General features: G+C 41.9%; 1 protein-coding gene across 2 annotated transcripts; it reads left to right on the top strand.

The window, feature by feature from the left end:
• Positions 1–31,802: 31,802 nt before the first annotated feature.
• LOC311129703 (glutamate--cysteine ligase catalytic subunit-like) lies at positions 31,803–68,543 on the top strand. Of its 2 annotated transcripts, XM_084162110.1 has the most exons (16): positions 31,803–32,397; positions 47,500–47,612; positions 53,528–53,710; positions 53,815–53,928; positions 58,304–58,362; positions 58,548–58,684; positions 58,888–58,962; positions 59,131–59,247; positions 59,549–59,687; positions 59,926–60,038; positions 60,181–60,273; positions 60,502–60,606; positions 60,972–61,053; positions 61,151–61,257; positions 65,839–65,959; positions 66,318–68,543. In XM_084162110.1, exons 1-16 carry the CDS (start codon positions 32,248–32,250, stop codon positions 66,497–66,499), a joined length of 1,890 nt encoding a protein of 629 aa, XP_084018236.1. In that variant the 5' UTR covers positions 31,803–32,247; the 3' UTR covers positions 66,500–68,543. The 2 variants fall into 2 exon arrangements, with proteins under 2 accessions (XP_084018236.1, XP_084018237.1); XM_084162111.1 differs by lacking the exons at positions 31,803–32,397; positions 47,500–47,612 and having other exon boundaries at positions 53,588–53,710; positions 53,820–53,928.
• The last annotated feature ends 3,546 nt before the right edge of the window (positions 68,544–72,089 follow it).

The raw sequence follows: 72,089 nt of genomic DNA, 5'->3' as shown, positions 1-72,089 counted from the left end.
TCTAGTTTTCCCAGTTTTGACCTTTCTGCCTGCCCTGACCCTGCCTACCGTTCTGTACCTTTTGACACAGCCTTGGATTACTGACCTCTGCCTGCCCCTGAGCCTGCCTCCCGTTCTGTACCTTTTGCACTCTGTTCTAGATTACTGACCTCTGCCTGCCCTTGACCTGTCGTTTGCCTTCCCCCTTGTTTTTGTTATAAACTTTTGTTACTTCGAAACTGTCTGCATCTGGGTCTTCTCCTGAGCCGTGATATAATATTACTTGGGAAGGAGACAAAGGGAGAAATAAATAGAGGTAGAGAGGAAGGCCCATTGGCTCCAGACCAGAACACTGTACTTCCAGAAAGAGGTGAGGCAAGGTGTGGGACACTCCCACCAAGCGGGCAATTTTTTTTAGTGGCCCCCATTGAGATCCTATTAAATTACTAGACAGGCTATGTCATAAACCTTAAAAGTTCCAGAATGGGGTGAAAATGACAGCCAGTGAGAAATCCATACCAGTGTAATTGGAATGAATGGCAGTAGAGGCATAATCCTGATTTTACATATGCAGGACAATAAAAGTAAGTCATGTGATATCAGAAATGGTGTAATAGATTTATTGTCAACCTAAAATATTGTCATATAATTATAAATACAGTTTATACGGGTTTTATACAAATTGTATGTATAAATAGCCTCTAAAATATATGTAAACAGTTTATATACTTTGTATGCATTTTTTGTTTTCTTGGAAAGCTGTGTGAGTGCTATTATATGATACAATATCAGTACTTGTTGCATTTACAACTTGTCTAAGTCCTATCATCAACTGATTTCAGCCAGTGTATGGCTGTGGATTGACTGCATTGTTTGAATGGAATGTTGGCATACTGGCAGCTAATTAGAAACATTTATGGAATCATTCCTCTAAAACTGGTTGGCTAGCTAGCTAACAAACATACACTGCAGATACATTCTTTAAATGCGTTATAAAAACAATATCTTATCATAGCACTGGCAAACCATGGTTGACCAACTTCCTGACCACAATGGCGGACCTTTATCCAATCATAAGGTTAATGTCCATTCTAGTATTCTAATTCCTGATTCTATGGTGACCCCCCCTCTTGAAGGCAGAAAGAAAAATGTACGTTTTAAAGGAGAACTGCACCCGCTAATTTGGCCTCATTTTTTGGCTTGTTCTTCAAGAAATGCTGCCGGCCATGACAGAAACCAAACGTGAGTTGGCTTGGGAATGTGGTTTGATGTGAGTGTTTCTTGGGTGTGTCCTTGCCACCACCAAAACAAACCCATCTTTCAGAACCTTGCCCGTAGCTATTTCCCTCCACTCTATCACAACAAACAAACTCCTGCAGGTTGAGTTCAATAACTACAGACAAATGTATGGTGAGATGCTGGAGGAAGCTTTGAATAGGTCAGTAGCCTGCAGAGTAATATGAGAAGAATGAAATTGCTGAATTTATGTAGATATTCTAAACTAAATATTTTGATAACTTTCACATGTAGTAACAGGTCCATGTAGAATAAACAACCCTTTACATAATATGGGGAGGGAGAAAACACCAGGATCAAGGAACTCCTGTTGTATACAGGACACCACACAGGAAGGTATGAGTATGACCACTCTGACATGTTTGCCAAGGTAGCCCAGTCTCTACCTTGGCTGAAGGTGATGTCTTTGCCAGAGCCCCATTGATGGGCATAGCAGAGTAGATCAGCTCCTAGCCCCTCATCGAAGATACTGGTCGGTCACACACAAGCGCATACACACAGAGAGCACTGATTTCATTATCAATGGTGGTTAGGATTAGCCTGGTGGAACCAACCTGAACGCTGCATTCACATTTAATATTTCACTTCAGATATCATAAAATGTGAAGTGAAATAGAATGGTGAACACAGCACTCAGGCTGGTTCCATCAAGCTTGCTTATGCCCTGGACATTCTATGCATCTAAGAAGTAGAAAATAAGCAACAAATAATGTAAGTTTACATAAATTATGTTTCACAATTGGGTTATCAAATGTATCAAAGTAATGAAGTGGGTTACCTTCTGTATTTGTACAAATGATGAGCCTGTGAAAGATGTTGCCGCTGACAGGTGAAGGTTGCTGACAGCGAGGGCATGTCTGCATGATGCTGATGAGGGCCCCCTTGCTGGTCTTCTCAATGCTGCAGGTTCACCTACAAACTGGACATCTCTCAAACAACTGCAGCAGGCAATCTTATGAGGTGGTGATGACTGGGAGGGCCTGCGACAGGGTGATATAATAGACAGCCAAGTGGTAAATTGCATTTTGTTCTAATGAAGGGACAAAGCTTTTTGCTAATGCACTTCACAACCAAAATGACTCTACTAGTCTACTGAAGAATTAGCCTACTATTTTATCAAGCCAGGTATTTTTTTATACAACTTTTTACATTTTACATAACACACATTACCTTCCTGCGAGCACAGATTTAATGTAAAGTCACTGTATTCAAAACATAACACGTCCACAGTCAATTCTTAGACTAAATTGTTATTTTTCAGTATTACTTTTGTGCAGACTTTCCAGTCATGTACCCAGCAGAGAAAGTAGCTAGCTAGATAAACTGTAAAGTGGTTGTCCCACTGGCTATCATAAGGTGAATGCACCAATTTGTAAGTCGCTCTGGATAAGAGCGTCTGCTAAATGACGTAAATGTAAATGTAAATGTAAATGTTGTTGATAAAGCCATCTGTGTCATCAGGGCAGTAACTCACGACACTCTCAGAGGCCTCATGATGGTGTGTCCTTTTCATAGGAGTTGAGGGTGACTCTGGCAACAACGGAGGAGGTGTCACAAGAGTACTTGTGTCGCATGACACACTTTTATTCTGAGGTCTTGCCTGACAAGCTGTGAAAATAGCAAGTGAACAATTAATGAAAATATTTTTTGAGGTACTACACCATTGTAATCACATTGCTGGACATGTTATGATACCCACCTTTGCTCCTTCTGGTAGGTCCCGGCATCTGTTCATGTATTGATTTGTGGATATCCATCCCTTTCGTATGATATGTTTCGAACTACGATTCGTATTATATGTTGCGAATTGCAATTTGTACAGTATGTTATGAATTTGCAATACGTATGATATGTTACAAATTCCAATTTGTTGTGGCTAACGTTAGCAAAGGTGGCTAACGTTAGCTAGGCTAGGGGTTAGGGTTAAGGGTTAAGGTTAGGGTTAGGGTTAGGGTTAAGGTTAGGGTTAAGGTTAGGGTTAGAGTTAGTAACTCCCGAGTGGCGCAGTGGTCTAAGGCACTGCATCGCAGTGCTAGCTGTGCCACTAGAGATCCTGGTTCGAATCCAGGCTCTGTTGTAGTCGGCCGCGACCGGGAGACCCATGGGGCGGCGCACAATTCGTCCAGGGTAGGGGAGGGAATGGCCGGCAGGGGATGTAGCTCAGTTGGTAGAGCATGGCGTTTGCAACGCCAGGGTTGTGGGTTCGATAAAATAATGTATGCGCTAACTGTAAGTCGCTCTGGATAAGAGCGTCTGCTAAATATGTAAAATGTAGTAGTTAGGTTAAAGGGTTAAGGTTAGGGTTATGGGAAGGGTTAACTATCATGCTAAGTAGTTGCAAAGTAGCAAAAAAGTAGGAGGTACTTGCGAACTGGCTAATTAACCTCTTAAGGATCGGACCCTTTTGTAGCTCAGGACCTGAAGCAAGGATATGCATATTCTTGATACCGTTTGAAAGGAAACACTTTGAAATTTGTGGAAATGTGAAATTAATGTAGGAGAATATAACACATTAGATCTGGTAAAAGATGATACAAACAAAAAAACATGCGTTTTCTATAAAAAAAATTGTTTCCATCATCTTTGAAAGGCAAGAGAAAGACCACAAAATAAAATTGCAGTTTAGGCACAATTTTGGCCACTAGATGGCAGCATTGTTGCATGCAAAGTTTCAGATTGATATTATAATAATAATAATAATATGCCATTTAGCAGACGCTTTTATCCAAAGCGACTTACAGTCATGTGTGCATAATTTTTTTTTGTGTATGGGTGGTCCCGGGGATCAAACCCACTACCTTGGCGTTACAAGCGCCATGCTCTACCACCTGAGCTACAGAGGACCAGTGAAGCATTGCAATACTGGACTATTTTGTATCAAGTCTGCCCAAATGTGCCGAATTGGTCAAATGATACATTTTCAAGTACATAACTATAGAGAACATACAAAAATGATATGGTAATACCAAAATTAAGTTTACAAACTCCCAGGAATGTCGTACATGATGGATCATTAGCTTATACACTAACTTTCACACATCTAGATGGCCGGGCAGAGTGGGTGTGGAGCAAGAGACAGCAAGGGTTCAAACTGTAGAACCCAGTTCCTACATTTGAATATAAAAATTGATTTTATCAAACAAAACTATGCTACATTTTATCTTTGGGACCCTCAGGATGACAAATCAGAGCAAGATTACTGAATGTAAGTACATTATTTACCTTCAGAGGTGAATGTATCAAACCAGTTGCCATAATACGCTTTTTGTTGCAGCGCACTCTCCTCAAACAATAGCATGGTATTTTTTCACTGTACTGTAAATTGGACAGTGCAGTTGGATTAACAATAATTTAAGCTTTCTGCCCATATAAGACATGTCTATGTCCTGGAAAGTTTGCTGTTACTTACAACAGTCATGCTAATCACATCAGCGCACGTTAGCTCAGCCGTTCCGTATACGGGACACCAATCCCGTAGAGGTTAACTCAAACGCTAAAGTTGTCAGTTATGAGATTCGAACACACAACCTTTGGGTTGCTAAATGTTCATGTTATATGTCTACCCATCCACCCCAACCAACCAACCACCCTCCTTTAGTTTTTTGCCTTAAGTAACCTTCTGTCTTATGTAACCATACCAAACATAACATGTCATACTAATTTGAGTGTCCCAGATTTACATTTACTATGTTACATCTAAGCTATGAGACCAGGCTGCACCATAGCTGCATCCAATATTTATTTGTGCCCTAGACATGGGAGGCTAATGTGACTGTTTCGTGTAAATTACACTAATTTACAGTGGCATGGAAATACGATGACATTGCTAAAGTAGGCAAATAATTAGTAGGAAACAACGTTGCCATATTATGATGTTGTCAAATTTACTTTAGAGAGATGGCAATGTTGCCATTACTGTTCCTACTAATTATTTGCCTTCTTTTGAAATGTTATCGTGTTTCCAAGCCAAAGCCGAGTTGTTGGCAGTGCATCCTGCTATTAGTATGTATTGCATGGTCAATCCGTATAGGACTTTTCAGTCTCAAATGGCCGTGATCCTTTGAACGCTTTGGTTGGGGTCTATGAAACAACGGAGCCCCATTCAATGATGGGAAGCGAAGCGGGCGGAGGGGCGATTTGCACGTGGAGCTTGGCAAAAGGGAGCATTTGTTGACATAATTGTAATCCAAACCCAACCTTCATTTACTCATTGTGACGCATCGAGGTTCCAAAGACTTACTTTATGTCCAAAATTATCCTATTTACACTTTGTAGTAATTTTGGCACTAGAATAAATGTTTTTGACTCATATCGATGCCACATGTGCCATTTTCAAAGGGATTAGTTGTTTTTTAGGGGCAGTCACTTTTTAAAGTTAATATACTGAAATTCTACACATTTTGACATAGGGTGTAGAGAAAATGTTGCAGTTTTAAAGCAAGTTGTCAGCAGTTCTACATTTTGCCATGAGGGGAAATAACATTTTGCCATCAATTTCATGCAATTCTACTCATTTTGCCATGGGGCATATCATTGTTTTTGCAGTTTTAAAGCAAATTTCCTGCAACTCTACCCATTTTGCCATGGCATATACCATGTTTATGATATCTGAGTGAGAGTGACTAACAAAATCAATGTGGGCTCCCTGGAGGTCAGGGCCCCTGGGCACGTTCCCTGCATTCCCGGTCCATGTAGATAACTGGCTAAACTAACTTCCCGATCAAAAATGTATTAGCTGACATGGCTAATTGAGAGACTGTCAGTGATTGACAAAACAAGATAAAAACTGGTGATGTGCAACCAAATTTCGAACTTGCACTTTGTGTATTCTTTTATCCTAACTCTCAACAGTAAGTTGAGATCCCCGACTGAGTTCCTAAAAAACTCGCGGCCGGGGACCCTAAGCGACCGCTTATGCCGCTGTTGTGGAAAACTGTATCCAAAGAATCTAGGCAGAGACTATTTAAGGTATAATAGTGAATCTTTAATACAAGCAGCTGCAAGTTAGATCCTCTCTGATCTCAGCCAGGGAAGGAGCTCGAAGAGTAAATGGTTGCATGTCCCTTATATAGTGGGAGGTGATAATACTATCATTTACATTTACATTTACGTCATTTAGCAGACGCTCTTATCCAGAGCGACTTACAAATTGGTGCTAACAATATGTTGTTGTTTTTTTTTGGGGTGGGTGGGTGGGTGGGTGGGTGGGTGGGGTAGAAGGATTACTTTATCCTATCCCAGGTATTCCTTAAAGAGGTGGGGATTCAAGTGTCTCCGGAAGGTGGTGAGTGACTCCGCTGTCCTTGCGTCGTGAGGGAGCTTGTTCCACCATTGGGGTGCCAGAGCAGCGAACAGTTTACACGACAGTTATTTTATACAAGCAACAGTTCCAGAATACAATGGCCTTGTGTTACATTTACGTCATTTTAGCAGACGCTGTTATCCAGAGCGACTTACAGTTTAGTGAGTGCATACATTCTTTTTTATTTAAAAAAAATATTTTATTATTATTTTTTCATACTGGCCCAGCGTGGGAATCGAACCCACAAACCTGCCGTTGCAAACGCCATGCTCTACCAACTGAGCTACATCCCTGCCGGCCATTCCCTCCTCTACCCTGGACGACGCTGGGCCAATTGTGCGTCACCCCATGGGTCTCCCGGTCGCGGCCGGAATCAAGCACAGTTGTTATGCCTTAATTGGGAATTAAGCAGAGAAAGTTTTGTTGCAGGGTCGGCTACAATGTTCCTCCTATAGAAGTGGGAGAAAGGGTGATTTGGCGGTACTGGGGTAGCACGCACAGCAGGAACAACATAGGCCTGATCCTGACCAGTTTGTAGGCAGATAATAGTAGGCTTTCCCCCCACACACATACATACACTACATGACCAAAAGTATGTGGACACCGGCTCGTCGAACATCTCATTCCAAAATCATGGGCATTAATATGGAGTTGGTCCCCCCTTTGCTGCTATAACAGCCTCCACTCTGGGAAGGCTTTTCACTAGATGTTGGAACATTGCGGTGGGGACTTGCTTCCATTCAGCCACAAGAGCATTAGTGAGGTTGGGCACTGATGTTGATGTTGGGCGATTAGGCCTGGCTCGCAGTCCCAGACCCTTATTCCTCCTCCACCAAACTTTACAGTTGGCACTATGCATTGGGGCAGGTAGCGTTCTCCTGGCATCCGCCAAACCCAGATTCGTCTGTCGGACTGCCAGATGTTGAAGCGTGATTCATCACTTCAGAGAACGTGTTTCCACATCTCCAGAGTCCAATGGCGGCGAGCTTTACATCACTCCAGCCGACACTTGGCATTGTGCATGGTGATCTTAGGCTTGTGTGCGGCTGCTCGGCCATGGAAACCCATTTCATGAAGCTCCCGACGAACAGTTCTTGTGCTGACGTTGCATCCAAAAGGCAGTTTGGAACTCGGTAATGAGTGTTTCAACCGAGGACAGACGATGTTTACGTGCTACACGCTTCAGCAGTCGGCGGTCCCGTCCTGTGAGCTTGTGTGGCCTACCACTTCGAGGCTGAGCCGTTGTTGCTCCTAGACCTTTCCACTTCACAATAACATCACTTACAGTTGACCGGGTCAGCTCTAGCAGTGCAGCAATTTGATGAACTGACTTGTTGGAAAGGTGACATCCTATGACGGTGCCATGTTGAAAGTCACTGAGCTCTTCAGTAAGGCCATTCTACTGCCAATGTTTGTTTATGGAGATTGCATGGCTGTGTGTTCGATTTTATACACCTGTCAGCAACGGGTGTGGCTGATATAGCAGGGGTGTCCACATACTTTTGTACATATAGTGTAGTTCCATTTACTGAGGAAGTAGGTTTAGCATACACACTGACATTCTTAAGTCTAAAATATATTCCCACTGACATGTCAGGGTGGAATGTTCAATTTCTCAACAGTAAGGGTAGAGTAAGGTTATTGTAGAAATAAATATTATACAATGACTTTCCCCCAACTGGGGACCGGTTCCATTTGCCAAATAACACAAACAACCTGGGGGAAGGAGGCCAGGGTGATGGGTTGCTTGGGCAGAGAGGTGTGATTATTAAAATCAAAATGTCTCATATAAAACACCTCATCCTACACCCAATCAAGCTCTCGGTCTGTAAGGTTACCTGCTTTGGTCCACATCAATATTTCATAAGCATTAAGGGGTATGGCTAGCAATGGCATAGTCTCAGCACTGTCTGGTAACACTGTCTGGCCCCCCGTGGGAATTTTTTTATGTTACAGGCATGTGAACAAAATCAATTTGCATATCTACAAAAGGGCCCCAGAGGACTGGTAGGCTTGACAAAGAGATCGGTGCTTGCTTTCCTGCATTGTGTTCTTGACAAATTAGACATTGGCAGTGGTGTAGAAAATAGAAAATGACTCAAGTAAAAGTGAAAGTCACCCAGTAAAATACTACTTGAGTAAAAGTCTGAAAGTATTTGGTTTTAAATATACTTAAGTATCAAAAGTAAATGTAATTGCTAAAATATACTTAAGTATTAAAAGTAAAAGTAAATTAAGCAATATATTATTTTATATTAAGCAAACCAGATGGCACAATTTTTGTTAATGTAACAAGTACTTTTGGTTGTCAGGGAAAATATATGGTGTAAAAAGTACATTATTTTCTTTAGGAATGTAGTGGAGTTTAAGTAAAAGTTATCCAAAATATAAATAGTAAAGTAAAGTAGAGATACCAAAAAAAACTACTTAAGTAGTACTTTAAAGTATTTTTACTTAAGTACTTTACACCACTGGACATTGGGCACAGATTTGTGCGGCGACCGTAGTAAATTTGGGTGCGTACCATTCTTTTCTACAAGCACTTACAGTTAAAGTCGGAAGTTTACATACACTTAGATTGGAGTCATTAAAACTAGTTTTTCAACCACTCCACAAATGTCTTGTTAACAAACTATAGTTTTGGCAAGTCGGTTAGGACATCTACTTTGTGTATGACACAAGTAATTTTTCCAACAATTGTTTACGGACAGATTATTTCATTTATAATTCACTGTATCACAGTTCCAGTGGGTCAGAATTTTACATACACTAAGTTGACTGTGCCTTTAAACAGCTTGGAAAATTCCAGAAAATCATGTCATGGCTTTAGAAGCTTCTGATAGGCTAATTGACATCATTTGAGTCAATTGGAGGTGTATCTGTTGATGTATTTCAAGGCCTACCTTCAAACTCAGTGCCTCTTTGCTTGACATCATGGGAAAATCAAAATAAATCAGCCAAGACCTCAGAAAAAAAATTTGTAGACCTCCACAAGTCTGGTTCATCCTTGGGAGCAATTTCCAAATGCCTGAAGGTACCACGTTCATCTGTACAAACAATAGTACGCAAGTATAAACACCATGGGACCACACAGCCGTCATACCGCTCAGGAAGGTTCATCCTAGAGATGAACGTACTTTGGTGCGAAAAGTGCTAATCAATCCCAGAACAACAGCAAAGGACCTTGTGAAGATGCTGGAGGAAAAAGGTACAAAAGTATCTATATCCACAGTAAAACGAGTCCTATATCGACATAACCTGAAAGGCCGCTCAGCAAGGAAGAAGCCACTGCTCCAAAACCGCCATGAAAAAGCCAGACTACGGTTTGCAACTGCACATGGGGACAAAGATCGTACTTTTTTGAGAAATGTACTCTGGTCTGATTAAACAAAAATAGAATTGTTTGGCCATAATGACCATTGATATGTTTGGAGGAAAAAGGGGAAGGCTTGCAAGCCGAAGAACACCATCCCAACCGTGAACCACGGGGGTGGCAGCATCATGCTGTGGGGGTGCTTTGCTGCAGGAGGGACTGGTGCACTTCACAAAATAGATGGCATCATAAGGAAGGAAAATTATGTGGATATATTGAAGCAACATCTCAAGACATCAGTCAGGAAGTTAAAGCTTGGTCGCAAATGGATCTTCCAAATGGACAATGACCCCAAGCATACTTCCAAAGTTGTGGCAAAATGGCTTAAGGACAACAAAGTCAAGGTATTGGAGTGGCTATCACAAAGCCCTGACCTCAATCATATAGAGAATTTGTGGGCAGAACTGAAAAAGCGTGTGCGAGCAAGGAGGCCTACAAACCTGACTCAGTTACACCAGCTCTGTCAGGAGGAATGGGAAAAAAAATTCACCCAACTTATTGTGGGAAGCTTGTGGAAGGCTATTCGAAACGTTTGACCCAGGTGAAACAATTTAATGGCAATGCTACCAAATACTAATTGAGTGTATGTAAACTTCTGACCCACTGGAATGTGATGAAATAAATAAAAGCTGAAATAAATAATTATCTCTACTATTATTCTGACATTTCACATTCTTAAATTAAAGTGGTGATCCTAACTGACCTAAGACAGGGAATATTTACTAGGATTAAATGTCAGGAATTGTGAAAAACTGAGTTTAAATGTATTTGGCTATGGTGTACAGTGGGGGAAAAAAGTATTTAGTCAGCCACCAATTGTGCAAGTTCTCCCACTTAAAAAGATGAGAGAGGCCTGTAATTTTCATCATAGGTACACGTCAACTATGACAGACAAATTGAGAAAAAAAATCCAGAAAATCACATTGTAGGATTTTTCATGAATTTATTTGCAAATTATGGTGGAAAATAAGTATTTGTTCACCTACAAACAAGCAAGATTTCTGGCTCTCACAGACCTGTAACTTCTTCTTTAAGAGGCTCCTCTGTCCTCCACTCGTTACCTGTATTAATGGCACCTGTTTGAACTTGTTATCAGTATAAAAGACACCTGTCCACAACCTCAAACAGTCACACTCCAAACTCCACTATGGCCAAGACCAAAGAGCTGTCAAAGGACACCAGAAACAAAATTGTAGACCTGCACCAGGCTGGGAAGACTGAATCTGCAATAGGTAAGAAGCTTGGTTTGAAGAAATCAACTGTGGGAGCAATTATTAGGAAATGGAAGACATACAAGACTACTGATAATCTCCCTCGATCTGGGGCTCCACGCAAGATCTCACCCCGTGGGGTCAAAATGATCACAAGAACGGTGAGCAAAAATCCCAGAACCACACGGGGGGACCTAGTGAATGACCTGCAGAGAGCTGGGACCAAAGTAACAAAGCCTACCATCAGTAACACACTACGCCGCCAGGGACTCAAATCCTGCAGTGCCAGACGTGTCCCCCTGCTTAAGCCAGTACATGTCCAGGCCCGTCTGAAGTTTGCTAGAGTGCATTTGGATGATCCAGAAGAGGATTGGGAGAATGTCATATGGTCAGATGAAACCAAAATAGAACTTTTTGGTCAAAACTCAACTCGTCGTGTTTGGAGGACAAAGAATGCTGAGTTGCATCCAAAGAACACCATACCTACTGTGAAGCATGGGGGTGGAAACATCATGCTTTGGGGCTGTTTTTCTGCAAAGGGACCAGGACGACTGATCCGTGTAAAGGAAGGAATGAATGGGGCCATGTATCGTGAGATTTTGAGTGAAAACCTCCTTCCATCAGCAAGGGCATTGAAGATGAAACGTGGCTGGGTCTATCAGCATGACAATGATCCCAAACACACCGCCCGGGCAACGAAGGAGTGGCTTCGTAAGAAGCATTTCAAGGTCCTGGAGTGGCCTAGCCAGTCTCCAGATCTCAACCACATAGAAAATCTTTGGAGGGTGTTGAAAGTCTGTGTTGCCCAGCGACAGCCCCAAAACATCACTGCGCTAGAGGAGATCTGCATGGAGGAATGGGCCAAAATACCAGCAACTGTGTGTGAAAACCTTGTGAAGACTTACAGAAAACGTTTGACCTGTGTCATTGCCAACAAAGGGTATATAACAAAGTATTGAGAAACTTTTGTTATTGACCAAATACTTATTTTCCACCATAATTTGCAAATCAATTCATTATAAATCCTACAATGTGATTTTCTGGATTTTCTTTCCTCATTTTGTCTGTCATAGTTGACGTGTACCTATGATGAAAATTACAGGCCTCTCTCATCTTTTTAAGTGGGAGAACATGCACAATTGGTGGCTGACTAAATACTTTTTTTCCCCACTGTATGTAAACTTCCGACTTCAACTGTACCATTCTCCCATTGGACACATGACTCACACCGTGATTCATGCATCCAAGGTAACCCAACAGTGGCGGTTAAATAAAAATTAACAAATCAGAATAACAAACAAAATTAGTTACAACCCTTGATAACTCCATAAGGAAATAATTGTATCCCATAAGGGAATTCAAGTAATTGTGAAATAGACTAGAGACAGGTTTCCCTCATACCACTCATATATTTGTTGTGTGTGAGTAGCTCACCCGCCCCCTCCCTTTGTGCTTTCTTCACAGTTCAGGGTCAGCACTCTGTCGCTCTCCTTCTCGCCTGTCCGAATCAAAATTAGAACTATTGATCAATTTTAAAGGGTAAATAAAAAAGATCAGGGATATAACTACAAATCTGGTGAGATTTGTATCAATAACAATACACTTCATAATGATCAGCATTTACATATTATATTTAAATTTCAACCAATGTCACTGATCTTTCTAGCGAGGGTGATCAGACCTCACCAGAAAGTCAGGTCAGAGGTCAGAGATCATTCAACACCATTAAGTGAGTCTGTTCTTTCCCTTTTCTTTCCCTGTACTTCAGACTCATTGTTTTAAAACATGTCAAACATTCTCTATACCAGGTTAACATTGGGTTTTTCAGTACATTTCTCATCAGGAGAACTTACATGTTTTCAACCAAAATTTGGACAATAGACATTTCAGAAAATGTCATTTGTGTGCCATTTAAGGTGCGTCCTTTCTAACCTGTGAAGAACCTACTAAAGCCAAATAGAAAAACCACACACAATAAATCAGACACAGTATTAACACCACTACACATATTCATAACAGATGGGCTGCGTGTGTATGCTGGTGTGTGTGTGGTAAAACATAGGGCAAAAACAAACAAATGGCCAGGCCTTACTTAATTTGGGAGCTCCCTTAACAGCCGGATCCAGTTACCTTTATACTGTATAGTACTGCAGAATTTCACTAATTGCTCTCCCAAGGCACCAGCCTCAGGAAGCATTTCAAAGGGAGAGATACAGGAACATTATTAAACTCATTAGAATACTTGGTAGTGGACATTCCATCAGTTCTGGAAGAGAAAATAAACATTTGGTTAGTTTTCACTATGCTAAATCTTAATCAGTCCTAAAAATTCTCAATCTTAATTAAGTTCTAAAAATGTAATATTTGGTACTACTACGCCTATGTACCTCCCTCTCTTTTTCAATCAAGCTTACTGCATTTTGGGCCGGAAGCCTCAATAAAACCATACGTATACATAATCATACTGGAGACACATCAGATGATTCAGGGTCCCATTAAGCGAAATAGACACCCACTAAAGTAAACAATCCCAGAGCTCCTTTCACTTGCAATATTACAGTCTAGACCTGTTGTATTGACGAATGGATTGCGTTCTGTACTTTCTGTCCCTGGGACATCAACTAGTCAAAATATGAAACCTGTTTATTAACAAATCTGCTAGGGCCTTCAAAAAGTTGGTGCTGGCATATCAGCTCTTCCTTTTTTCCACAGCCCTTGTACTAAAAACATTTATTTGGATGTACTTACATCAATTTTGGACAGTGTTCCACATAATGGAAACAGATTATCCTATTCAATTATTCATACCTCTGTTCCAAATTCTCCCACTGTATCCCTTACAGCCTGTTTGAGTTCAGTGAGTACCACTCACTTTCACTGGTGGCTTATCTATGGGTCCACAAGAAGCTTATCTTTAACCCAAACACCAGATGGCGGCCTCTAATTTAATATCAGTCCCAAGGCTCAATCCCTCTGTTCGCTCAGGCGCATAATAAAACCAAACAATGGCAACCAAATGCTGTTCACAGTCGTATTCGTCATGTGACCTTGTATTGAAACCTTAGTTTCTTCAAATTACTAAGATATTGCATTATTAGAGTGCTATCTGCAAGCTACTAATAACATCTTACCATTCACCATACTGTCAACACTCATTACATTTCACCTCAACTAATAGACCATGAGTACCATGAATCTTTCCATTTGACTTTCTTTATCACTGTCTTTTTTACTTTCACTAGTCTCCATATCTGTTTCCTTCAACTCGGACCCATTCTACCCTCTTAAATCACTAATTCTAATTCACACGGATCACTCTCAAACAATGTTCTGCTTTTACCCCTATTGTACCTAGAGCTACAAACAAAACAAACATGATAACTTCTGTTCAACGGGATGCCACTGTCCCCTTTTACTTTCTCCTAATTGGAAGGCATTGTTTGTATTTTAGTCTACCCTAAAAATGTTACTGTATATATTTATTACCAATTTCCTTTGGATATTCACTTTTTGCTTCACACTCATTAAATGTCTATTATTTTGAGATAAATATGTAATGTGCCAAAATGATAAAATACATCAGCTAATATAGAAAGGGGAGAGATAAACTTTGGAGGGAGCTTCCTTTACCTCTCGAGACTAGAATGTATTTATAGGATCAACATGTATTAAAACTGGGCTAGCACTGCCTATCATTGCACATTCGAGTGCTCTGTCCATAATGAGTCTGCAACTTGAGACAGAATAGACTGAGAGACAGAGACAGTTTCCCACTCCATCTCGGGGAGTGGTTCAAATTTGCCTACTCATAAATTGGTTTAGAACTTCATCGTTAGGGATATCAACGAAAACTCCATTGGGAGTACAATAAATCGTAGCGTTTAGTTTTGTTAGCAAGTCTCTTCCCAGTAAATTAAATGATTGAGTGGGTGAATATAGGAAATCCTTTTCAATGTTTACTGGTCCTATAGAACAGCGCATGGGCATGGGTTGAGGAAATCCCATAAGTGTTTATGGTTTTATTGGTTAGGGGTAGGTCAAGTCCAGTTCCTTTACCAAAAGTGTACAGTGAGGGAAAAAAGTATTTGATCCCCTGCTGTACGTTTGCCCACTGACAAAGAAATGATCAGTCTGTAATTTTAATGGTAGGTTTATTTGAACAGTGAGAGACAGAATAGCAACAACAAAGATCCAGAAAAACGCATGTCAAAAATTTTATAAATTGATTTGCATTTTAATGAGGGAAATAAGCATTTGACCCCCTCTCAATCAGAAAGATTTCTGGCTCCCAGGTGTCTTTTATACCGGTAACGAGCTGAGAGCTCCTAATCTCAGCTTGTTACCTGTATAAAAGACACCTGTCCACAGAAGCAATCAATCAATCAGATTCCAAACTATCCACCATGGCCAAGACCAAAGAGCTCTCCAAGGATGTCAGGGACAAGATTGTAGACCTACATAAGGCTGGAATGGGCTACAAAACCATCGGCAAGCAGCTTGTTGAGAAGGTGACAACAGTTGGGGCGATTATTCGCAAATGGAAGAAACACAAAAGAACTGTTAATCTCACACGGCCTGGGGCTTCAGGCAAGATCTCACCTCGTGGAGTTGCAATGATCATGAGAACGGTGAGGAATCAGCCCAGAACTACACGGGAGGATCTTGTGAATGATCTCAAGGCAGCTGGGACCATAATCACCAAGAAAACAATTGGTAACACACTACGCCGTGAAGGACTGAAATCCTGCAGCGCCCGCAAGGTCCCCTGTAGAGGTCTGTAATTTTTATCATAGGTACACTTCAACTGTGGGAGACGGAATCTAAAACAAAAATCCAGAAAATCACATTGTATGATTTTTTAGTAATTAATTTGCATTTTATTGCATGACATAAGTATTTGATCACCTACCAACCAGTAAGAATTCTGGCTCTCACAGAACTGTTCGTTTTTCTTTAAGAAGCCCTCCTGTTCTCCACTCATTACCTGTATTAACTGCACCTGTTTAAACTCGTTACCTGTATAAAAGACACCTGTCCACACACTCAATCAAACAGACTCCAACCTCTCCACAATGGCCAAGACCAGAGAGCTGTGTAAGGATGTCAGGGATAAAATTGTAGACCTGCACAAGGCTGGGATGGGCTACAGGACAATAGGCAAGCAGCTTGGTGAGAAGGCAACAACTGTTGACGCAATTATTAGAAAATGGAAGAAGTTCAAGATGACGGTCAATCACCCTCGGTCTGGGGCTCCATGCAAGACCTCACCTCGTGGGGCATCAATGATCATGAGGAAGGTGAGGGATCAGCCCAGAACTACACGGCAGGACCTGGTCAATGACCTGAAGAGAGCTGGGACCACAGTCTCAAAGAAAACCATTAGTAACACACTACGGCTTCATGGATTAAAATCCTGCAGCGCACGCAAGGCCCCTGCTCAAGCCAGTGCATGTCCAGGCCCGTCTGAAGTTTGCCAATAACCATCTGGATGATCCAGAGGAGGAATGGGAGAAGGTCATGTGGTCTGATGAGACAAAAATAGAGCTTTTTGGTCTAAACTCCACTCGCCGTGTTTGGAGGAAGAAGAAGGATGAGTACAACCCCAAGAACACCATCCCAACCGTGAAGCATGGAGGTGGAAACATAATTCTTTGGGGATGCTTTTCTGCAAAGGGGACAGGACGACTGCACCATATTGCGGGAGGATGGATGGGGCCATGTATCGCAAGATCTTGGCCAACAACCTCCTTCCCTCAGTAAGAGCATTGAAGATGGGTCGTGGCTGGGTCTTCCAGCATGACAACGACCCCAAACACACAGCCAGGGCAACTAAGGAGTGGTTCCGTAAGAAGCATCTCAAGGTCCTGGAGTGGCCTAGCCAGTCTCCAGACCTGAACCCAATAGAAAATCTTTGGAGGGAGCTGAACGTCCGTATTGCCCAGCGACAGCCCCGAAACCTGAAGGATCTGGAGAAGGTCTGTATGGAGGAGTGGGCCAAAATCCCTGCTGCAGTGTATACATCCTGGTCAAGACCTACAGGAAACGTATGATCTCTGTAATTGCAAACAAAGGTTTCTGTACCAAATATTAAGTTCTGCTTTTCTGATGTATCAAATACTTATGTCATGCAATAAAATGCAAATTAATTACTTAAAAATCTTACAATGTGATTTTCTGGATTTTTGTTTTAGATTCCGACTCTCACAGTTGAAGTGTACCTATGATAAAAAATTACAGACCTCTACATGCTTTGTAAGTAGGAAAACCTGCAAAATTGGCAGTGTATCAAATACTTGTTCTCCCCACTGTACATACAGTGAGGGAAAAAAGTATTTGATCCCCTGCTGATTTTGTACGTTTGCCCACTGACAAAGAAATTATCAGTCTATAATTTTAATGGTAGGTTTATTTGAACAGTGAGAGACAGAATAACAACAAAAAAATCCTGAAAAGCGCATGTAAAATTTTTTATAAATTGATTTGCATTTTAATGAGGCAATATGGTGGCAAAACCCTTGTTGGCAATCACAAAGGTCAGACGTTTCTTGTAGTTGGCCACCAGGTTTGCACACATCTCAGGAGGGATTTTGTCCCACTCCTCTTTGCAGATCTTTGCCAAGTCATTAAGGTTTTGAGGCTGACTTTTGGCAACTCGAACCTTCAGCTCCCTCCACAGATTTTCTATGGGATTAAGGTCTGGAGACTGGCTAGGCCACAAGATTTGACGCTACATGGCCCCATCCTTTTTCCCTTTGATGCGGTGAAGTTGTCCTGTCCCCTTAGCAGAAACCCCCCCCCCAAAGCATAATGTTTCCACCTCCATGTTTGACGGTGGAGATGGTGTTCTTGGGTCATAGGCAGCATTCCTCCTCCTCCAAACACGGCGAGTTGAGTTGATGCCAAAGAGCTCCATTTTGGTCTCATCTGACCACAACACTTTCACCTAGTTCTCCTCTGAATCATTCAGATGTTCATTGGCAAACTTCAGACGGGCATGTATATGTGCTTTGTAAGTAGGAAAACTTGCAAAATCAGCAGTGTAGTGGCTCCCATATCTACAAACACAGGAATTTCTTTCTGTTGTGTTTTTACCATAATGTTTGGGCCAGTTTGGTCTATTTTAACCTGTGGATATTATTGCGTTAAGGATGTTGTTTCCCCTAAGGGGCGTCCCTATTGTTGCTGGTTATTCCTTTCCCGCATTTCTAGTATTTTGGGGCATTCACTTCTCCAGTGATTGGAGTCATGACAATAGAAGCAACCTTCATCTCCATCCCTATCCCTCTCTCTACCCCCGCGACCACGGCTGCGACCACCGAGCCTGCCATGACCACGGCCCCCAGGTTGAAAAGCTCCTGCAGTGTAAAACTGTTGCTGAGCTCCCTGTAAGCGACTATCAGTTTTGGTGGATTTATCTTTAATAGTTTCCATGCAATGCTGAGCTAGGATAGTAACTTCCGGTAGGGTTTTAGTCTGCCAACCTGGAGTAATCTGCTTGAGTAGCTCAGAGACCTTCTTTGGTAACCCACACACATATGCTGATACCATGGGGCTGTTAACCCCCTCCGCATCAAATGCCATTCCGGAGTACTTGAAAAATATGTTTCTCATCCTGCTTGAGAAACCATGGGCTTCTTCACCATCAGTCATAACACAGGATGAGTTTTTCCTAGCCACCGTACTTCTACATCTGTATTGCTTGCTGTTTGGAGTTTTAGGCAGGCTTACATCTGCTGATGTAAAAAGGGCTTTATACATAAAATGTGATTGATTGATGTAATTTAGGTCCAATCTACTCGAGTAGGGTAGCAGTGTAACACTACTGCTGTTAGGGCTTCTATTTTCCCTGGCAGGTTCTGTGGGATCTCCCAATCAGCGTCCCTAGCCAATTGGGTCCAGCAACTGAATCCTAAGCAATTCCTGACTAGATCTACAACATCTCCAGTTGTGCAGGAATAAATGTTTACAATGTTTGTACTTCAATGAGCTGGATGAGGAGGTGGAGGAAAATCTGAGGGACATTGCAATTTTAGGTGTTCCAGTGGAGGATACAAAACCACTGGAGTTGGGGGTTGAGGCTGTGTAGGGGGGAGCTGAGGGAGGGGTTGGTTTATCTGCGCCTTGTGGCTTTTTCCTAGCTTGATTTAATTATTGACGAAGGCTTTGATTAACGTGGCGATTATATTTGTCGTCTGAGGTGATTTTAAAATAAGCTGGATCAGCACCTTCAGCTGAACACTTAGAGGGTTTACCACCCATGATTTCTAATTGTTTTCTTAGTCCCATATTATTCTCTGGTAACCCATTATAAACACATACAACTTGATAACCCTCTCATGTGTGCAAACCGATTATATACACTACCTGTCAAAAGTTTGGACACACCTACTCATTCAAGGGTTTTTCGTTATTTTTAATATTTTTTTACATTGTAGAATAATAGTGAGGACATCAAAACTATGAAATAACACATATGGAATCATGTAGTAACCAAAAAAGTGTTAACCAAATCAACCTATATTTTATATTTCAAATAGCCACCCTTTGCCTTGATGACAGCTTTGCATACTCTTGGCATTCTCTCAACCAGCTTCACCTGGAACCAAGGCGCATTCTGCCGCTTCTGTGGCCAAGGAGAATATCGCCTGTGATGTTGATGAAAATCTGTGGCCGGACCAAAACAACAGACATGACTGATTTTGTTTTCGCAATGGAGTATTTGTTTCTTGGCCACTCCTTCGTTGCCCGGGCGTTTGGGATCATTGTCATGCTGAAAGACCCAGCCACGTTTCATCTTCAATGCCCTTGCTGATGGAAGGAGGTTTTCACTCAAAATCTCACGATACATGGCCCCATTCATTCTTTCCTTTACACGGATCAGTCGTCCTGGTTCCTTTGCAGAAAAACAGCCCCAAAGCATGATGTTTCCACCCCCATGCTTCACAGTAGGTATGGTGTTCTTTGGATGCAACTCAGCATTCTTTGTCCTCCAAACACGACGAGTTGAGTTTTTACCAAAAAGTTATATTTTGGTTTCATCTGACCATATGACATTCTCCCAATCCTCTTCTGGATCATCCAAATGCACTCTAGCAAACTTCAGACGGGCCTGGACATGTACTGGCTTAAGCAGGGGGACACGTCTGGCACTGCAGGATTTTAGTCCCTGGCGGCGTAGTGTGTTACTGATGGTAGGTTTTGTTACTTTGGTCCCAGCTCTCTGCAGGTCATTCACTAGGTCCCCCCGTGTGGTTCTGGTTGAAAGCCCGTGTTGCCCAGCGACAGCCCCAAAACATCACTGCTCTAGAGGAGATCTGCATGGAGGAATGGGCCAAAATACCAGCAACAGTGTGTGAAAACCTTGTGAAGACTTACAGAAAACGTTTGACCTGTGTCATTGCCAACAAAGGGTATATAACAAAGTATTGAGAAACTTTTGTTATTGACCAAATACTTATTTTCCACCATAATTTGCAAATAAATTCATAAAAAATCCTACAATGTGATTTTCTGGATTTTTTTTCTCATTTTGTCTGTCATAGTTGACGTGTACCTATGATGAAAATTACAGGCCTCTCTCATCTTTTTAAGTGGGAGAACTTGCACAATTGGTGGCTGACTAAATACTTTTTTTCCCCACTGTAAGGTGTTCAGGAAATTAAGGAGATGGGCAGTGTTGTGTGGTCCAAGGGTGGCATGGCGGTGGAGGACCCCATTGTGGCTCATATGACATTTACCCACGCTGGCCAGGTATCTCAATGATGACTCATTGACCAACGATGTTCCTTCCTCTCCTCTTAATTTTCGCTAAATTGAATCCAGCCTCTATGAATATGAGTTCCTGGGGGATGGGACTTGCATCCAACTCCATGATTCTTTGAAATGACAGTAAATACTGTAATTGCTGTATAGTAAAGTTCACTGGCAACATCAATGAGTCTCTAATGTTTCAAGAGTCTAATACTAGTACATTACTTACTCACACATATTTGTACCGTTTATCCTTCACTCTTTGGGAATTTCTTTCATTTTTACATTTTACATTTTAGTCATTTAGCAGACGCTCTTATCCAGAGCGACTTACAGGAGCAATTAGGGTTAAGTGCCTTGCTCAAGGGCACATTTACGGGGACTCTGTGCCTTGCTCAAGGGCACTTTCAAATGGGACTCTGTAGATTTGCTTAATCCGGAGATGGTGTTTCTTAAGGATACGATCTATGGTTGATAAGCTCACTCTGATGTTATGGACGATTATTATTTTAGTTTAATTTTTCATTTTTTTTGTACTGATGTTAGATGAAAAAATATATAAAAAATAACTCCCCAACGGGCTCAGGAGGCGAAGGTGGAGTCATGCGTCCTCGTCCTAAAACACACAACACTAATATATCTTGATTAAATAAATATTCAACCTCTGAGTCAATACATGTTAGAAACACCTTTGGTAGCGATTACAGCTGTGAGTCTTTCTGGGTAAGTCTCTGGATTGTGCAACATTTTCCCATTATTATTTTCAAAATTCTTCAAGCTCTGTAAATTTGGTTGTTGATCATTGCTAGACAACCACTTGCATGTCTTGCCATATTTTCAAGCAGATTTAAGTCAGAACTGTTACTAGGCCACTCAGGAAAATTCACTGCCTTCTTGGTAAGCAACTCCAGTGTAGATTTGGCCTTGTGTTTTAGGTTATTGTCCTGCTGAAAGGTGAATTCATCTTCCAGTGTCTTGTGGAAAGAAGACTGAACCAGGTTTTCCTCTAGGATTTTGCCTGTGCTTAGCTCCATTCCATTTATTTTTTATCCTGAAAAACTCCCAAGTCCTTAACGTTTACAAACATACCAATAACATGACTTTGTAGTAAGGACAAAAAGTGAATTGCTTTGCCACATTTTTTGCAGTATTACTTTAGTGCCTTGTTGCAAACAGGGTGCATGTTTTGGAATATTCTTTTCACTTTGTCAATTAGGTTAGTATTGTGGAGTAACTACAATGGTGTTGATCCATCCTCAGTTTTCTCCTATCACAGCCATTAAACTCCGTAACTGTTTTAAAGTCACCATTGGCCTCATGGTGAAATCCCTGAGCGGTTTCCTCCCTCTCCGTCAGCTGAGTTAGGAATCTTTGTAATGACTGGGTGTATTGATACACCATCCAAAGTGTAATTAATAACTTCACCATGCTCAAAGTGATATTCAATGTCTGCTGTTTATATTTTTACCCATCTACCAATAGGTGCACTTATTTGCAAGGCATTGGAAAACCTCCCTGGTCTTTGTGGTTGAATCTGTGTTGAAAATGCACTGCTCGACTGAGGGACCTTACAGATAATTGTATGTGTGGGGTACAGAGATGAGGTAGTCATTCATGTTAAATACTGTTATTGCACACAAAGTGAGTCCATGCAACTTATTATGTGACTTGTTAAGCACATTTTTAGTCCTGAACTTGACATAAGAAAGGGGTTGAATACTTACTGACCCAAAACATTTCAGCTTTTCATTTTTTATTAATTTGTAAAAAATTCGAAAAACATATTTCATCTTTGACATTATGGGGTATTGTGTGTAAGCCAATGATCAAAAATCTGATTTTAATCCATTTTAAATTCAGGCTGTAATAGAACAGAATGTGGGAAAAACTCAAGTGGTGTGAATACGTTCTGAAGGCACTGTATCAGCAAAGAATAACAAAAAACAGAGATCACCCAAAAGTAAATATTAGACACTGTTAAAACATTAGCGCGGAGAAAAGCACCAGGAATGGACGGCTTTCCGATAGAGTTCTATTTACATTTTGGGACAAAATAGCGCCCCTATTTACACAAATGACAACACACCTCACTCAATTCAGTGCTTCCTAGTTCCATGCATCAAACAGTTATTTCAGTTAGATTAAAATCTGGAAAATCTGGAGAGTCCCCTGCTGATTACAGACCCATAAGTTTAATAAATTGTGACGATAAAACAAAGCTCATAAGCAATAGAATGGCAAAAGTCTTACCAGACTTCTTGATAAATATGACTCAAACAGGGTTTATTAAAAATAGACACTTCCAAACAAATACAAGAACATGTTTCAGTTTAATACAATACGCTAAAAAACAAGATATAGATTTATCAATAAAGGCTGTTGATGCTGAAAAGGCTTTTGAGGGTCTTGAATGGCATTTCTATTCAAAACTTTGGAAGCTTTTAACTTTCCAGCTGAAATAATAAATGTTTAAAAAATATTATATAAATGTCCCAAAACAAAAATAGATACAAATAAGACATTATCTGATGAAATTGCTTTAGAAAGGGGCACAAGACAGGGACGTCCTCTCTCCCCCTCCTGTTTGCACTGGCAATTGAACCGTTTGCAGAAAGAATTAGACAAGACCCAAACGTAACAGGTATCAGTATTAGTTAACATGAACATAAACTAAACTTATTTGTAGATGATCTCCTGATATACTTGACCAATATTGAAAACTCCAAGCCCCCCTTGCTAAAAATATTTTCTGAATACTCTAAAATCTCAGGCTATAAAATTAACCTGGAAAAAAGGAAATAATGACAATAGTAAAAATAAAAAGAATAACTAATGATCTACAGCAATCCTTTAAGTGGACCACAAAAAAATATCAAATACTTATGATGCTTAATAAGTGACAACAAACAACAAATATATAAAGATAACTTTTCCCATTACTCAACAATATGAATCTAATTAAATGGAACAATCTTCCCATAAATCTTTCAGGTAGAATAAACCTCTTCAGAATGGCATGGCTCCCAATGTTTTTATATTTATTCTCGGCAATAACAATTATCCCACCGAAGACATTCTTTACAAAAGTATACTCGGTCATAAAATACTTTATATGGGGGGGAAAAACTCATAGAATAAAAAGGAGGGTGTGGGGTGGTTTTAACCTTCCAGACTTGGAATTGTATCAACTCGCCACCCAGGGCTTCTACTTGCGACATACACTGTGTACAAAACATTAAGGACACCTTCCTAATATTGAGTTACAGTCTACTGTATGTCATGGAAAGAGCAGGTGTCCTTAATGTTTGTACACTCAGTCAGTGGTGACCCGTCATTCATGGCAGGTGGAGCATGTTTTGCATGTTATTTTGCCATTGTCACATATCAGTTTGCGAACAATGTAAGAAAAAATACATATATAAAGTTAATAAAGCCGCATGCAAACATGGTCTCTTTTTTGCTTTTTTGAGTAAGGCAGCTCCAAATGCAGGTGTTTCAGCCTGGGAAATCTCAGGAAAAAACGAGATCCGACTGGGAAAATACGTTTTGAACGGTCATCCAACTCGGAATTCCAAGTCGGGAACTCAAGCCTCTTTCTAGAGCTCCGACCTGAAGATCACTGACTTCATGATGCGACCTTGTTTTTTTCAGAGTTCCCAGTTGTCTTGAAAGTACCATAAATCTGGAGAATGACAGACTTTAATGACAAAGTTTGATGACAAAATTTGCCCACCTTCCTGTTCAAGTGAGCACAGCACAACAAGGTGAGTCCAAAAATGTCTTGTATGCTGCTCCATAAATGATGTATTATGCCAGAGAGATAAGTATACTGTAGCTAAGAAAGTAATACTAAGTGTATGTAAGCTGTTAGTAGCCCATGTGCCTCACCCTAATAATCTGGTCCCTTCCCCCTCATAATTTAGCCTACTGTTCTGACTTGGTGGTGCACATGTAGCCTATAGCCTGTTTTAGATAATTGTCATCATCGAATATTATAAGAGCTTTCATTGTCTGCTTATATGCCCCCTTTATTTATCCTACTGTTCTGACTTGGTGTACAGGGAGAATAGTGTAAGAACGGCCCATGTTCTGAATTATGTCACTGTACATTTCAAAAGTGCTGAACAAATAGTTATATTGACTACATCCATCCGTCTTGATTTTATTTTATTTGGATCTCTTTTAGTGCTCATTTGGACTAATCTTCCAAGAGTCCTTAAACATGAAAACACAATTTATAATACAATCACATTTTCACATATAACACACTGTTACAAACAACAGTATCAAGGCTCAGGATAAGTCCCAGATGCAGACAGTTCTAAATAGCAAAACGTTTATTTACAAAAACAGGGGGCAGGCAAACGACAGTTCAGGGGCAGGCAGAGGTCAGTAATCCAGAGCAGAGTCCGAAAGGTACAGAAACAGTAGGCAGGCTCAGGGTCGGGGCAGGCAGAGGTCGGTAATCCAGAACAGTGTCACAAGGTACAGAATGGCAGGCAGGCTCAGGGTCAGGGCAGGCAGAATGGTCCAAACCAAGAAAAACTGTAAAAAAAAAATTAAAAAAGGGACTAGAGCAAAACAGGAGTACAGGAAAAATGCGGGTAAGCTTGACAAAACAAGACAAACTGGCAACAGACAAACGGAGAACACTGGTATAAATACAGAGGGGATAATGGGGACAAATGGGAGACACCTGGTGGGGGGTGGAGACAAGCACAAGACAGGTGAAACCGATCAGGGTGTGACAGAGATAATACACTGACATATTAACATCGCTCAATAATGTCTTAATCGAAATTACGGGTTGCCTTTTATCCACTCATCGTTCCCTTACAGTGAGGGAAAAAATTATTTGATCCCCTGCTGATTTTGTACGTTTGCCCACTAACAAAGAAATGGTCAGTCTATAATTTTAATGGTAGGTTTATTTGAACAGTGAGAGAGAATAACAACAACAAAATCCTGAAAAACGCGTGTCAAAAATGTTATAAATTGATATGCATTTTAATGAGGGAAATAAGTATTTGACCCCCTCTCAATCAGAAAGATTTCTGGCTCCCAGGTGTCTTTTATACAGGTAACGAGCTGAGATTAGGAGCACACTCTTAAAGGGAGTGCTCCTAATCTCAGCTTGTTACCTGTATAAAAGACACCTGTCCACAGAAGCAATCAATCAATCAGATACCAAACTCTCCACCATGGCCAAGACAAAGAGCTCTCCAAGGATGTCAGGGACAAGATTGTAGACCTACACAAGGCTGGAATGGGCCACAAGACCATCGCCAAGCAGCTTGGTGAGAAGGTGACAACAGTTGGTGCGATTATTCGCAAATGGAAGAAACACAAAAGAACTGTCAATCTCCCTCGGCCTGGGGCTCCATGCAAGATCTCACCTCGTGGAGTTGCAATGATCGTGAGAACGGTGAGGAATCAGCCCAGAACTACACAGGAGGATCTTGTCAAGAATCTCAAGACACCTGGGACCAGGGGCGGTGTGTTCAATAGGGCGATATGGGCGACGCACTGCCAAACGGGAAAAGGAAGGGATTTTTTTTCTAATCAATTATATCACGGCAACAGTAGTTCAGTGTTCTAATCTAGACGTCTGATCTGCCAGCCACTAAATGTCCAATCAGGCTAAAGTCGTGCTTCAAATGTCCCCGCCCGTTTTGGGGCGATATCAGTCAGGTTGAAAATCGCCCAGAAGTCTCTCATAGCCTCTAATGTAAAATATATTTTTTTCAAATTTCAGAGCTTTCAATACAATCTCTATGGGTTTCTGAGGGCTTGCACTTACGCGCTTTCGTCATACGTAACGTAACGTAACCATGAACGTAACTAAGAAACTACTCTTTCACCCTGAAGGCGGCACGGCAGACAGCACCGCTTGGACAGCGACTGGTGTAACCGACATGCACCATCTTTCAGAAAAGATTAAGAAAAATGAGCTGTCAAAGACCCACATTGATAGCTGTTTGAGATTGTCTGCTTTGGGGAGAGTGAATATTGCCACTCAACTGGATGAGGGATACAGGCTAGCTGTCCGCCGCCACAACGATGAGGTTAGCAACAGCAGAGTCGTGAACACTGTCTACGAGAATCGAGACGACCTCATAGAATGTTTTGAAGCCATCCGGACGGGTTCATTGGGTTCATTTGACCAGCCCACCGTACCAGAAGCTACAGAAGAAGGACATCGATGCTGTCTTTATCAAACGTGCCCTCGACAGCTTCGCAAGCAGTGTGCAGGCCATAAGGTAAGATAAAGATTAAACAATATCATTCGATCTTTCTCAAAGCAGAGCTTTATTTGAAAATGTATGCATGAAAGGAGACTGCATTTGTGTTTGAAATTACATTATTCTCATTATATATGGCCAGTGGTGTAATCTATCTTATTTTATATACTATGTGTACTGTACAGTGGTGCTCATAAGTGTATGAACACATTCTAAAGCTGACTAAAAAGAGGAATAAAAAAAAAAAAAAAATCATCTTTTGGAAATTGATCTTAATGACTTAATTAAAAAAGTTGGAAAATCCAACCTTTAAGGACACCAATTTTCTTTTCTTTTTTATTCCTCTTTTTAGTCAACTTTAGCATGGGATCATAAGCTTATGAGCACCACTGTATACTGTGCTGAACATCCAGGCTATGTGAGACACAAAGGCTAACTTAAACACTAAAGACTTTATGCATCCCTGCCCATTTTAAGTGGAACTGAAGTATTTGTACTATACATGGATACATTGCATATACCTGTGCATCACATAGACAACAATACTGTACAAAGCCAACAAACACATTGGTCTGTTTGCCTTCAGGGACTCCTCTCAACAGCAGCTGCAAGAAGCAACAGGAGCCAAAAGACCCAGAACAGCTTTGAGAGAAGAGGAGAAGCAGAGGCTGTCTGAAGAGGTCTGCAACACCATCCTGGATCACACCAAAGAAAGGTTCTCTTTCTCTGGCCACCTTGTGAGTGCTACCTTACTGCAAGCAGACATGTTTGAAAGGTACTGCCATTCAAAAAAATAAAAAATCTGTTCATGTTCATTTTTACAAATCTATACAATTGGCCAGAATATGGTTGTTCATATTTACAAATCTATACAATTGGCCAGAATATGGTTGTTCATTTTTACAAAGCCATACATATTGTTTATGCAGTGTTGAGGAATGTGAAAGAACACCCTTGATTATTTTTACTGTGATAACTTATTTTGCTTTTGTAAGCCAACACTTTTGAGATCAGTCAATAAATGCTTCTGGTATTGACTTATATGCTGCCCCTGTCTTCATGTTGTTGCTGGACATATCTTTTTAAAAATGTGTGTAGATCACCTAAATCATCAGAAAAATTGCCCCCCCTGAGAATTTTTTCAGGAGCCGCCACTGCCTGGGACCATAGTCACCAAGAAAACAATTGGTAACACACTATGCCGTGAAGGACTGAAATCCTGCAGCGCCCGCAAGGTCCCCCTGCTCAAGAAAGCACATATACATGCCCGTCTGAAGTTTGTCAATGAACATCTGAATGATTCAGAGGAGAACTGGGTGAAAGTGTTGTGGTCAGATGAGACCAAAATCGAGCTCTTTGGCATCAACTCAACTCGCCGTGTTTGGAGGAGGAGGAATGCTGCCTATGACCCCAAGAACACCATCCCCACTGTCAAACATGGAGGTGAAAACATTATGCTTTGGGGGTGTTTTTCTGCTAAGGGGACAGGACAACTTCACCGCATCAAAGGGATGATGGACGGGGCCATGTACCGTCAAATCTTGGGTGAGAACCTCCTTCCCTCAGCCAGGGCATTGAAAATGGGTCGTGGATGGCTATTCCAGCATGACAATGACCCAAAACACACGGCCAAGGCAACAAAGGACTGGCTCAAGAAGCACATTAAGGTCCTGGAGTGGCCTAGTCAGTCTCCAGACCTTAGTCCCATAGAAAATCTGTGGAGGGAGCTGAAGGTTCGAGTTGCCAAACGTCAGGCTCGAAACCTTAATGACTTGGAGAAGATCTGCAAAGAGGAGTGGGACAAAATTCCTCTTGAGATGTGTGCAAACCTGGTGGCCAACTACAAGAAACGTCTGACCTCTGTGATTGCCAACAAGGGTTTTGCCACCAAGTACTGAGTCATGTTTTGCAGAGGGGTCAAATACTTATTTCCCTCATTAAAATGCTAATCAATTGATAACATTTTTGACATGCTTTTTTCTGGATTTTTTTTGTTGTTATTCTGTCTCTCACTGTTCAAATAAACCTACCATTAAAATTATAGACTGATCATTTCTTTGTCAGTGGGCAAACATACAAAATCAGCAGGGGATCAAATACTTTTTTCCCTCACTGTATGCCATAGTTTGTACATCTCAATTGTCAGTAGAAACCACATTTGTTTAAGCAAGTCAGCCATATCAGCTATGTTTTTTTTAAAGGCAGTAAATGAGGCTGAATGAACTGTTTCGCTGCCAGACAAGGCTCCGCTGATAGCCAGGTGTAGCGGTGGTAAGGATTCCCTCCATGGTGCTGAAAGCATCCTGTCGGGCTGTATCACCGCCTGGTACGCCAACTGCACCGTCTGCAACCGCAGGGCTCTCCAGAGGGTGGTGCGGTCTGCCGAACGCATTACCGGGGGCAAACTACCCACCCTCCAGGACACCTAGAGCACCCGATGTCACAGGAAGGCCAAAAAGATCATCAAGTACATCAACAGCCATTGCCTGTTCACCCCGCTATCATCCAGAAGGTGAGGTCAGTACAGGTGCATCAAAGCTGGGACAGAGAGAATTAAAAACAGCTTCTATCTCAAGGTAATCAGGCTGTTAAATTGCCATCACTAGCACATTAGAGGATGCTGCTGCCTATTGACATCACTGGCCACTTTAAGAAATGGAACACTAGTCACTTTAATAATGTTTACATATCTTGCATTACTCTCATATGTATATACTGTATTCTATAATATTCTACTGTATCATTGTCCATGCCGCTCTGTCATTGCTCGTCCATATATGTTTAATTCCATTCCATACTTAGATTTGTGTGTATTGGGTATATGTTGTGAAATTGATAGATATTACTTGTTAGATATTACTGCACTGTCGGAACTAGAAGCTCAAGCATTTCGCTACACCCGCAATAACATCTGCTAAACACGTGTATGTGACAAATAAAATTTGATTTGATTTGTAAAGAAAGCTCTGCTGTTGGGACAGCTTAATGTAGGCCCTAACAGTTTGTGGGCACCGTTTGTCACAGTTATAGTGCAATTAATGTATTGTTTAGTGTTGTGTTGTGTATTGGCTTTGCAGGCATGCATCAAGAAAATATATATATTTTTTGCCCCACCAAGATTTACATGCTAAAATCGACACTGCACCCAGTGTATAGTAAAATGCACTAAAGAGCAACAATGGGTACATATTGAAGATACACATGGTCATCCCCAGAATCTTTTCACTGATCTATTTTCAAAGGATAAAGCTAAGAACATTAACAACATCATAGTTAAGAACACTGTAACAATATGGAATAAATTTTAAAGTATTTACAAGAACCAATATCACTCCCTAAAAACAAAACCCTATGGAACAATCCTTGGATAGTTATTCAGAAGTCACCCATAAATTGGTCCACATGGAAAACTAAAGCCATAGAAACCATAAATGACTTGGTAATAGGAAATACAGTTATTTCCTTGACAGAATTAAAAAGCAATTTTGGACTGACCAATGGAGATATTTTCAAATACATGCAATTTACAAGTTTCTTATCAAGACATTTCTATTTGAAATCTTTGGACATCAGAGTAATCTTGAGGGAATCCTGTTTGAGTCAGAAAAGGATATTCATATGAAAGGTAAGATATACAAAACCTTGGAGAGAGCCGATCCAACTGACATTCTCTTAGAAAAAACATAAACTATTGGAACCAAGACTTAAAAAGAACTGATACTGGCACAAGACTGAGGGGATGTTGGAACGTAACTAACTAAATTACAGGTAACTAAAATGTATGCTTAATCCAGTATAAACTAATGTATGGAATGTATTACACGAGACAAAATTCACAAATTCTACAGCACAATGGCAGAGTCATGTCTTAAATGTAAAACTAACAATGACTCAATAATCCATGCCTCCTGGGAATGCTATAAAGTCCTACAATTATGGGCAGAGTTAGAAAGTTGGCTGTCGGAAGTATTACAATGTAAATGTACTTTTAATCTGTCTGTCTGCATATTTCAAGACATGGCATATGAGGGTGCAGTGAGATACAAAATGGGTTGGAAGATACTTTTCTCATCAATCATCTTGAAAAAACGTATACTTAAAAACTGGAAATCAACCAATCCTCTGTCATTAACACAATGGAAAGATAAAATGCTTTATTATCTAAATATTGAAAGTGTGTGGGAGAAGGAGTGAAACAAAATGGTGCAGTTTGAGGCCATGTGGCAGAGAGTGATGTGGACATGGAGTGTGAGCAGGTGGGTCTGGGCGGGTGTTTTTGTGACTGAATACATGTGACTGTGTGGGGCGTGTCATGTTATGACTGAGCAATCTTTCCCTCCTACCTCAAAACCTTCAATGAACATTGTTCTATAGTAGGCCTACCAAAACCAGTCTACTAAAGTGTCTACAAAACTAAATATATTGTTTTTTTTGTAAGATTATTTATTATTATTTTTACAATACAACACGTACACGTATAATAATAATAATAATCTCACTTCAGTAGGCGTACCAAAACCAGTCTACTAAAGAATAATGGTCATTGATGGTTTTGAGGGAGGAGGGAAAGATTGCTGAGTCATAACATGACGCGCGCCACACGGTCATGTGTGTTCAGTCAACGTGAAGTCTGCAAACTAGGATATGTTGCACACTCAAACAGTGGATGCGTGGCTAGCGGATTGAATTGACCGTTTCTCACTAACTTTATAAGGAAGTGATTCAATCAAGGGAAAATATATATTTAGGTGTAATTTCTATTCTGAATTAAATAGGCATTGCATTGGGGGTAACAACCTTGACATTTCTATTCGGCGCGTGGGACATTGTATCAGCGGCACATTTTATTAGCTTGCTAGATAGCAAGAGATGTGTGAAGGCCTCCTATATTTTTGTCTAGCTAGCTAATAAATACCAGCGTTACAGTTTAAATAGCAAAATACGTGTTAGTTTGGCTCGAGTTTTGTTGAAAATAACTAGCTACATCGCTGAACTTGGCTAAATAACGTTAGCTAGCGAGCAAAATTAATAGCTAACGGTAGCTAAACAAAAGAGTACGCGCCAGTCTCGCTGTTGGTGCCGAACGCTTGTGCTATGGGCTTGCTGTCACAAGGGTCACCGCTCAACTGGGAAGAAACCAAAAAGTATGCAGACCATGTCAGGAAGCATGGCATCGTTCAGTTTCTCAACATCTATAACAAGGTGAAAGAACGACAGAAGGATGTCTTGTTATGGGGCGATGAGGTAAGGCTGCCATATAACAGTAGCTGAACCTTTACATAAACGTGATTTTTTGCATTACATGTGATCTCACAATAATGTAAGTGAGTGCTCTATCACCAGTGAAGTTGCAACTATATTGACAACGTGCCAACTTGATTGTGATGATGAAACGCGTGTAACCGATTTACAGCAACAGTGTAACTAGTGTTGATATCAGTCACATCCGGGCGTCAGGATAGTAGTGCAGGTGCATGCAATACAGTAGTTCATACAAATGGTAATCATACAAATATTTCCAGTAATCATCCAGTAATCACACAAATGGATGCTCTGATGTTTATTCTGTCTATAAACATTGAACCCATTCAAAGCAGCTGACCATTGCATAACTGTCTTTTGATTTAGACAACTTTGTTCAGTAACTTATGTATTATTCAGTTACTTAGGCCATGGAACCATTTGTATGAATACTTGTCTTGAGAAAATGGAGAGGTTTTGTTCTCTATAAAATTGTTTACATTTCAATACGAAGGTGTTCCAAATGTCTGTAATCTAAAAAGGATTTGGTAACTAAGTGCTTAACTGAATAAATATGCTTATTTGTCATAACATGGTTTGCACCTATTGAGACATTTCTTTTTTAGATATTTCTTTATATCTGTATGTAGTCTGTTATTTCTGTCTGTGTTGCCTTCAGTGTGCCTCAGCTTGATCACAACACTTTGATTTCAAACTATGTGGAATGTTGTTGTTGTTGTTATAGATCAATCCCTCTTTTAGACAGGAGAATTACAGGGTAGTAGAGTCAAAGTCAAGGAAACATAATTGATGAATTGGAATGGATGTGATGGCGTCCCGTTTTGATCTTGGGAAGTATGGCTCCAGGCTTTGGGTCTACACAGAGTGACGCACATGGGAAAGAAAGGTGGTAGTGTTTGTAGAAGAGGTCTGCTCCACTCTGGTCAAATTATCAAAAAGAAAAGTTTAGCCTCATGGCTGATAATCTTGTATCATCATTGGAGAATAGAAAGGTTTGAGATTATGGCACACCAGGGCCTAAAATAAATGTTTTGGTCCACCAGCCACTGTGGCAGGTAGATGACGAAAATCTACCATCCACTCAGATCTTTTACCAGCCACATTTTATTTTTCACCATAATTATATAAAATATTGTTTTTTAACGGATGACCATGCTTTATAATGTTTCTAAAACAATAAATATATTAGTAAGAAGTAATGTGGTATATTGCTCAATTCCATTACATTTTTTGTGACCGGAGTCTTTTAACCAAAATATCAGAGACAAAATGTTCAGCTGCCCCTTTAAGGGCAGGAGGTTACCGTGGGAACGGGGCCACTCAAGTCTGTCATGTGTCTGTGTGTGTGTGAGATTTGGGATCTGAGTAGGGCTTCTCTTCGTTATCAGTTGAAGCAACAGACCCAAAGTAACATTGAAAAACAACCAAGCTTCTGAACAAAACAATGTAAATAGCCAAGTTTCACTTTGTGAACTTTTGAGTTCATTAGACCAATTTTTATGCCTGTGCGCAACGCCTTCAAAAATGAGTCTATCAGCACTTCTCCACTCAGTGCACACAGCTCCCCTACCAGGCAGTGTTACTGCGCCAGTTGGGATATAGGATTCACATTTCTCTGTTTGATTAGCAGCTATGAAACAAAACAGCAGAAATACTTTGAAAACAGCTACTGCAGCATTTTTCTAACGCTAACTCGCACCTGCTCATACTTTACTTTTGACAATTTTTCTTCACGAATGTAATACTTGGGTCTAAACCTGAATGTTGATTGGTTAAAAGCGCATTCCAGCCGGTGTCTATTCCACAAGTTACCACCAGCGAAATCTATGATGTTAAAATGCCTATTTACTCTGTTCCATCTGACTGCGCAATCTACTGTCTCATCAGCCCAGCCAGGCAAGTTATGAACTTGATCTCCACTATAAAAAGCATCTAGACATTATCTTACATTTCTTTTAGACTAACATTTAGTTATCAGCTGAGATTTGTATAAACCTTGCTGTCTGTTTCTCCGAAATTTGCAACATTGTTTCAATATTCAAATTAGATCTCCAGCTGTCCTATAGTAATGAACGTGTAGGAGTCAGGACGAGACTGATAGACAGGCAGGCAGCGTTTCTCAGCCAGTCAAAATCATGAATCAGCTGGCATCATTTTTATTGATTATATACAGTACCAGTCAAATGTTTGGACACACCTACTCATTCCAGGGTTTTTCTTTATTTAGACTATTTTCTACATTGTACAATAATAGTGAAGACATCAAAACTATGAAATAACACATATGGAATCATGTAGTAACCAAAAAAGGGTTAAACAAATCTAAATATATTTGAGATTCTTCAAAGTAGCCACCCTTTGCATTGATGACAGCTTTGCACACTCTTGACATTCTCTCAACCAGCTTCATGAGGTAGTCACCTGGAATGCATTTCAATGAACAGGTGTGCCTTGTTAAAAGTTAATTTGTGGAATTTCTTTCCTTCTTAATGCGTTTGGGCCAATCAGTTGTGTTGTGACAAGGTAGGGGTGGTATACAGAAGATAGCCCTATTTGGTAAAAGACTAAGTCCATATTATGGCAAGAACAGCTGAAATAAGCAGAGAAACGACAGTCCATCATTACTTTAAGACATGAAGGTCAGTCAATACAGAACATTTCAAGAACTTTGAAAGTTTCTTCAAGTGCAGTTCAAAAACCATCAAGCGCTATGATGAAACTGGCTCTCATGAGGACCGCCACAGGAAAGGAAGACCCAAAGTTACCTGTGCTGCAGAGGATGAGTTCATTAGAGTTAACTGCACCTCAGATTGCAGCCCAAATAAATGCTTCACAGAGTTCAAGTAACAGACACATCTCAACATCAATTGTTAAGAGGAGACTACGTGAATCAGGCCTTCATGGTCGAATTGCTGCAAAGAAACCACTACTAAAGGACACCAATAACAAGAGACTTGCTTGGGCCAAGAAACACGAGCAATAGAAACCGTGAAGCATGAAGGAGGTGTGGGGTTGCTTTGCTGGTGACACTGTCAGGGATTTATTTAGAATTCAAGGCACACTTAACCAGCTTGGCTACCACAGCATTCTGCAGCGATACACCATCCCATCTTCTTTGGGCTTAATGGGACTATCATTTGTTTTTCAACAGGACAATGACCCAAAACACACCTCCAGGCTGTGTAAGGGCTATTTGACCAAGGAGAGTGATGGAGTGCTGCATCAGATGACCTGGCCTCCACAATCACCCGACCTCAACCCAATTGAGATGGTTTGGGATGAGTTGGACCGCAGAGTGAAGGAAAAGCAGCCAACAAGTGCTCAGCATATGTGGGAACTCCTTCAAGACAGTCGGAAAAGCATTCCTCATGAAGCTGGTTGAGAGAATGCCAAGAGTGTGCAAAGCTGTCATCAAGGCAAAGGGTGGCTACTTTGAAGAATATCAAATATAAAATATATTTTGATTTGTTTAACAATTGTTTGGGTTACTACGTGATTCCATATGTGTTATTTCATAGTTTGATGTCTTCACTATTATTCTACAATGTAGAAAATAGTAAAAAATAAAGAAAAACCCTTGAATGAGTAGGTGTGTCCAAATGTTTGACTGGTACTGTGTGTATATATATATATATATATATCTATCTATCTATCAGTGGGGAGAACAAGTCTTTGATACACTGCCGATTTTGCAGGTTTTCCTACTTACAAAGCATGTAGAGGTCTGTAATTTTTATCATAGGTACACTTCAACTGTGAGAGACGGACTCTAAAACAAAAATCCAGAAAATCACATTGTATGATTTTTAAGTAATTAATTTGCATTTTATTGCATGACGTAAGTATTTGATCACCTACCAACCAGTAAGAATTCCGGCTCTCACAGACCTGTTAGTTTTTCTTTAAGAAGTCCTCCTGTTCTCCACTCATTACCTGTATTAAATGCACCTGTTTGAACTCGTTACCTGTATAAAAGACACCTGTCCACACACTCAATCAAACAGACTCCAACCTCTCCACAATGGCCAAGACCAGAGAGCTGTGTAAGGACATCAGGGATAAAATTGTAGACCTGCACAAGGCTGGGATGGGCTACAGGACAATAGGCAAGCAGCTTGGTGAGAAGGCAACAACTGTTGGCGCAATTATTAGAAAATGGAAGAAGTTCAAGATGACGGTCAATCACCCTCGGTCTGGGGCTCCATGCAAGATCTCACCTAGTGGGGCATCAATGATCATGAAGAAGGTGAGGGATCAGCCTTGAACTACACGGCAGGACCTGGTCAATGACCTGAAGAGAGCTGGGACCACAGTCTCAAAGAAAACCATTAGTAACACACTACGCCGTCATGGATTAAAATCCTGCAGTGCACGCAAAATCCCCCTGCTCAAGCCAGCGCATGTCCAGGCCCGTCTGGTTTGCCAATGACCATCTGGATGATCCAGAGGAGGAATGGGAGAAGGTCATGTGGTCTGATGAGACAAAAATAGAGCTTTTTGGTCTAAACTCCACTCGCCGTGTTTGGAGGAAGAAGAAGGATGAGTACAACCCCAAGAACACCATCCCAACTGTGAAGCATGGAGGTGGAAACATCATTCTTTGGGGATGCTTTTCTGCAAAGGGGACAGGACGACTGCACCGTATTGAGGGGAGGATGGATGGGGCCATGTATTGCGAGATCTTGGCCAACAACCTCCTTCCCTCAGTAAGAGCATTGAAGATGGGTCGTAGCTGGGTCTTCCAGCATGACAACGACCCCAAACACACAGCCAGGGCAACTAAGGAGTGGCTCTGTAAGAAGCATCTCAAGGTCCTGGAGTGGCCTAGACAGTCTCCAGACCTGAACCCAATAGAAAATCTTTGGAGGGAGCTGAACGTCCGTATTGCCTAGCGACAGCCCCGAAACCTGAAGGATCTGGAGAAGGTCTGTATGGAGGAGTGGGCCAAAATCCCTGCTGCAGTGTGTGCAAACCTGGTCAAGACCTACAGGAAACGTATGATCTCTGTAATTGCAAACAAAGATTTCTGTACCAAATATTAAGTTCTGCTTTTCTGATGTATCAAATACTTATGTCATGCAAATTAATTACTTAAATATCATACAATGTGATTTTCTGGATTTTTGTTTTAGATTCCGTCTCTCACAGTTGAAGTGTACCTATGATAAAAATTACAGACCTCTACATGCTTTGTAAGTAGGAAAACCTGCAAAATCGGCAGTGTATCAAATACTTGTTCTCCCCACTGTATATAAGAAATGTCAATTAAAAAAGGTAATTAGAAACTAAGTGCACCTAGTTTGCATTCTTTCCGGCTTCAGTTTGAAGTTATTGTGTTAGCTGTGTTGCTGGCTAGCTCCTCTGAACAACAGTGTCCTGACAAGAGAGCACATTTTCTATGCCAGGCAAAATCACACCTCATTTGCTGTATGTATCCAAATAAATGTCACTAGAGAACAGCTTGCGCAAATGCAGCTGCTGTTGTTATTCTGTCTGCACTGTTTGACGTGACTGTAAGTTAGCCATAGTTTGCTAGCTAGCAAGCAAGGGATAAGCACGTTGCCAGCCAGTATGGCAATGGAACATTCAGAACGAACGGCTGAGTGGCGCCCATATATATATAGAACAAAAAGACTGAACGACTGGGTCGCATCTCTGGCAACCGAACCAATAGAACGAACGACCAGCCGGCTTGGTTAGCAACCCTATATTTGTGTCGGGACTATATCTTGTGGAAGGATGAAATAGTATTAATAAATTCATCAAAATAACATTTTTAATAAATGTCAATCATCATTTGAATATGTTGGTAACCCATTGTATAAAAGTGATAATGTCCTCGAAGCCAGTGTTTGCAAGAGACAGTGCCTTCGGAAAGTATTCAGACCACTTGACTTTTTCCACATTTTGTTGCCTTATTCTAAAATTGATTAAATTGTTTTTTTCCCTTCATTAATCTACACAATACCCCATAATGACAAAGCAAAAACTGGTTTTTAGGAATGTTTGCAAATGTATTAAAAATAAAAAACGGAAATATTACATTTACACAAGTATTCAGAAACGTTACTAAGTACTTTGTTGAAGCACCTTTGGCAGTGATTACAGCATCGAGTCTTCTTGGGTATGACGCTACAAACTTGGACACCTGTATTTGTGGAGTTTCTCCCATTCTTCTCTGCAGATCCCCTCAAGCTCTGTCAGGTTGGATGGGGAGTGTTGCTGCACAGCTATTTTCAGGTCTCTCCAGAGATGTTCAATCTGGTTCAAGTCCGGGCTCTGGCTGGGCCACTCAAGGACATTCAGAGACTTGTCCCTGAAGCCACTCCTGCGTTGTCTTGGCTGTGTGCTTAGGGTCGTTGTTCTGTTGGAAGGTGAACCTTCGCCCCAGTCTGAGATCCGGAGCGCTCTGGAGCAGGTTTTCATCAAGGATCTCTCTGTACTTTGCTCTGTTAATCTTTTCCTCAATCCTGACTAGTCTCCCAGTCCCTGCCCGCTGAAAAACATTTACATTTTTAGTCATTTAGCAGACGCTCTTATCCAGAGCGACTTACAGGAGCAATTAGGGTTAAGTGCCTTGCTCAAGGGCACATCGACAGATTTTTCACCTAGTCGGCTCGGGGATTAGAACCAGCGACCTTTCGGTTACTGGCACTACGCTCTTAACCACTAAGCTACTTGCCGCCTACAGCATGATGCTGCCACCACCATGCTTCACCGTAGGGATGGTGCCAGGTTTCCTCCAGACATGACGCTTGGCATTCAGGCCAACGAGTTCAATCTTGGTTTCATCAGAGCAGAGAATCTTGTTTCTCATGGTCTGAGAGTCTTTAGGTGGCTTTTGGCAAACTCCAAGCGGGCTGTCATGTGCCTTTTTCTGAGGAGTGGCATCCGTCTGCCCACTCTACCATAAAGGCCTGATTGGTGGAGTGCTGCAGAGATGGTTGTCCTTCTGGAAGTTTCTCCCATCTCCACAGAGGAACTCTGGAGCTCTGTCAGATTGACTATTGGGTTCTTGGTCACCTCCCTGACCAAGGCCCTTCTCCCCCGATTGCTCAGTTTGGCCGGGTGGCCAGCTCTAGGAAGTCTTGGTGGTTACAAACTTCTTACATTTCAGAATGATGGAGGCCACTGTGTTTTTGGGGACTTTCAATGCTGCAGACATTTTTAGGGACCCTTCCCCAGACCTGTGCCTCGACACAATCCTGTCTCGGAGCTCTACGGACAATTTCTTTGACCTCATGGCTTGGTTTTTGCTCTGACATGCACAGTCAACTGTGGTACCTTTTTATATAGACAGGTAGGTGCCTTTCCAAATACTGTCCAATCAATGGGCGGCAGGTAGCTTAGTGGGTAAGAGCGTTGTTCCAGTAACCGAAAGGTCGCTGGTTCTAATCCCCGAGCCGACTAGGTGAAAAATCTGTCTGTGCCCTTGAGCAAGGCACTTAACCCTAATTGCTCCTGTAAGTCGCTCTGGATAAGAGCGTCTGCTAAATGACAAAAAAAATAAATAAATAAAATAAAAGCATTTCCCACAGGTAGACTCCAATCAAGTTGTAGAAACATCTCAAGGATGATCAATGGAAACAGGATGCACCTAAGCTCAATTTTCGAGCCTCATAGCAAAGGGTCTGAATACTACAAAAATGTCTAAAATCCTGTTTTTGCTTTGTCATTATGGGGCATTGTGTGTAGATTGCTGAGGATGTATTTATTTTTTTATCCATTTTAGAATCAGGCTGTAACGTATCAACAAAGTGGAAAAAGTCATTTGGTCTGAATACCTTCCGAAGGCACTGTATATTGGCACGGTTTGCCGGCCCTTGACTTAATCTCGGGCCTAACAACACCCGTGCCAATATATCCTCCAAACACCGGCTTCTCTGGCATTATAACTTAAGTAGAGCCCTCCAAATTGATTACCCGGCAACGTGGCTGGTTAAATATACATTCTTACCCGCCAATTCCTAAATCGACCTGCATTTGGCGGGTGTTAATTTTATGCCCTGGGCCACACCAGTTCATTGATGTTGAAAGCCTCTGTGGTGTCTTCTAGTCGGCAGTACAATGATTACTACTAGGTTGAGGTTCAATTATATAAAAAACGTGAACTGATATTAATAACTTGAAAAACATGTAGACTGAGTTTGAGCTCTGATAGTTTCTAGGCTTGATTTGTGCGTCTTGTACACATTGAGAGCTGAAAGCTGAATTGCAGTGCACTTGTGCTATTGAGCAATGGCCAAAATATTTGGCTCCACAAATGTCTAAACTTGTGGGTAGTTGTCTTTCTAGGAGTTTTGTTTGTCACAATCACAATTGTACTGTTATAGGCTCATCCTGCATTCCTAACCAAGTGGGAAGGTGGTATTTACCACATACGACTAGGAAAAATCCACTTGAACGCCCCTCCAACTGTTAATTAGTAGTGGGAAACTCGTCTATTATTCATGAGCTCCGACTTCTCCCACATGCTGATCTCTGACGTCACCTACTAAGGAAATGACCCCGAAAACAGCATTTTTGGCAGTTAAAGTCAACAACAAAATATTGTTTATAAAATAAACAATCTAATCATATGGTTTTTGAACACTAATTAATTTATAAGCATGATAGCTATACTTTTAGTTTATGGTTGACGCAGCTTGTTGGCCATTAGCCAATCAGCGTTTTTCAACTAGTTCACAGCACATGAATGCATCCAACTGGTGGGTCATTCCATGTCATTTCAGCAAGCCATGACACCCACCATCTCCGATTATTCTGAAATTGTTTCTGTAGTTAGAAACGGATAAGATAATCATTTAAGGAAACATCTGAGAAATTAAGCTAACTCATTCTTAGAAAAAACTTTTGGTCCAAATCAGATGTTGGGTACTATAATCAGGGCTTTACATTAACTGATTTTTTTACTTGTCCAATAGCTAAAAATACTTGTCCGAAACTGAAAATGATGTTGTAATAAAAAAATAACTATTGACAGATGCGATTTGATTGTTATTTTAATAACAGTGGACAACCCCTGACTCTCCAACAATATAGAAACTATAACAAACTGAATCTGCATACAATAAAGTACATCAGTGACTTCATTGACATTTTCCTTAGTGGGACAGAATTGATTAATTACCGTATAATACTAAATAGAATATTAACCTATGACAATCTAATGAAAGCTGATTGATGTCTATTTACCTCACAATAGCGAAACACATAGATAAAAAGATGCATCTCTAAAACTCAGAGATCAAAATGTCACAGAACACAATGACTCACACAATGAAGTTCAAGTCCACATGTTGGTGAATAACACACAAATACCCACCAATTTACATTTTATAAAATATACTTTTACTTATGAATTATGTATGACTATGTTTGTACAGTACTTATCAAATCACATTTTATTGGTCACATACACATATTTAGCAGATGTTATTGCGGGTTTAGGGAAATGCTTGTGTTCCTAGCTCCAACAGTGCTGTAGTATCTAACAATTCACAACAATACACACATCTAAAAGTAAAAGAATGGAATTAAGAAATATATAAATATTAGGATGAGCAATGTCGGAATGGCAGTGACTAAAATACAATAGAATACAGTATATACATATGAAATGAGTAAAGCAGTATGTAAACATTTATTAAAGTGACCAGTGATTCCATGTCTATGTATATAGGGCAATTGCCTCTAAGGTGCAGGATTGAGTAACCGGGTGGTAGCCAGCTAGTGATGGCTATTTAACAGTTTGATGGCCTTGAGATAGAAGCAGTTTTTCAGTCTCTCTGTCCCAGCTTTGATGCACCTGTACTGACCTCGCCTTCTGGATGATAGCGGGGTGAACAGGCCGTGGCTTGGGTGGTTGATGTCCTTGATGATCTTTTTGGCCTTCCTGTGACATTGGGTGCTGTAGGTGTCCTGGAGGGCAGGCAGTGTGCCCCCGGTGATGCGTTGGGCGGACCGCACCACCCTCTGGAGAGCCCTGCGGTTGCGGGCGGTGCAGCTGCCGTATCAGGCGGTGATACAGCCCGACAGGATGCTTTCAATTGTGCATCTGTAAATGTTTGAGGATCTTAGGGGCCAAGCCTTAGGGTGATTGACCGTCATCTTGAATTTCTTCAGCCTCCTGAGATTGAAGAGGCGCTGTTGCGCCGCCTTCACCACACTGTCTGTGTGGGTGGACCATTTCAGATTGTCAGTGATGTGTACGCCGAGGAACTTTAAGCTTTTCACCTTCTCCACTGTGCTCCCTCTGCTGTCTCCTGAAGTCCACGATCAGCTCCTTTGTTTTGTTGACGTTGAGGGAGAGGTTATTTTCCTGGCACCACCTGCCAGGTCCCTCACATCCTCCCTGTAGGAGTTTTTCCTATTTTGTTGCATTACAATCTGTAATTTAATGGATTTTTATTTGGATTTCATGTAATGGACATACACAAAATGGTCCAAATTGGTGAAGTGAAATGAAAAAAATAACTTGTTTCAAAAATTCTAAAACATTAATAACGGAAAAGTGGTGCGTGCATATGTATTCACCCCCTTTGCTAAGAAGCCCCTAAATAAGATCTGGTGCAACCAATTACCTTCAGAAGTCACATAATTAGTTAGATTACACACAGGTGGACTTTATTTAAGTGTCACATGATGTGTCACATGATCTCAGTATATACACCTGTTCTGAAAGGCCCCAGAGTCTGCAACATCACTAAGCGGCACCATGAAGACCAAGGAACTCTCCAAACAGGTCATGGACAAAGTTGTGGAGAAGTACAAATCAGGGTTGGGTTATAAAAAATTTTATCAGAAACTTTGAACATCCCACGGAGCACCATTCAAATCCATTATAAAAAAATTGAAAGAATATGGCACCACAACAAACCTGCCAAGAGAGGGCCGCCCACCAAAACTCACGGACCAGGCAAGGAGGGCATTAATCAGAGAGGCAACAAAGAGACCAAAGATCACCCTGAAGGAGATGCAAAGCTCCACAGCGGAGATTGGAGTATCTGTCCATAGCCGTACACTCCACAGAGCTGGGCTTTACTGAAGAGTGGCAAGAAAAAAGCCATTGCTTAAAGAAAAAAATAAGCACGTTTGGTGTTCGCCAAAAGGCATGTGGGAGACTCCCCAAACATATGGAAGAAGGTACTCTGGTCAGATTAGACTAAAATTGAGCTTTTTGGCCATCAAGGAAAACACTATGTCTGGCGCAAACCCAACACCTCTCAGCACCCCGACAACACCATCATGCTGTGGGGATGTTTTTCATCAGCAGGGACTGGGAAACTGGTCAGAATTGAAGGAATGATGGATGGCGCTAAATACAGGGAAATTCTTGAGAAACCTGTTTCAGTCTTCCAGAGATTTGAGATTGGGACAGAGGTTCACCTTCCAGCAGGACAATGATCCTAAGCATACTGCTAAAGCAACACCCGAGTGGTTTAAGGGGAAACATTTAAATGTCTTGGAATGGCCTAGTCAAAGCCCAGACCTCAATCCAATTGAGAATCTGTGGTAGGACTTAAAGATTGCTGTACACCAGCGGAACCCATCCAACTTGAAGGAGCTGGAGCAGTTTTGCCTTGAAGAGTGGGCAAAAATCCCAGTGGCTAAATGTGCCAAGCTTATAGAGACATACCCCAAGAGACTTGCAGCTGTAATAGCTGCAAAAGGTGGCTCTACAAAGTATTGACTTTTGGGGGGGGGGTGAATAGTTATGCATGCTCAAGTTTTCTGTTTTTTTGTCTTATTTCTTGTTTGTTTCACCCCCAAAAAATGTTTGCATCTTCAAAGTGGTAGGCATGTTGTGTAAATCAAATGATATATCAATTTTAATTCCAGGTTGTAAGGCAACAAAATAGGAAAAATGCCAAGGGGGTGAATACTTTCGCAAGCCACTGTATATAAGGTCCCACAGTTGACAGTGCATGTCAGAGCAAAATCCAAGCCATAAGGTCGAAGGAATTGTCTGTAGAGCTCCAAGACAGGATTGTGTGGAGGAACAGATTTGGGGAAGGGTACTAAAAAATTTCTGCAGCATTGATGGTCCCCAAGAACACAGTGGCCTCCATCATTCTTAAATGGAAGAAGTTTGGAACCACCAAGACTTCCTAGAGCTGGCTGCCCGGCCAAACTGAGCAATCGGGGGAGTAGGGCCTTGGTCAGGGAGGTGACCAAGAACCCAATAGTCAACGACAGAGCTCCAGAGTTCCTCTGTGGCGATGGGAGAACCTTCCAGAAGGACAACCATCTCTTCAGCACTCCACCAATCAGGCCTTTGTGGTAGTGGCCAGACAGAAGCCACTCCTCAGTAAAAGGCACATGACAGCCCGCTTGGAGTTTGCCAAAAGGCACCTAAAGGACTCTCAGACCATGAGAAAGAAGATTCTCTGGTCTGATGAAACCAAGATTGAACACTTTGTCCTGAATGTCAAGCGTCACGTCTGGAGGAAACCTGGTACCATCCCTGCGGTGAAGCATGGTGGTGGCAGATGTTTTTTAGCGGCAGGGACTGGGAGACTAGTCAGGATTGAGGAAAAGATGAACGGAGCAAAGTACAGAGAGGTCCTTGATGAAAACCTGCTCCAGAGCGCTCAAGACCTCAGACTGGGGTGACGGTTCACCTTCCAACAGGACAACAATCTTAAGCACACAGCCAAGACAAAGCAGGAGTGGCTTCGGGACAAGTCTCTGAATGTCCTTGAGAGGCCTAGCCAGAGCCTGGACTTGAACCTGATCGAACAACTCTGGAGAAACCTGACAATAGCTGTGCAGCGATGCTCCTCATCCAACCTGACAGAGCTTGAGAGGATCTGCAGAGAAGAATGGGAGAAACTCCCCAAATAGAGGTGTGCCAAGTTTGTAGCGTCATACCCAAGAAGACTCGAGGCTGCAATCGCTGCCAAAGGTGCTTCAACAAAGTACTGAGTAAAGGGTCTGAATACTTATGTAAATGTAATGTTTCAGTTTTTATATTTAATAAATGTGCAAACATTTCTAAAAACCTGTTTTGTTATTATGGGGTATTGCGTGTAGATTGATGAAAAAAATAAACGTTTTAGAATAATGCTGTAAAGTCAAGGGGTCTGAATACTTTCCGAATGCACTGTACGTGTCTGCAAAACCGTGGAAATCCTGACACGTCGAGCAGTACATGACAACACCCTCTGTCATGTCAAACCCATGGAAACTCCTTTTTCCAGGTCGGAATGAGTTTTTGTATCCTTTTGTACTTGTATGCTGCCTTTTTTGCAGCTGGTTCAAGGTTTGGTAGTGGTGGTGGCACTTTCATGGTGCCTGTCCAGCTACACAATATATGCAAAAATATGTGGACATCCCTTCAAATTAGTGGATTTGGCTATTTCAGCCACACCCGTTGTTGACAGGTTTATAAAATCGAGCACACAGCCATGCAATCTCCATAGACAAACATTGGCAGTAGAATGGCTTTACTGAAAAGCTCAGTGACTTTCAACGTGGCACCGTCATAGGATGCCACCTTCCAATAAGTCAGTTCGTCAAATGTCTGTCCTGCTAGAGCTGCCCTGGTCAACTGTAAGTGCTGCTATTGTGAAGTGGTAGGCCACACAAGCTCACAGAACGGGACTGCCGAGTGCTGAAGCGCATAGCACGTAAAAATCGCCTGTCCTCGTTGCAACACTCACTACCGCACAATAACTGTTAGTCGGGAGCTTCATGAAATTGGTTTCCATGGCCGAGCAGAAGCACATAAACCTAAGATAACCATGCACAATGCCAAGCGTCGGCTGGTGTGGTGTAAAGCTCACCGCCATTGGACACTGGGGCAGTGGAAACGCGTTCTCTGGAGTGATGAATCACGCTTCACCATCTGGCAGTCCGACGGACGAATCTGGGTTTGGCGGATGCCAGGAGAACGCTACCTTTCCCAATGCATAGTGCCGACTGTAAAGTTTGGTGGAGGAGCAATAATGCTCTGGGGCGGTTTTTAATGGTTCGGGTTAGGCCCCTTAGTTCCAGTGAAGGGAAATCTTAACGCTTTACAGTATACAATGGCAGTCTAGACAATTCTGTGCTTCCAACTTTGTGGCAACAGTTGGGGGAAGTCCCTTTCCTGGTTCAGCAGGACAATGCCCCTGTGTACAAAGTGAGGTCCGTACAAAAATGGTTTGTCGTGATCGGTGTGGAAGAACTTGACTGGCCTTCACAGGGCCCTGACCTCAACCCCATCAAACACCTTTGGGATGAATTGGAACGCAGAATGCGGGCCTAATCGCCCAACATCAGTGCCTGACTCACTAATGCTTGTGGCTGAATGCATTCATTTTGCCCAATCTCTAGGCTACATGCAGCCTACACACTGATAGGTAGACAAGTGTCTCCGTGCAGAGATTGGGAGTTGACAGTGCGCAACACATCGCATCCTTAGGACACTTTTGATCCAAGTCATTTACATTTACATTTTAGTCATTTAGCAGACTCTGACTTATATATTAGACATTTACATTTTTGTGTGATTTTTATAAAAAAATGTAGTTGTCCATTCGGACAAGCTCTATATTATCCTTGTCCGACAATTATTTTTTCCTTGTCCCGGGCAAGTGGACAAGCGTTGATGTTGAGCCCTGCTATAATTGTTGAATATTATATGAATCCAATAAATTAAAATGGCCAATTTGCGTGCAATCAAATAGCTTAATTTCTCAAAGATCAAAATATATTTTAACAAAACAATGTTGCAGGAATGCAAATCTTATCCGTATCTAACAACAGAAACAATTTCAGAACAATCTGAGATGGTGGGTGTCGAAATCCTCTTTCTTGTGTTTTTTGAGGTGGAACAACCCTGGGATTTATACACTTCACAACTGATAATTTCCACCTTCCCACTTGGTTATGAATGTAGCATCAGGCTACATCATGTTAACACTAATCAACATGAGCTTTGATTCTACTTTCAATCAGTTTTTAGCCATTGGTGCAGTCAAAGATGTCAACGTGCTGCATGCCTAACTGATTTCAACATGAAAGCCATTGAATTTGCACAGTTTTTATGGCTTCAAATATAAACTAGTTATGCAAAGTGTTATTTTTCTCCCCTTTTAGGTGGAATACATGTTGATTGACATGGATGAGAAAAATGAAAAGGTTCGTCTTGTTCTCAATGGTGAGGAGGTTTTGGAAACCCTTCAAGACAAAGGTGAAAAGACAAACCCCAAGTAAGTCAGCTTTTAAATCTGTTTTGAAAATGACCAGATTATCGGGTTGAGTATGAAACTTGCTGCGTTGTATCTGCGTTTCTTATGTTAAAGGATAATCTTTATTTTTTAAATCAAATCAAATCAAATTTTATTGGTCACATGCGCCGAATACAACAGGTGCAGACATTACAGTGAAATGCTTACTTACAGCCCTTAACCAACAGTGCATTTATTTTAAACAAAAAAAGTAAGAATAAAACAACAACAAAAAAGTGTTGAGAAAAAAAGAGCAGAAGTAAAATAAAGTGACAGTAGGGAGGCGATATATACAGTAAAATAAAGTGACAGTAGGGAGGCTATATATACAGGGGGGTACCGTTGCATAGTCAATGTGCGGGGGCACCGGCTAGTTGAGGTAGTTGAGGTAATATGTACATGTGGGTAGAGTTAAAGTGACTATGCATAAATACTTAACAGAGTAGCAGCAGCGTAAAAAGGATGGGGTGGGGGGGCAGTGCAAATATTCCGGGTAGCCATGATTAGCTGTTCAGGAGTCTTATGGCTTGGGGGTAGAAGCTGTTGAGAAGTCTTTTGGACCTAGACTTGGCACTCCGGTACCGCTTGCCGTGCGGTAGCAGAGAGAACAGTCTATGACTAGGGTGGCTGGAGTCTTTGACAATTTTGAGGGCCTTCCTCTGACACCGCCTGGTATAGAGGTCCTGGATGGCAGGGAGCTTTGCCCCAGTGATGTACTGGGCCGTACGCACTACCCTCTGTAGTGCCTTGCGGTCAGAGGCCAAGCAGTTGCCATACCAGGCGGTGATGCAACCAGTCAGGATGCTCTCGATGGTGCAGCTGTAGAATTTTTTGAGGATCTGAGGACCCATGCCAAATCTTTTTAGTCTCCTGAGGGGGAATAGGCTTTGTCGTGCCCTCTTCACGACTGTCTTGGTGTGTTTGGACCATGATAGTTCGTTGGTGATGTGGACACCAAGGAACTTGAAGCTCTCAACCTGTTCCACTACAGCCCCGTCGATGAGAATGGGGGCGTGCTCAGTCCTCTTTTTTTTTCCTGTAGTCCACAATCATCTCCTTTGTCTTGGTCACGTTGAGGGAGAGGTTGTTGTCCTGGCACCACACGGCCAGATCTCTGACCTCCTCCCTATAGGCTGTCTCATCGTTGTCGGTGATCAGGCCTACCACTGTTGTGTCGTCGGCAAACTTAATGATGGTGTTGGAGTCGTGCCTGGCCATGCAGTCATGGGTGAACAGAGAGTACAGGAGGGGACTGAGCACGCACCCCTGAGGGGCCCCCGTGTTGAGGATCAGTGTGGCAGATGTGTTGTTACCTACCCTTACCACCTGGGGGCGGCCCGTCAGGAAGTCCAGGATCCAGTTGCAGAGGGAGGTGTTTAGTCCCAGGATCCTTAGCTTAGTGATGAGCTTAGAGGGCACTATGGTGTTGAATGCTGAGCTGTAGTCAATGAATAGCATTCTCACGTAGGTGTTCCTCTTGTCCAGGTGGGAAAGGGCAGTGTGGAGTGCGATAGAAATTGCATCATCTGTGGATCTGTTGGGGCGGTATGCAAATTGGAGTGGGTCTAGGGTTTCTGGGATTATGCTGTTGATGTGAGCCATGACCAGTCTTTCAAAGCACTTCATGGCTACAGACGTCAGTGCTACGGGTCGGTAGTCATTTAGGCAGGTTATCTTAGAGTTCTTGGGCACGGGGACTATGGTGGTCTGCTTGAAACATGTTGGTATTACAGACTCAGTCAGGGACATGTTGAAAATGTCAGTGAAGACACTTGCCAGTTGGTCAGCACATGCTCGGAGTACACGTCCTGGTAATCCGTCTGGCCCTGCGGCCTTGTGAATGTTGACCTGCTTAAAAGTCTTACTCACATCGGCTACGGAGAGCGTGATCACATAGTCGTCCGGAGCAGCTGGTGCTCTCATGCATGCTTCAGTGTTGCTTGCCTCGAAGCGAGCATAGAAGTGGTTTAGCTCGTCTGGTAGGCTTGTGTCACTGGGCAGCTCGCGGCTGTGCTTCCCTTTGTAGTCTGTAATAGTTTTCAAGCCCTGCCACATCCGACGAGCGTCAGAGCCAGTGTAGTATGATTCAATCTTAGACCTGTATTGACTCTTTGCCTGTTTGATGGTTCGTCGGAGGTCATAGCGGGATTTCTTATAAGCGTCCGGGTTAGAGTCCCGTTCCTTGAAAGCGGCAGCTCTACCCTTTAGCTCAGTGCGGATGTTTCCTGTAATCCATGGCTTCTGGTTGGGGTATGTACGTACGGTCACTGTGGGGATGACATCATCGATGCGCTTATTGATGAAGCCAGTGACTGATGTGGTGTACTCCTCAATGCTGTCTGAAGAATCCCGGAACATGTTCCAGTCTGTGCTAGCAAAACAGTCCTGTAGCTTAGCATCTGCGTCATCTGACCACTTTTTTATTAGCCGAATCACTGGTGCTTCCTGCTTCAGTTTTTGCTTATAAGCAGGAATCAGGAGGATAGAGTTATGGTCAGATTTGCCAAATGGAGGGCGAGGGAGAGCTTTGTATGCGTCTCTGTGTGTGGAGTAAAGGTGGTCTAGAGTTTTTTCCCCTCTGGTTGCACATTTAACATGCTGGTAGAAATGAGGTAGAACGGATTTAAGTTTCCCTGCATTAAAGTCCCCGGCTACTAGGAGCGCTGCATCTGGATGAGCGTTTTCCTGTTGATTAATGGCCTTGTACAACTCATTCAGTGCAATCTTAATGCCAGCATTGGTTTGTGGTGGTAAATAGACAGCTATGAAAAATATAGATGAAAACTCTCTTGGTAAATAGTGTGGTCTACAGCTTATCATAAGATACTCTACTTCAGGCGAGCAAAACCTCGAGACTTCCTTAGTATTTGATTTTGTGCACCAGCTGTTGTTTACAAATATACACAGACCGCCGCCCCTTGTCTTACCAGAGTCAGACGTTCTGTCCTGCCGATGTAGCGTATAGCCTGCTAGCTGAATGTTGTCATTGTTGTCGTTCAGCCACGACTCCGTAAAACATAAGATATTACAGTTTTTAATGTCCCGTTGGTAGGATAACCGTAATCTTAAATCGTCAATTTTATTCTCAAAAGATTGAACGTTGGCTAATAGGATTGATGGGAGAGGCAGTTTACTCGCTCGCCGTCGGATCCTTACAAGGCACCCGGATCTGCGTCCACGATATCTCCGTCTCTTCCTCACGCGAATGACGGGGATCTGGGCCTTGTTGGGTGTCTGTAGAATATCCTTCGCGAACGCCTCGTTGAAGAAAAAGTATTCGTCCAATGCGAGGTGAGTAATCGCTGTCCTGATATCCAGAAGCTCTCTTTGGTTATAAGAGACGATGGCAGAAACATTATGTACAAAATAAATTACAAATAACGCGGAAAAACACACATAATAGTACAATTGGTTAGAGGGCTGTAAAACGGCAGCCATCTTCTTCCGGCGCTGTTCTCGCTTACACTCATATCTCTATTTTTTTACGTAAATGCGATGTTCTAAAAAGGTCCAGACACTTTTTTCTTTTTGCAATTTAACTTGTTTTTGAGAAACTTGACCCAACCAGTGATTCACTTCCTCATCCTCGTTGTGCAGTACGGGGGCGCTGAAAAAACATAAACAAATGCTCAAAAAACACCCAAATACGTCCTTTTAGAAATTGATAATCTCTCAGTATAGTGATGCAGGTCTTTCGATGTTGTCACATCTTTTGTCACGGCATAAGACAGTGTTCCATTATCCTGTTTAGCAACTTTAAAAAAAGTAATATATACAGTGAGGGAAAAAAGTATTTGATCCCCTGCTGATGTTGTACGTTTGCCCACTGACAAAGAAATGATCAGTCTATAATTTTAATGGTAGGTTTATTTGAACAGTGAGAGACAGAATAACAACAAAAAATTCCAGAAAAACGCATGTCAAAAATGTTATAAATTGATTTGCATTTTAATGAGGGAAATAAGTATTTGACCCCCTCTCAATCAGAAAGATTTCTGGCTCCCAGGTGTCTTTTATACAGGTAACGAGCTGAGATTAGGAGCACACTCTTAAAGGGAGTGCTCCTAATCTCAGTTTGTTACCTGTATAAAAGACACCTGTCCACAGAAGCAATCAATCAATCAGATTCCAAACTCTCCACCATGGCCAAGACCAAAGAGCTCTCCAAGGATGTCAGGGACAAGATTGTAGACCTACACAAGGCTGGAATGGGCTACAAGACCATCGCCAAGCAGCTTGGTGAGAAGGTGACAACAGTTGGTGCGATTATTCGCAAATGGAAGAAACACAAAATAACTGTCAATCTCCCTCGGCCTGGGGCTCCATGCAAGATCTCACCTCGTGGAGTTGCAATGATCATGAGAACGGTGAGGAATCAGCCCAGAACTACACGGGAGGATCTTGTCAATGATCTCAAGGCAGCTGAGACCATAGTCACCAAGAAAACAATTGGTAACACACTATGCCGTGAAGGACTGAAATCCTACAGCGCCCGCAAGGTCCCCCTGCTCAAGAAAGCACATATACATGCCCGTCTGAAGTTTGCCAATGAACATCTGAATGATTCAGAGGAGAACTGGGTGAAAGTGTTGTGGTCAGATGAGACCAAAATCGAGCTCTTTGGCATCAACTCAACTCGCCGTGTTTGGAGGAGGAGGAATGCTGCCTATGACCCCAAGAACACCATCCCCACCGTCAAACATGGAGGTGGAAACATTATGCTTTGGGGGTGTTTTTCTGCTAAGGGGACAGGACAACTTCACCGCATCAAAGGGACGATGGACGGGGCCATGTACCGTCAAATCTTGGGTGAGAACCTCCTTTCCTCAGCCAGGGCATTGAAAATGGGTCATGGGTGGGTATTCCAGCATGACAATGACCCAAAACACACGGCCAAGGCAACAAAGGACTGGCTCAAGAAGAAGTACATTAAGGTCCTGGAGTGGCCTAGCCAGTCTCCAGACCTTAATACCATAGAAAATCTGTGGAGGGAGCTGAAGGTTCGAGTTGCCAAACGTCAGCCTCGAAACCTTAATGACTTGGAGAAGATCTGCAAAGAGGAGTGGGACAAAATCCCTCCTGAGATGTGTGCAAACCTGGTGGCCAACTACAAGAAACGTCTGACCTCTGTGATTGCCAACAAGGGTTGTGTTTTGCAGAGGGGTCAAATACTTATTTCCCTCATTAAAATGCAAATCAATTTATAACATTTTTGACATGCGTTTTTCTGGATTTTTTTGTTGTTATTCTGTCTCTCACTGTTCAAATAAACCTACCATTAAAATTATAGACTGATCATGTCTTTGTCAGTGGGCAAACGTACAAAATCAGCAGGGGATCAAATACTTTTTTCCCTCACTGTAAAGGCTCGCTCATGCAACTTCAGCATGAGTATGCAACTTCAGCATGAGTTTTACATTCTTTTTTTTCTTGAACTATTTTCTTACAAATACACTATTGAATCACCCTGCCCACTACACCTTGGGCTGCTAAATTCCTTCAACACAGGTTAAAAAGCCTTTATCTCTATTTGATGTGAATGTGTTTGTACAAGCCCCACATTAGTGGTCTGCTTGCTAACTGCCCATGATGTCCTAAATCTGTGAAGCCGACTTAACCCAGGGGAAATACCAGTGTAAGTGGGGAATTGTAGCTATAGCTGTAGCATTCCTCATTACTGCCTCTCTGTCGCACATACTGAAGAGCACGCGCCCTGAAGCACAAACACAGCATTTTCCCTCTGCTGAGATAATGTCTCACATCAGATTAAAAAAACACACAAAACATTTTTACTTTAATGTGAAATATCAGCATAACACAAGGGATGACATTATTCATTGGCCTCTAAAAGCAGAAGTTATTATTAATTTTTTATAATGCTTTGTTTTTCTTTGTAGCCATCCTACCCTTTGGAGGCCAGAGTATGGCAGCTACATGATCGAAGGGACTCCGGGGCAGCCCTACGGTGGGACGATGTCAGAGTTCAACACAGTGGAGGACAACATGGGGAAGAGGAGGCGAGAGGCCTCATCTGTGCTGAATAAGAATGAAACCCTTGCCACCATCACTTCATTCCCAAGGTAGTTTAGTATCTATTCTGTCACTCACTCAACCATTTGAAACTTTGTTCATTTCATTTTATAGTACCTTAACATTATTGTTATTCTTGTAACAATGGTTTTAGGTTAGGTTGTCCAGGCTTCACCCAGCCAGAGTACAACCCAACACCTGTTGAAAAAGGAGTGTCCAAATCACTGTTCTTCCCAGATGAAGCCATAAACAGACACCCAAGATTCAGGTAGGCTTCAATAGATGTTGCCATGTCACTACTTTTGTCACACTTACACTACATGACCAAAAGTATGTGGACACCTGCTCATCGAACATCTCATTCCAAAATTATGGGCATTAATATGGAGTTGGACCCCCCTTTGCTGCTGTAACAGCCTCCACTTTTCTGGGAAGGCTTTCCAATAGATGTTGGAACATTGCTGCGGGGACTTGCTTCCATTCAACAACGAGCATTAGTGAGGTCGGGCACTGATTAGGCCTGGCTCGCAGTCGGCGTTCCAATCCATCCCAAAGGTGTTCGATTGGGTTGAGATCAGGGCTCTGTGCAGGCCAGTCAAGTTCTTCCACACCGATCTCGACAAACCATTTCTGTATGGACCTCGTTTTGTGCACGGGGGCTAAAACTGCCACAAAGTTGGAAGCACAGAATCGTCTAGAATGTCATTGTATGCTGTAGTATTACGATTTCCCTTCACTGGAACTAAGGGGCCTTGCGTGAACCATGAAAAACAGCCCCAGACCATTATTCCTCCTCCACCAAACTTTACAGTTGGCACTATGCATTGGGGCAGGGAGCGTTCTCCTGGCATCCGCCAAACCCAGATTTGTCCATCGGACTGCCAGATGGTGAATCGTGATTCACCACTCCAGCCAACGCTTGGCATTGCGCATGGTGATCTTAGGCTTGTGTGCGGCTGCTCGGCCATGGAAACCCATTTCATGAAGCTCCCTGACGTTGCTTCCAGAGGCAGTTTGGAACTCGGTAGTGAGTGTTGCAACCGAGGACAGACGATTTTTACGCGCTTCGGCACTCGGCGGTCCCGTCCTGTGAGCTTGTGTCCCCTACCACTTCGCGGCTGAGCTGTTGTTGCTCCTAGGCCAGGGGTGTCAAACATACGGCCCGCGTGCCGGATCAGGCCTGCAAACGGGTTTAATCCGGCCCGCGAGATTATTTTGAAAAAAAAAAATATATATATATATTTATTTTTTTTGAAAAATGCGCTGCAATTTTTCAATAAAATAAACTGCTGTTCCAATTGCGTCCACTGGATGGCGCAATAGCAATTGTGTTAAGCAAGCAAACTGTTTATACCGGGGCAGAGCAAGTAGGTCACCCTGCCCACTACACCTTGGGCTGCTAAATTCCTTCAACACAGGTTAAAAAGCCTTTATCTCTATTTGATGTGAATGTGTTTGTACAAGCCCCACATTAGTGGTCTGCTTGCTAACTGCCCATGATGTCCTAAATCTGTGAAGCTGGCCTCCCTGCATGTGCCATTAAACCCCTACAACTCATCCAGAATGCCGCAGCCCGTCTGGTGTTCAACCTTCCCAAGTTCTCTCACGTCACCCCCCTCCTCCGCACACTCCACTGGCTTCCAGTTGAAGCTCGCATCCGTTACAAGACCATGGTGCTTGCCTTTGGAGCAGCGAGGGGAACGGCACCTCTGTACCTTCGGGCTCTGATCAGTCCCTACACCCAAACGAGGGCATTGCGTTCATCCACCTCTGGCCTGCTGGCTCCCCTTCCTCTGCGGAAGCATAGTTCCCGCTCAGCCCAGTCAAAACTGTTCGCTGCTCTGGCACCCCAATGGTGGAACAAGCTCCCTCACGACGCCAGGACAGCAGAGTCACTCACCACCTTCCGGAGACATTTGAAACCCCACCTCTTTAAGGAATACCTGGGATAGGATAAAGCAATCCTTCTACCCCCCCCCCCCACACACACAGCGGAGTCGCGCACCACCTTCCGGAGACATTTGAAACCCCACCTCTTTAAGGAATACCTGGGATAGGATAAAGTAATCCTTCTACCCCTTGTGCCCTTGAGCAAGGCACTTAACCCTAATTGCTCCTGTAAGTCGCTCTGGATAAGAGCGGCTGCTAAATGACTAAAATGTAAATGTAGGTCAAGCACGTGCAGCCAATGAGCTACTTTGTTTTGCCCGCGATATTTATTACGGCTTCTACTTTTAACATTATGTGCTTTGGCACCCTCATTGCCCCAATATGTCTCTGTCAAAAAAGAGAAAAGTGGACGCAGAGTGCAGAGTGTTCCAAGAAAAATTGTCATCCTATTTATGCTGAAAGAATATAACCTTCGTCGCCACTATGTGAGTCTTCATGCCGACAAATATGACAACTTTCAAGGACAGCGGAGATGAGAGAAGGTGAATGAACTGTTGGCGGGTCTGAAGAAACAGCAGTCTGTGTTTACTCACAGCCGAGACATCAGTGACGCTGCAGTGAAAGCTAGCTACCTCATTGCTAATGAAATCGCAGTGGCTTCAAAACCATTTAGTTAGGGTGAATTTGTAAAAACATGCATGATGAAGGCAGCGGAGATTGTGTGCCCTGAAAAGCGGCAGGCTTTTGCAAATATCAGTCTGACAAGAAACACAGTTGCAGACAGGATTTCCGATCTTTCAGTGGATTTGGACAGCCAGTTGAAGCAAAAAGTAAAGTCATTTATTGCGTTTTCGGTTGCAATTGATGAAAGCACGGACATTACAGATGCTGCACAACTGGCCATTTTTTCATCCGTGGAGTTGATGACACATTGACCATCACCGAGGAGTTCGTGGAGTTGGTGCCGATGACAGATACAACGACAGCAGCTGATATTTTTACCGCACTCGTCGGCGCGCTGGACAGGGTCGGAGTGGACTGGTCCCGCGCTGTCAGCCTGGCTACAGATGGTGCGCCCTCAATGATCGGGAAAAAAGCAGGCGTAGTGACAAAGTTCAGAGAGAAAGTGCAATCTGCAAATGGAGGACGTGATTTTTTGACTTTTCACTGTATTTTGCACCAGGAGGCTTTGTGTTGCAAGTCATTAAAGATGGATAACGTCATGAAGGTGGTCATCCAAACTGTTCATTTCATCCGATCCAGAAGCCTGAATCACCGTCAGTTTGACAGCCTTCTCAGAGAGAAAGACCACATCTATGGCCTGCCATACCACACTGAGGTAAGATGGTTAAGCCGAGGTGCTGTGCTGAGGCGTTTCTTTGATTTACGAGAAGAAATTGAACAGTTCATGGAAGAAAAGGGCAAACCAGTGTTAGAATTTCATTCCGCAGAATGGATGCCTGACCTTGCATTTATGGTGGATGTTACAGAGCACCTGAATAACTTGAACAAACAGCTGCAAGGGCGCAACAAAGTTGTCAAGCAGTATTATGACAGCATACGTTCTTTCAAGTTGAAGCTGTCATTGTGGGAGACGCAACTTGCCGGTGGTGATGCAGCTCACTTCCCCTGTCTGAAAAATGTGTGCGCGACCCAACATGTGGCAGACATGAAGCGGTTCAAAGATAAAATAACTGGACTGTTACGGGAGTTTGAGCAACGCTTTCAGATTTATGTTTATATGTTTTATGTTGATGTGCTATTGTTTTTCATTGATTTTATTTTATTTGTATATTTAACCTATTCTTGACTCTGTGGTTCTTGCACTTGTTTGGGGAACAGGATTTCATTATTTTTATCTACATTTCTGCTTGAGAAATGACACCCTGATATAGTTCTGTGATCTGTGAAACAGTTCTGTTAATCACTGAGGCATTGTGTGTTTGTGTGTTCTTTTTCTTTAGAATTTTCAAATAAACTTGACGTGTTTTATGATTAATAGTGATGTTGTGTTTGTACTATTTTGGACACACTGTCCTCAGGCTCCAGCTTTATGTTAATAATAATAATAATAATAATAATAATATGCCATTTAGCAGACGCTTTTATCCAAAGCGACTTAGTCATGCGTGCATACATTTTCTTTGTGTATGGGTGGTCCCGGGGATCGAACCCACTACCTTGGCGTTACAAGCGCCGTGCTCTACCAGCTGAGCTACAGAGGACCACAAGGACCATGTTGTATGTTGATCGTATTAAAACAAAGAAAACAATCTGAAGTTGTTGTTTTTAAGTTATATATACCATGATTTTTCCAGTCCGGCCCACTTGGGAATAGATTTTCCTCCATGTGGCCCCTGAGCTAAAATGAGTTTGACACCCCTGTCCTAGACGTTTCCACTTCACAATAACAGCATTTACAGTTGACCAGGGCAGAAATTTGACAAACTGACTTGTTGGAAAGGTGGCATCCTATGACGGTGCCACGATGAAATTCACTGAGCTCTTCAGTAAGGCCATTCTATTGCCAATGTTTGTCTATGGAGAGTGCATGGCTGTGTGCTCAATTTTATACACCTGTCAGCAATGGGTGTGGCTGAAATAGCCAAATCCATTAATTTGAAGGGGTGTCCCCATACTTTTGTGAATATATAGTGTATTTGCAGTATGTTGTCTTACTGCAATGAAATGCCAACTTTGAGCTCTTCATTTGCTTTCCCTTGAATAAAGTATGTTGTGAATGTTTTTTTCAGCACCCTGACCAGAAACATTCGTCACAGAAGAGGAGAGAAGGTAGTGATCAACGTACCCAGTAAGTGTAAATCAAAACAGGTCTCCACCATTTGAACTTAATAATTACACCACTCGGTCAAATACATTGTCATTTTTTATTTTCACTGGTCAAATTTAGGCTATGTTTGCCTAAATACAAATTATGAGTTGAAACGGCTTGCTTATCGGTATCTATTTTCCACTGTGCTTCTTTCTCCTTGTTAGTCTTTAAAGACAAGTGCACTCCATCTCCATTTGTTGAGAAGTTTCCAGAGGATGATGGGGAGGCCGCCAGGGCAGCTCTCCCTGATCACATCTACATGGATGCCATGGGCTTTGGAATGGGCAACTGCTGTCTTCAGGTATATGCAACACATTATACTAATATTAACATTGTATACTGTCGTTATTTGTTTGTCTTTGGATGTTCCTTTTTTGTCACACATCATAAATTACATGTTCATATACTAGACTAGAGAATATTTTTTAAAGGTTGTGGGCATGTTTATATAAACCTGTTGATTTAATCCTTAAATTAACTTGAACCTTTTTTATGTTTTTCCAGGTGACATTCCAAGCTTGCAGCATTGAAGAGGCGAGGTACCTTTATGACCAACTAGCAACATTCTGCCCCATAGTGGTAAGATATGCTTAGAAAATATACAAAAGAAATTGCATCAAGTAGTAATTTTTTTAATCAAAGGTGTCGTAAACAGCTTTGTCTAAGCACATCTTTGAATCATTACAGTATTCAATAACGCTTTTTGTGTGGTGGAAACTGGAAAGCTAACTGTTGATCTGTTTACAGATGGCCCTCAGTGCTGCTTCGCCGTTCTACAGAGGCTATGTGTCAGACATTGATTGTCGCTGGGGAGTTATTTCTGCCTCGGTGGATGACAGGACCAGGGAAGAGAGGGGGCTGGAGGTGAGCAGATGAATCAGGAAAAACTGGCCCCTAATTAAAGAAACATGACCCAGCCAAATAAGGCCCACTCGCTTGTCGCTAGTTGCTTCAGGGGGTTCTGTCCGGCTCAGACCGTGTCAGGCTCAGACAGGCATTATGAGTTTCTCTGTTGATTTCCTGGTGTTCAATTGTAATGTTAGTCAGAGCAGGTTTTCAGTTATTTGTCTTCTTTGTTTCTTGAATTGTCAAAGATAAGAGGATTTTCATACTTTTCATATATTCATGGCCTTCTAATGTGCATGAAAATGTGTTTTCTTTGCAGCCTTTGAAAAGCAACAAATTTCGAATCTTGAAATCAAGATATGATTCAATCGACAGCTACCTCTCCAGTTGTGGCGATAAGTACAATGACATAGATCTGACAATTGACGAGGATATAAACCAACAGTTGCTGGATGCAGGTAAACACTGTAACAAATACATTAGTAATAGAACATGGTGAAGGATAAGTGAATGGGGAAAAATATCATTTTCAAATGAATAGTAAAATAATCGTACAAAAAAAAGTTTGTATTTAAGCAATGAAGCTGGCTGTACAACCGTGTTAAAAATATATATATATATATATATATTAGATTTGTATTAATGTTTCAATCATAAAATCTTCTATAGAGAAGTGATCAGAATCTGTGTTTGTAGGGATCGACAAACTGCTGGCCCAACACATAGCCCATCTCTTCATCCGGGATCCACTGTCACTCTTTGAGGAGAAAATTCACCTGGATGATGAAAAGGAGTCTGATCACTTTGAGGTTAAAATTATACTATACTATACTGACTTATGGGTGGCTACATTACGGCTTGAAAACCAGACCAATGCTTGTGACAGATTTTAAAAGGAGGAATTTTAGTTTATATAATCAAAATATTTTCTATGTCACATCTCTCTTGTAGAATCTGCAGTCAACCAACTGGCAGACAATGAGGTTCAAACCTCCTCCTCCAAACTCGGACATCGGATGGCGAGTTGAGTTCCGCCCCATGGAGGTAGCAGAAGCCTTACAACTCTATTGACACAAGATTGAATTTAATTTGGATATTTACCTGAAACACACTCAGTGGCAATATATGTATGTCTGCTAAATAGTGTTACATGAACTAAAGATTGTTTAAGTCACAATACTTGAAAAGGATTTACATGTACTGTGTCTTAACCTATTTTTTTACAATGTTAGTAGTGTAGAAATATTCAGTGCATGTTTTCTTTTGTTCAAGGTGCAACTTACCGATTTTGAAAACTCTGCTTACGTTGTTTTCATCGTCCTGCTCACCAGGGTTATACTGTCCTATAAACTGGACTTTCTCATCCCTTTGTCAAAGGTGAAAATGTTGTTGTTCTTCTGATACACTTTTCATTTGCTGAATTTTATGAAATTCAATTAAGTTAGACTGGTTGTTTTTGTGGAGATCCCAGTACACTCAATTTCGAGTCTCATAACAAAGGGTCTGAAAAACGTATGTAAATAAGGTATTTCTGTTTTCTAAAAATCTGTTTTCGCTTTGTCATTATGGGGTATTGTGTGTAGATTGATGAGGAAAAACATTTATTTAATCAATTTTAGAATAAGGCTGTAACGTAACAAAATGTGGAAAAATGGAAGGGGTCTGAATACTTTCCGAATGCCCTGTATAGGGCCATGATATTACACCATTTGTTTTGTGTGTTTTGTCTTGTCTTTCAACAGGTTGACGAAAACATGAAAGTGGCCCAGGAAAGAAATGCAGTCCAAGAGGGCATGTTTTACTTCCGAAAGGACATCTATAAAGGTGAGATGATAGAAGTCCAGTGTTTTGAAACCTGGTTGGGGCGCGTTTTGTCAAAATGCCTGAACAGTTTAATGCTTCCTCTTCTCTTGTGTCATAGGCTGCAACCCTGTCCTCGATAGCTCCTCAACGGCCCAGAACGGCTTGGAAAGTGAGGGTGACAATGAGTACATACTGATGAGCATTGACACAATCATCAATGGAAAGGTGCTTATTAATAATAGTTCTAATTTAATATAGCCCTTTACTGCGAATCAGGTTTGAGGAGTTGGTGAGGTAACTTTGGTCAACTCTTGAGTTCAAATTTGGATAACCGGTACCACGAAAGTGGCTTACCTTTTAGCGAGGTACATTTCTATGGCAATGAATCCTTCAGAACTAAACTGCTCCGACCAGGCTAACTCAGGGATAACTCAATTCATCCTGAATGAAGTGTCTGAGCCACGAGTTGAAGACGAATGAAATCAGATACAATCTTTGCGAGAGGGAGGGTATCATCCCCTTCATTTGAGGAAAACAACAGATTAAATATTTTATTAATTAAATGTATTTTTGTGAAAAATAATAATAAAGTAATGTTAAAATACCTATCATATTACACATTTAGTAATGATAGCATTTGGTTACCAAACTGTACATTTTTCACGCAATTGTATTTTGAAATTCGCTAAAGGTAAACTGACAGCCCAACCAACCATACATAAGACATACACTATATATACAAAAGTATGGGGACACCCCTTCAAATGAATGGATTTGGCTAGTTCAGCCTCACCCGTTGCTGACAGGTGGATAAAATCGAGCACACAGCCATGCAATCTCCATAGACAAACATTGGCAGTAGAATGGCCTTACTGAAGAACTCTGTGACTTTCAACGTGGCACCGTCATAGGATGCCACCTTCCAACAAGTCAGTTCGTCAAATTTCTGCCTTGCTAGAGCTGCCCCGGTCAACTGTAAGTGCTGTTATTGTGCAGTGGAAACATCTAGGAGCAACAACAGCTCAGCCGCCAAGTGGTAGGCCACACAAGCTCAAAGAACGGGACCGCCGAGTGCTTAAGCGCGTATCGTGTTAAAATCGTCTGTCCTCGGTCGCAACACTCACTACCGATTTCCAAACTGCCTCTGGAAGCAACGTCAGCACAATAACTGTTTGTTGGGAGCTTCATGAAATGGGTTTCCATCGCCAAGCAGCGGCACACAAGCCTAAGATCACCATGCGCAATGCCAAGCGTTGGCTGGAGTGGTGTAAAGCTTGCCGCCATTGGACTCTGGAGCAGTGGAAACGCGTTCTCTGGAGTGATGAGTCACGCTTCACCATCTGGCATTCCGACGGACAAATCTGGGTTTGGTGGATGCCAGGAGAACGCTACCTGTCCAAATGCATGGTGCCAACTGTAAAGTTTGGTGGAGAAGGAATAATAGTTTGGGGCTGTTAATTCATGGTTCGGGCTGGGCCCCTTAGTTCCAGTGAAGGGAAATCTTAATGCTACAGCATACAATTACATTCTAGACGATTCTGTGCTTCCAACTTTGTGGCAATAGTTTGGGGAAGGCCCTTTCCTGTTTCAGCATGACAATGCCCCCATGCACAAAGCGAGGTCCATACAGAAATGGTTTGTCGAGATCGGTGTGGAAGAACTTGACTGGCCTGCACAGAGCCCTGACCTCAACCCCATCGAACACCTTTGGGATGAATTGGAACGCCGACTGCGAGCCAGGCCTAATCGCCCAACATCAGTGCAGACCTCACTAATGCTCTTGTGGCTGAATGGAAGCAAGTCCCAGCATGAATGTTCCGACATCTAGTAGAAAGCCTTCCCAGAAGAGTGGAGGCTGTTATAGCAGCAAAGGGGGGACCAACTCAATATTAATGCCCATGATTTTGGAATTAGATGTTCGAGCAGGTGTCCACATATACATTTGGTCATGTAGTGTATAATCCATAATGGCCGTTCCTGTTCAATTCAAGACTGGCAGCCATTGCTAGTGTACCCATGAGTTTAACAGTCAAATTGCCAGGGTGGTTAGAGGTTCCAAACCTTCTATGGATTATATGTCTATGACATCAATGCAACAAGCTGTTCCACAGATAGGAGTGATATTAATTGGAAAAAGGTGATCATGCATTGATAAGCACACCAAAGATGACAATAACGATAAGTAATAAAATAAAGACTGCACTTCTAAAAGCCTATTTCACACCATAGCCTGCTGAATTTGCAAGATAACTGTTCTTTCATTTTGATTTCGGCACAAATGAAAATGGCACCAACTCGCCCATGTTTCAGTAATGTCTCAATGAAGAGGTCTGCGTTCGCCTACCATGTGCGACATACATGCGCAGTTACAAGCCTGCTAGAGTTAGCTGCAGGCGGATGCAGGGTTGCCAGGTCTAGCTAAAATTTCTAGCCAAATGACCACTCAAAACCCGCCCACGCCTGAAAACTTCCCAATTGTTTATATCTCGCAGCAACAGAGTTGCCACATTTATCCAATAGGTGTCTCCATAATGACAGTCAAAATACACTGGTCAAATTGTTTTACCTTGTTTTCTGCATTTCTCCCTTTTTGTTATTCGTTCATCACACAAAATGATTTATTCTGAACCAGAAGTGATAGTGAATGTGAATGGTTAAGATGTGTGAAATGGTGTTAATACAAGTCACATTGCTCTAAAACAATAGTGTTTTCAACTGGAGTATAAAAATCAAAAGCCCCAACCATTTCCTTTTTGGCTTCTATTTAATAAAGAAAAAGTCAATTCATGTGTGGTTGCAGCCTGATGTCCCAGTCATCCATCCCTCTGGAGCAAGATGGATATGAAAAAGAGAGAGGAGATCCATCATGAGTCTAGTACATTGAGTTTTATTCTACAATCAATCAATCACTGCTATTATAATTTTATAGTGCGTAATGGAGTTAATCAGTTCCCCTCTGTCCTCACCTCTGCGCTGCTGTGCAACACTTTCTCTCCTCTGACTTCAACTTTCTGGCCAATGTTAGCTAGCTAGCTTGCTACTACATACAGGACTCCAGACTAACTTTTTCTTTACCATCCCAGAATCTTCCCGAGGTGCAATTTAAACCATCCCAAAAATGTAAATATATTGTATATTTTATTTGTTTTGATATGCCAACATGGCTATAGTCATAGGACCTAGGTCATTCACAGTGAAAAGCTAATAAGAGTAGCCTATTACTGATAGATAAATGCGTCTGTCAAGTGAGCCAGAAAAAAATAGAATCTAAAAAGGCCAACATTTGGAATAATTAGCCTACATGTAAAAGTGTAGCCTAGGTTATATGCATATTGGCTACAGCCTCATGTCCACACCGATCCTGATATCGAGGTGCCAGAAAATGTAGCTAAACTTTAGTGAGACTTTGAATTACATAAATAAAGGTTAAACGCCAGTCATGTTTGACTGGATCATTAACATCTAAAGGCTTGATTCTGTTGACATACTCTAGGCACGATTCGTAAGATCAAATGGGCACGAGCGGAGAGAAAGGCCAGTGCCTGTTGCGCAACGCACACATTACCCACCTTGCAATCTGAGCGGAGGCAATCAGCATTTTGAAACTATTTAACCATAAACTTTATTTAAAACCTGGAGGTTATATATTATTTTATAAGGCTAAAATCAGACCATATGTTGAGGGAATTATTTTATAAACACTTTAAAAAATATGCCATTGAAACAAGTATTTTCTATTGTTCTAATGGTTTTTCTTTCCTTGTCCACCAGGCAAAAGCACAATCCTACTCATATTAGAAACCCATGCTAGTTGTTGCATCTTTAGATCTCCCCTCTTTCTAAATTTATAACATATTTTCATCTCTGTCACATGAAAACGCTTGCATTGTGCCATGTGCTTTTTAGAACAGTGTGTTCCCGCTAATTGCATTTTGGAACATTCTCCCGTAGCCCACTGCTGTGTGTGCATTGCTGCACTTATAATGTGAAGAAATAATATTTTATCAACATTTTAGGATAAACGTTGTGATCTGTTGCATTAGCATCATTGCTTTTAAATATTTTTTGATGTACAGTATTGTATGAATTTTGGATCTATCATCCCAGAACTGTCCCAGAATCTGTTTAAACAGTCCCAGACATATTTTTTTTGCGTCCCCGGGATGACGGGACAACCTTAATTTAAAGCCCCAGCTACATACCCAGCGAAAAAGCACATTCTTCGATCCCCTCTCCCTCTCTCTGAAACTGTTGGATGATTATTTCTCGGTTTCTCTCCCTTGCTGTGTTGGCTCTAGTAGGCTAATGATTGGTAGGACTGGGGGCGGTCAGGATACAACGAACGAGGCAAACAAGAATTATAGGGGGAGTAGTATCTAGCTAGCTAGTGGTAATTAATGGGTTAGTAGTTTTCACGTCACTTGTCATGACTGCCTACCTCCCCACCACTCACTGCCTGATAGTCAGCAGTAGCAGGTCACAGTGAAATAAAAATAATAATAATTAAAGAAAAATGCCATGGCAGATGCGGTGCAATTTAGAAGTAGGCCAAAAACCAGCAACCTCCGACCAATACATTTTCAACCGCGACATCGTTTTCAAAGTAGCCCAATTTTGCGGGAAAACCGCAGACATGGCGACCCTGGGTGGACAACAATATCCACCTTCGTAGTACGGATGAAGCCTGACCTGGAATGTGAAGCTGGCTAACTTTCTAAAAGCCTGAGTAGATCTAGCTTGCTTCATAGTATAACACTCTGCACTCTTGAGTTTCAACTATAACAGTTGTTGTTTCTTATAATTTAGGAAGGAGTTTTTCAAGGGCTGATACCAATCCTCAACTGCTACCTGGAAAACATGGAGGTGGACGTCGATACAAGATGCACCATCCTGAACTACCTGAAGCTCATCAAGAGACGCGCCTCAGGTACAGTATATTTAGCAAATAGACAATGACAATTTGACACTGGGTTGGGTAACATGTTTTTGTGGGGTATTGTTGTGGCACATGGGATTTCCACATCATTGGTGGAGCTTAGTAAAAGCATGCAGCATTCCAATAGTGGAAGGCACATTTTGCTCCCTGACACTGTCGACAAGGTTTGGTAGCTCTTAGTTTTTTACAGTGTTGAATCTGAACTGAAGCCACATGAAAATGTATAGGATTATAAATGCCAAACATTAACTTGTTTATTTTTGGTGTATATGTTAGTAGTGTAACATCTTAATTATCAAAACCCCAAAAGGGCATGATTTTGCTAACTTTATCCTTGTTGCTGATGTAGGTGAACTGATGACCATGGCAAAGTGGATGAGGGAGTTTGTCGACAAGCACACCCAATACAAGCAAGACAGCGTCATAACTGACAAAATCAACTACGACCTACTCCGCAAGTGTGACAGCATCGCAAAAGGAGAGGAGCGATGCCCAGAACTCATTGGAGACCCAGTCAATCGGGCCAAATAAACCCATTGTTAAAGCTTTAATCAATGAATGAATGTGTTGTCCATCATCAATGATACACATAAGCGTAAAAAGAAAGGCCAAATATCTGACTGAACAAAGAAGTACTACACTAAACAAAAATATAAACGCAGCATGTAAAGTGTTGGTCCCATGTTTCATGAGCTGAAATAAAAGATCCCAAAACATTTCTGTACGCACAAAAAATGTATTTCTCTCAACTTTTGTGCACAAATTTGTTTACATCCCAGTTGGTGGGCATTTCTCCTTTGCCAAGATTATCCATCCTCCTGACAGGTGTGGCATATCAAGAAGCTGATTAAACAGCATGATCATTACACAGGTGCACCTTGTGCTGTGGACAATAAGAGACCACTCTAAAATGTGCAGTTTTGTCACACAACACTGCTACAGATGTCTCAGGTTTTGAGGGAGTGTCCACCAGAGCTGTGCCAGAGAATGTAATGTTCATTTCTCTACCATAAGCCGCCTCAATGTCGTTTTAGAGAATTTGGCAGTACATCCAACCTGCCTTACAACCGCAGACCACTTGTAACCACGCCAGCCCAGGACCTCCGCATCCAGCTTCTTCATTGTCAAAGACCAGCCACCCGGACAGCTGATGAAACTGTGGGTTTGCACAACTGATGAATTTCTGCAAAAACTGTCAGAAAACGTCTCAGCGAAGCTTATCTGTGTGCTCGTCATCCTCACCAGGGTCTTGAACTGACTGCAGTTTGGCGTCGTAACCAATTTCAGTTGGTAAATGCTCACCTTCAATAGCAACTGGCACGCTGGAGAAGTGTGCTCTTCATGGATGAATCCCATTTTCAACTGTACCGGGCAGACTGCGTGTATGGCATCATGTGGGCGAGCGGTTTGCTGATGTCAACGTTGTGAACAGAGTGCCCCATGGTGGTGGTGGGGTTATGGTATGGGCAGGCATAAGCTACAGACAACGAACACAATTGCATTTTATCGTTGGCAATTTGAATGCACAGAGATACCGTGACGAGATCCTGAGGCCCATTGTCGTGCCATTCATCCGCCGCCATCACCTCATGTTTCAGCATGATAATGCACAGCCTCATGTCACAAGGATCTGTACGCAATTCCTGGAAGCTGAAAATGGCCCAGTTATTCTATGGTCTGCATACTCACCAGACATGTCACACATTGAACATGTTTGGGATGCTCTGAATTGACGTGTACAATAGCTTGTTCCAGTTCCCGCCAATATCCAGCAACTTCGCACAGCCATTGAAGAGGAGTGGGACAACATTCCACAGGCCACAATCAAAAGCCTGATCAACTCTATGCGAAGGAGCTGTGTCGCGCTGCATGATGTAAATGGTGGTCACACCAGATACTGACTGGTTTTCTGATCCATGCCCCTACTTTTTTTTTTAAGGCATCTGTGACCAACAGATACATATCTATATTCCCAGGCATGTGAAATCCATAGATTAGGGCCTAATGAATTTATTTAAATTGACTGATTTCCTTATGAACTGTAACTCAGTAACATTTCTGAAATTGTTGCATGTTGCATTTTATATTTTTGTTCAGTGTAATTGAGTTTTAATGGAGAACAGTATTGCATGTGTGCATTGCAAAGGTGAAGCCGGTGTATTGAAGTTGTGTATATACTGTTACAGATTGACTATTCCAAAATGCATTAAAAAAACTCAATCGGATCTGTAATTGGATATGTAAATATTTTTCTTCTGTTCATTGTAACTCTGTGAAATTATGTAAATGTAGTGAACACAAGTGAATATTAATCTTTAAGTGTAAATACTGTACTTCCATCTGCTCTACAAACATTAACAAAGGTTCTTTCATTTCCAAATGTGGTATATCTGCATTTGTCAGAAATTATTTTGCTTTTGTGAGAAATGTAAAACGAAAGAAGTGTGATTTGCTGTGCTGACATTATAGTAGAACATTTTAAGAAAGTACTATTGCATTGAAGTGCAAGTGAATGTGAGCATTTGGTTGGAATGTCTCATTGAATAAATCTGTGTACAGCACTAAGTGCAGTATTTATCTTGGTTACATGGTTCTGTTTCCTCGATAATATGCTCAGTGTGGAGTGAGACCTTTAATCCACTAGAGGGTGCCAGTGGCATATACCAATTGTACATTACTGTTGACAGGTTCCTTTGAAGCATTATGCCAATATTATCAATGTAAACATCTTTGATACATTACATATTAAGGATAGATCAAATATGCCATTTACATAATACCTTCAAGGGGACCACACAAATAAAAAAAATAATGCAGATGTAAAGAATTGATGGTGTTCCATGCCCTAATAATATAAGCCTACACTTGAATAGTGTATAAGTGCCAACCTATTATCAGATCAGTCTAGTTAAGCAAGTCCCCCTCATCCTATCACACGAGCGGATTGGCCATCTGGCAATTTTGGAAAATGCCAGCTGGGCTGGACAATTTTTCTGTGTTGGGTGGGCTGGTCGAAATTAACAAATTTTTTATATATACCTTTTTTTAATAAAAAGGTTACATGGCCAGCGCCCATGAGCCTGGGATTTGTGTGCAACTTCTCTGTTATACTAATCTAGACTGAGCCTTTGGCTAGTCAAGGGACATTAAAAGTCAAACGCGGCATCAGCAAAGAGACCTGCTCCCACTCATCAGTTAGACAGCCAAGATCATGGAATCATAAAAAACTGAAACGGTGCCTATAAATGCCACTCTCCTCTACCCCCATGCGCTCGAGAGAAACATTTGTTCTGATCGTATAACGTTTCAAGATGCAATTGCGGAAAAAAAACACAGCTTTGGAAGCTTCGTCCCCTTGTCCCTGTCGAAGAGAGGAGGGTCTCAGCTTTCTGTAGATATAATCTTTATTTCTCAACTCTAAATATTCAGCTCAATAGCAACTATTTTACAACCAATATATTTTATATGGCTTTGAGACATGGAGCAGCAAAATGCAAAATGCATAAGTATTTAGAGTTAGCGATCTAGTTAATGTGTATTGAGTTTCCAATTCCTCAGGTGTTGAACCCCAAATTAATTAGCCTATGATATTAGTGCACATAAAGATATACAGTGGGGGAAAAAAGTATTTAGTCAGCCACCAATTGTGCAAGTTCTCCCACTTAAAAAGATGAGAGGCCTGTAATTTTCATCATAGGTACACGTCAACTATGACAGACAAATTGAGATTTTTTGTTCCAGAAAATCACATTGTAGTATTTTTAATGAATTTATTTGCAAATTATGGTGTAAAATAAGTATTTAGTCACTTACAAACAAGCAAGAATTCTGGCTCTCACAGACCTGTAACTTCTTCTTTAAGAGGCTCCTCTGTCCTCCACTCGTTACCTGTATTAATGGCACCTGTTTGAACTTGTTATCAGTATAAAAGACACCTGTCCACAACCTCAAACAGTCACACTCCAAACTCCACTATGGCCAAGACCAAAGAGCTGTCAAAGGACACCAGAAACAAAATTGTAGACCAGCACCAGGCTGGGAAGACTGAATCTGCAATAGGTAAGCAGCTTGGTTTGAAGAAATCAACTGTGGGAGCAATTATTAGGAAATGGAAGACATACAAGACCACTGATAATCTCCCTCGATCTGGGGCTCCACGCAAGATCTCACCCCGTGGGGTCAAAATGATCACAAGAACGGTGAGCAAAAATCCCAGAACCACACGGGGGGACCTAGTGAATGACCTGCAGAGAGCTGGGACCAAAGTAACAAAGCCTACCATCAGTAACACACTACGCCGCCAGGGACTCAAATCCTGCAGTGCCAGACGTGTCCCCCTGCTTAAGCCAGTACATGTCCAGGCCCGTCTGAAGTTTGCTAGAGTGCATTTGGATGATCCAGAAGGGAATTGGGAGAATGTCATATGGTCAGATGAAACCAAAACATAACTTTTTGGTAAAAACTCAACTCGTCGTGTTTGGAGGACAAAGAATGCTGAGTTGCATCCAAAGAACACCATACCTACTGTGAAGCATGGGGGTGGAAACATCATGCTTTGGGGCTGTTTTTCTGCAAAGGGACCAGGACGACTGATCCGTGTAAAGGAAAGAATGAATGGGGCCATGTATCGTGAGATTTTGAGTGAAAACCTCCTTCCATTAGCAAGGGCATTGAAGATGAAACGTGGCTGGGTCTTTCAGCATGACAATGATCCCAAACACACCGCCCGGGCAACGAAGGAGTGGCTTCGTAAGAAGCATTTCAAGGTCCTGCAGTGGCCTAGCCAGTCTCCAGATCTCAACCCCATAGAAAATCTTTGGAGGGAGTTGAAAGTCCGTGTTGCCCAGCGACAGCCCCAAAACATCACTGCATGGAGGAATGGGCCAAAATACCAGCAACAGTGTGTGAAAACCCTGTGAAGACCTGTGTCATTGCCAACAAAGGGTATATAACAAAGTATTGAGAAACTTTTGTTATTGACCAAATACTTATTTTCCACCATAATTTCCACCATAAAAATCCTACAATGTGATTTTCTGGATTTTTTTTCCTCATTTTGTCTGTCATAGTTGACGTGTACCTATGATGAAAATTACAGGCCTCTCTCATCTTTTTAAGTGGGAGAACTTGCACAATTGGTGGCTGACTAAATACTTTTTTTCCCCACTGTACAGTGCCTTCGGAAAGTAGTCAGACTTGACTTTTTCCACTTTGTTACGTTACAGCCTTATTGGAAAATTGATTCAATTGTTTTTTTCCCCTCATCAATCTACACACAATACCCCATAATGACAATGCAAAAACAGGTTTTTAGACATTTTTGCTAATTTATTACAAATATAAAACTGATATCACATTTACATAAGTATTCAGACCCTTTACTCAGTACTTTGTTGATGCACCTTTGGCAGCGATTACAGCATCGAGTCTTCTTGAGTATGACGCTACAAGCTTTGCACACCTGTATTTGGGGATTTTCTCCCATTCTTCTCTGCAGATCCTCTCAAGCTCTGTCAGGTTGGATGCGGAGTGTTGCTGCACAGCTATTTTCAGGTCTCCAGAGATGTTTGATCAGGTTCAAGTCCGGGCTCTGGCTGGGCCACTCAAGGACATTCAGAGACTTGTCCCGAAGCCACTCATGCGTTGTCCTGGCTGTGTGCTTAGGGTCGTTGTCCTGTTGGAAGGTGAACCTTCGCCCCAGTCTGAGGTCCTGGGTGCTCTGGAGCAGGTTTTCATCAAGGATCTCTCTGTACTTTGCTCCGTTTGTCTTTGCCTCGATCCAGACTAGTCTCCCAGTACCTGCCGCTGAAAAACATCCCCACAGCATGATGCTGCCACCACCATGCTTCACCGTAGGGATGGTGCCAGGTTTCCTCCAGACGTGACGCTTGGCATTCAGGCCAAAGACTTCAGTCTTGGTTTCATCAGACCAGAGAATCTTGCTTGTCATTGTCTGAGAGTCTTTAGGTGCCTTTTGGCCAACTCCAAGCGGGCTGTCATGTGCCTTTTACTGAGGAGTGGCTTCCATCTGGCCACTCTACCATAAAGGCCTGATTGGTGGAGTGCTCCAGAGATGGTTGTCCTTCTGGAAGCTTCTCCCATCTCCACAGAGGAATTCTGG

This window comes from Coregonus lavaretus (genome assembly GCF_964263955.1).
Source record: "Coregonus lavaretus genome assembly, chromosome: 1".
Taxonomy (NCBI): domain Eukaryota; kingdom Metazoa; phylum Chordata; class Actinopteri; order Salmoniformes; family Salmonidae; genus Coregonus; species Coregonus lavaretus.
Note: the sequence above shows the minus strand (reverse complement) of the source record. Positions and strands in the feature narration are given on the sequence as shown.

Bases quoted from the DNA above. Each gene is read 5' to 3' on its own strand.
- LOC311129703 (XM_084162110.1), top strand. From the start codon at position 32,248: ATGGGCTTGCTGTCACAAGGGTCACCGCTCAACTGGGAAGAAACCAAA. The intron at 32,398-47,499 runs GTAAGGCTGCCA...CTCCCCTTTTAG, and splicing joins TCTTGTTATGGGGCGATGAG to GTGGAATACATGTTGATTGA. The intron at 58,963-59,130 runs GTAAGATATGCT...ATCTGTTTACAG, and splicing joins CAACATTCTGCCCCATAGTG to ATGGCCCTCAGTGCTGCTTC.